Below are 72,089 nucleotides of genomic sequence, written 5' to 3' on the forward strand. Positions count from 1 at the left end.
TTACTCCCTCTTAATTTGATGGTTGTATCGGACCCAATTCCCGTTTCTTAAAATATGAGTGAACTGTGAAAGTAGAAGATTGAAGTCTCGTGCCTTATATTTTACTTCTATGTATCTGAAAACCTCGTTCTGTATTGACTTTTGAGAAAAATTTCAAATATATTGCAATTACTAATTATTTGATAGCCTCGCATTGGCAACCGTCGCTGCCTTCGTCTATTAGAAAATTTAATAGTCCGATGTGAAAATTTGGGAACTGAAATTAACTGAAAAATTTACATAGGGCCATTAACATTTTGAGATATGATTTTAGATATTTTTTTGACTGACTTAAAGACTTAAAATTTATCTCATTAGATTTATTTATATGAAAATTATTAGACATAATTAAAGCTCAAATAAAAAAATATTGTAAACATGGTGAAAATTATATAAAAATAAGTCTAAAAGATAATTGAATTTAAAAATTTAAATTTCATATTACTTTTTAGCTGTTTATGAGACATGTTTTTACAGAATTTTTTTTATGTTTATAAACTTTATGGATTCAAATATTAATTGAATGTTACAATTTTTGTATAATTGAATTTATTGTTACAAATATTAAATTAGACAAATTAATTCAAAATTGTATTATAAAATTAAAAATTATTATTATTTTAAAAAAGTCAAATCGATCAAAATATAAAAGATAAATAACTAAATGAGCATTTTAAAATATAAAGAACTAAAATAAATCTAAGAAATAGGATAAAAATTAAAAATATAATTTAACCTTTAATTTATTTAATTTATTTTTAAATTTAATTTACTTAATAAGAAAATAGACAAACCCCAAATCCCAAGTCCTATTTCTAATTCCAAATGGTGTCAACGCTTATTTCAGTATTTCTAATTCCTAGGATATTTAATTGAACTATCAAAGAATTCTATTCACCATTCATCAGAGATCACGTTCATAAAGAAGATATTAAAATAAAGTTCATTGAAACCAAAATCCAACTGGTTGACATCTTCACCAAATAACTCCCTGAAGACGGGTTCATTTTTTTTATAAAGAAAAATTAAGTATTAAATATATGTTTGAAATTACAAAATTATGGATGTCTATTGAATACCACGATCAATCTTTTTATTATCCATAACCTGTATTTATATGTTGTTATCTTTTGAACATACCTTCTGATTAGCTAAGGCAAATATTAAAATAAAATAAAAATTGAGAGGTTAATTATTATGAAGTCAAGGTAACAAAATGTTATCGTTTGAGCAATAATGGTAACTTCCTAGGAAGTTATAAGGAACATTAACTCTTTCACTTCATTTGTTTCTTTCTCTCCCACTATTTGAATCATACAATGTTCCCTCTCTCAACTTCTCCAAACTACTCTTAACCTTTTTCAACTTTTGCTCTTATTCTCTTTTACCCACTCATTCTTTTTAATCTATTGTCTCTTACTCTGATCATGTCTTCGTCAAAGAAACCCTTCGCAACTGATAAAGGGAAAGGCCCTGACTCTCTTGAATTTGTATCACCATCAAGCAGTGATGAGGTACAAATATTATGAACACAACCCAAACCTATTGGGCTTGTGTTCAAACCACCACGAGAGATGTTTGTGAAGCATTTTGCCACAAGAACTCTAAAAAGGAAAACGAAGAAAAATTCTAGCTTGTCCAGGGAGAAGGATTTAATCAACTCTTTCAACAAATCATGGAAGGATAGAATAGTTGTCTATGGGAGAATAACTAACATGGATGAAATCAAGAATAATGGATGGAATCTCTCTTACTTCATTAACAAACAAGGTTGGAATAACTTCTTTAATAATCAAGGTTTCATGTATCTAAGGATGGTTAGGGGTTTCTATGCAAGTGTTGAAGTTGATGAGGAAACTGGTATAATATCTGTGAATATTAAGGGCACAAATATCTTGTTAGTAGTTGAATCTTTAGGAAAGATTGTAGGACTGCCACTAGATGGGTTAGAGTTATGGTGTGGCTGTTTGAGACCTTGCAAGTCTCTAAGAAGAAGGTGATAAAGAAGGTATTGGAGGAAGGAGAAACTGAGTTGAAGTCCTCCAACTTAAAGTCTTTTGGTAGAATAGTTCACAATATGTGTCTCCACCTGTTGCTGCCTGTTCCCAGATGTAACTGATTAGGATCTTCTGATCATTTTCTACATGTGGAAACATATTAGAATTTGCCTTCCTTACATTATTTTGCAATTTATGATTAAAGCTACCAAGCCCTCTAAGGTGACATCCTATGTCCCTTATGACATGATTCTAACAAAAGTATTCCAATATTTTAAAGTACTCTTAGATCACGAGAATGTTGATTTTGTGATCCTTGAATGGAATGATTAGAACTTGAGCAAAATAAGGCTAAAGCCTTACCCCAAAATTTGCAAGAAATGTTCCTACTCAAATGATGATGGAGAGAAAAATAAAAAGAAGAAAGATAAGAATTATAAGAAGAAGAAGGATGATTTATCCACTCCTTTTGTCCAAGCATCCTCTTCACCAGGCCTTTCTAAGAGGATTGCTAATTGGCTGAAGTTGTTGACCAAACTCATGATGAAGACTTAACTTATATTTTGATGATTACAAAGAGTACCTTTCATAGTTAAGAGAGTGCAAATTGTATTGTTTTTTTTTTTTTATGCTTTGGTGTGCATGTTTGCTTTGTGCATTGTGAGTAACTTAGTCATATATCTTTAGTTAGATGATGGTTGATGATGAAAAGGTTTTTAAATTGGTTTGAAACATGAAAAATTAAGAATTTGAGTTTGTCACTTAAAATAATCAATTATCCACTTAGAAGAAATCGATTATTTACTCTATTTTTCTCCTTATGAGAAACATATTGCAATAATTGATTATTTCAGAGTCAATGCTCTATAATAATTAATTATTTCAGCAAATAATTGATTAAATTGTTCTTGACTGGTTTCTAGATTTATGAAGAACAAAATAATTGATTATCCATGTAAATAATTGATTATTTCAAATAGAGAGTTTTCTAAATATCAGTTTTCGAACTTAGATCAAGAAAGAATTGAAAAATTTGTGTCTTTATGATAATCCTTGCAAAAGACTCTCTGAAAACCTCTGTTCTCTTTATGAAATAAGAATGCATAAAATGAACCAAAAACCTAAAAGCAAAAGGATGAATACCACCTAAAAATAAGGAAACCTTAGGTACACAAAGAGGTTCAAGAATGCATAAAATGAACCAAAAACTCAAGACAAGAAACATAGATCATATGAACATGTACATGTATGATCTATTCGGCCAAAACAACAAAACAAGCAAAGCAATCAAACATGACCGAATAAAATGAAGAAAGAACAAGACTAGAAGTTACCCTTAATGAACCTTTGCTCAAGATGCCAAAATGATGGAAACACCTCACCATTGATGGATTGATGGATCAATGAAGGAGTCTCCTTACTCCAAGGATCATGGATCACCAAGAGCTCCTAGCCTCCAAGATAAAATGGGACGTCTAAGGAAGAGATGAAGATGGCATGAAGGTTGGAAGCCCTTTGATAGTACATTTTGGAAAGCAACTCTGTATGCATTTATTTGACCTTTTTGACCTTTGTATGTGCCTTATATTCATCTTTTGGCTTAGATTTATGATAGTGGTATTATTTAATAGTTTTTGTAATTTTTACTCAATTTTTGGATTTTTACTTACTTTTACACTTTGTTCTTGTGCAGGCCATATCTGGAGCTTCCAATATCGGATTTGAACATTCTTTGTTGGGAGAAAAGGCCAATTTAGTTTTTAAGGGACTGAAAAAGGGACTGAAAAATGGGTTGCAAGATTGCGGTCATGTGGAGTATTTTCTGTTTGTTTTTAGATTGTAATGTTAGGATTTATTTAGTGACGTAATTAGTTGATTTAGTGAGATGGGCCTTTAATTACTCAAATTAGGCCTAATATATTTCTCTATTAATAGGTATTGTGAGACTTGTGTACACTTTATATTCATTTTTCAGATTTTAGAGTTGTTTCCTTTATAAGTTTCTCTAAATTCTCTCTTCTCCTTCTTTTCTTTTTCCCTTGGATTTTCTCTCTTGCTAAAACGAATTGGATTGTTGCAACATGATTATGATGTGTGGCTAATCTTTTCATCTGATTCAAGGTTTCATGAATTACGATAAAATTTAAGTTCTTGATTTATTTTTACCGTATGATTTCTCTTTGTTTTCTTCTATGTTCTAGATCTATTTTTCACTCTTCATGATTATGAATTTCATTTTGGGATCTAGAACAAAGATTGAAGATTAATTTTATATCTAAATTTAGATTTAGACCTAAAAAACCTAAATTGCCTAATTTAACCATTCACTGCCATTGAATTTTATTAAAATTGTGAGATTGCGATTGTGTTTCATGCTTTGATGGAATTCATAGATATAGATTTAGATATACTTTCTTTTGATTATGTTCATGTTGAATTAGGTTAATTGAGAACTCTAATTTATTGTTGAACTATGAAAATTTTGCCGCACGAATTGAAACCTTGAATCAATGTAATCTCTAATTGAATTTTCTGTTTGTATTTGCAATATTCTAATTTCTCTTTGCTGTTCATAAAAACCTCCTTTCTAATTGTGTGATAATTTTGGATCCAATTGGCTTGTGTCTTCGAGAAGAATGACTTAAGTTGTTCCCTATATTACAAATCTTTGAGAAAATCTAGTAATTTTTTTATACTGATTCGACAACACTATCAAAATGGTGCCATTGCAGGGACACAAGTCAGTGTGTCTTGCTTTTATCATGCTTACTAACTATTTGTGAAATTGCTTTTGTATATACTAACCTCGATTCTAACCATTTTTGTTGAGTTTTGTGTAATATTTGCTTGCAAACACTTTTTAGAGTTTTCGCTTTGGGCTGAAACTTTTTCTCCAAAGGTAACATGTGATTCTAAGAACACTTACTCCCTTTGTTAGTAAACTGTGCGTAAAATTGCCAAATTCTATCGTTTAGACCACTTTTTTTTATAATATTTTTTATATTTTAAAAATCACCAAAAAATTACAAAAATTAGAAATTTTGATATTAAATGAGTTTTTGGTAGTCTTGTATTTTTTAAAATTCATTTGATAGTGTTTTGCATGTTATAGATTCTCTTTGTTAGATATTGACTTGAGGATTGACTTTTTACTTTTCTGTTGACTTTCATCAATTTGTTTATTTAACATTGTTAGTCTTGTTTCTATTTTAAATTGTGATTTTATACTTGTTACTATTGTTAGATGCTTATGGATTATGTTTTGACTGAGTTGACCTCCTTAATCCAACAATTGCACACAAACTATTGCACACAATAATAAAATCATTACATGTGACAGGATTTTTATCACTTTTTTCCTTCTGGCTCTCCACCGAAGTATAGCAATTTTTTGAGTGGAGACTCATACTTGCAACAAGTTTTCCAGAACCTTTTTTTGTATTGACAACCACTCCATTCTTCCCCTCTGATCCTTCAGTGCAGGGAGACGAGGGCGGTGCTGCACCATATAAGTAATTGTTTGAACTTGAATTTGAACTCTCTGCTTTTAGAGATTTTGGAAAATATGGGCTTCTGAAAATTGTTGTGGACAACTCAGAAGTAGGGGTCTCCACAGCTCCAAATTCAGAAGCAAATGTCATCATTGCTTCGGCTTTCATTATATGATCAAACTCTCTCGTATACAACATTTGAGTTTGATTGGTTGGACCCGAAGACATGGAGTTATTCAAGTTATCTTGACTTTTGTTAAGACATTCCTCCATGGCTGCTGAAGGAGGGGGGTTAAAGCTATCAAAGGAAGGAAACCCAACAGGAAAAAGTATTTGATCTGAAACAACATCTATCACACCACCTGGACTGCTGTTGACATCTCCACAATCTGGGGCAGAAAAAATTAGTGCCTGAGATTCCGCAGTTCCTGGGGGCTTTGTCAGAAAAATGATTACACAATAAGAGACCACTACATAAAAGACCAAGAAGCAGAGAGAGAACAAAAATATTGGAATAATAAAGAGGAGGATCTGAAACAACATCTATCACACCACCTGGACTGCTGTTGACATCTCCACAATCTGGAGCAGAAAAAATTAGTGCCTGAGATTCCGCAGTTCCTGGAGGCTTTGTCAGAAAAATGATCACACAATAAGAGACCAGTACATAAAAGACCAAGAAGCAGAGAGAGAACAATAATATTGGAATAATAAAGAGGAGGAGCTTATAAATTTGAAGTAGTCACCAGTTGAACAAAAAGATTCTAACATTGGACATTATACAGTGTAAGCAATCAACCAAATCTTATATCCAAATTTTAATTTGAAAAAGAATCATCAAGATATAATTAAGATTCATTACTTTATGCACACACACACATAAAATAAAGGAGAGACAAGGCATAAGAAGTTAGGAAAACACCTTATAATCCCAAACAAAGAATAGAAGATACAACAAACTAAACATCTTCAATAGTGCAATAAGGATCTTCAAACCTTCTCTATATTTGAAGTGGGAGGAGGCCCTTATTGTGGTATAGAAAACAAACCAAAAAAGTGTATAGGGAAGTGTATGTATTTCTAATTTTTCATCCATAGGAGAACCAAACTTGTATTGTTCCAACTTATAAACTGCTAGAATGAAGAAAATGCATAATTATTATTAAAATTCTTTTTTCCCAAAAGTAAATTGAACAAATTTAAAAGTTGGCTTCTAAACATTTGTTATGCTCAAGGAAAAATAGGTGATAATAGATATTGAAGAGTTGAAAGTAAGACATAATTATTTGGTGTAATTTACCATTTAAGACATTAATTATGGTGCGCACCTGTTTAGAAATGGATGTCACAACTCAATGGCTCTCACTAAACTCAGGATTATAGATGAGAAAAAGTGGAAATCAAAAGAAGGAATCCTCTTTAAAATCATAGTATAAATATTCAGATAGAAGAAATCACCAAAATCACCAAACTCTGATAGAAGGGCTTGAATATCCATTCCCATGCCCCTATCATCATCATCCCAGTCCCAGTAAGACCCAATTGGTTCGTTTCCTACTCCTGTAATGGCTGAATTGTTCACCTCCATGAAACCAAAATAGACATGTAAGCATCTTGCACTGGAATGTTTGTAGCTGTACTTAACAACTCTGTCACTCCAGTTCGAGGCCGCTTAGAGCCCTGCAGAGAGACAAGAGCCACTATAATGCTCAATTGCACAAAAACTAGAATCAGCAAACAGGAAAACTAAAAGCACTCCTTCCAAAACCACAAAAAAAAAAATACAATAATAAGAGCACGCAGAATATTGTCAAAGAATCTTTCATATTTTCAAGAAAAATACAACATAATTATTTTCTCAATATATTTTAAAAATGCAGTAAGCCTTCTTCATGTGCACACAATCTTACGAGTGGCTAGGCTATACTGTGAAGATACTGCTAACTTGCCAAGTACCTGTATCCAGAACTCATGGGTAATGGTCTTAGTTTCATATAAGAATTTAAAATGTTGGTGTGTGTATCATGTACTACCTAAGAGTACGGTAACTACTCTCACCAGTATCAGTGCATCTTGCATACAATACATTACATTTAGTGAAATGCTACAACCGCCACCTTGCTTTTTCATAATCCAATAAAATGTGTTAACTGCTTACATCCCAAAGAATATAAAAATGGAGAAAAATTTATGGTAACTAGCTTTGGTAATGTTGGTAGAAGTGAAGAGACTAATTTTTAACGGCAATGTGCAGTTTATGCTATAATTTGATTCATTTGGTTGAAGCATAGTGTTTATATTTTTGAGGTTGATAAGCTTGTCAAATGATATGAGATAAGATTCAGCTATTGACTCCCATTTGGTGTAAAGCAAATGGTTTTTTAAAAGGTCCCTAGCAGATATGCAGAGTGATTGGGTGGCGTTGTTCCATTGTTTTTCTTCTCTTTGTTGGTTAAATTTTCTGTTTTTTCTTTTTGGATGATCCATTATCATCCAAGCTCCCTGTAATTTTCTTTTACTCATCATAATAAACTTTCTTTAAGTAAAAAATATTCATCATTATTTTTTCAAAAGTAAATAATGATATACCAATTTGGGGCCATCACTTTCCAACTGATCACCAGAAGATACCATAGACTGTCTACACGTTAAAGAATCAACATCTGCCTCTTATTCACTCGGTCCTGTAGTCTTGTAATCACTATCACTAGAGCTGGCACTTAAGCTACTAATACTGCTACTATTGCTATTGCTACTACTATCATAACTATTTTGCATTCGAGTTCCATTGATTTCAGTCCAAGGATCTTCAGTACATCCATATTACCAGCACTGCAGAAGGCAGAAGAAAAATTTAAGAGTCCAAAGTGTAAAATTGAGGCTTTAGCAAAAACCAGAACAAATGTACTCAAACATATTTATGTGCTCAAAAAAATAACCAATAAGTTTAGGGTTAAGGTTTAAAGTGGAATAGAAGTAAGACAAGGTTTTTCCGAAAACCTATTGCTACTTGTCAACAATTTTTTGTTTAAAAAAAAGAATTTTTATAGCAGAAAAGAAGAAAAGCACTTTGGACTATTGAGACAATAAGATAGGTAGTGATACAGAAAATTCAAGATACAACAAGAAACATAAAAAATAAAAATAAAAATGAAAAATGCAACAAGCTGCCTAGTCTGTATGCCAAACAGCCATCAGCATAAGACAGGGTTCACAATTAACCTTGACAATAAACAAAGATATAAGAATCAAGAAAAATCTCAGGAAAAAGCATGCATGAACACAGAGAGCAATAGAGAGAGGACAAACCAGTGAATAAAGGAAGAGGAACCAGGCAGGGATGGTCCCATCCAATTCTGCAGCCAAAATCTGTATGTTTCACATTAATATAGTATGAATCACAGGGTCTTCTAGGAATTGAAGTATAATGGTTCATATGACAGCACAATGCACATATAACAATTCATCTTACAAAACTAAATTTGTTGCAGCTCAAGTGGCACCAAGAACTGTAGTTTAGGTGGCAACAATTAATAAAGTAAGAATTTGTATCCAAAACAAAAATAAGATCAAATTAAAAAAACAAAGATGGCTGTATTGCACATGAAACAGAGGAGGCCGTTGAAAAAAGAAAATAGTTTAAAACAAAGATGACAAGGCACAGTAGCATGTGAATTAAAGGTCAGATGGGTGATGGGTTCTGGAATCGAAGGGTTACACAGTACATAATGCTCACTTGACTTGGACTGTTATTCAAGCGGCAACTGAACACTACTGCGAAACAACACCATGATGACGAATTACACAAACATGACCATGTGGGAGCAGGGGAGCTGTGCTCTACCTCGCTCCAGCAACCAATAACTACTCTTGTGCAATTCATGCTACTATTTGGAGCATATCATTCGAGCATAAAACCAGTATTGTTAATGAGATTTGTTTGATATGTAGCTGATTTGGATATTTGGTGGTTAGCTTCTATCGGGAATCAATCATGTTGCCTTTTCAAGGAGGTTCTCCAAATAGATATGCAGAGGGATTGGGCAATTTTGCCCCACTGACATTTTTTTTGTTATAATTTTCCTTGTAATTTTCTTCTGTTAATAAACTTCTTTACTTAACATAAACAGTACATTAAATAAATAAAAAATCAAGGATGAAAACCAGCTTGAATAGATTGCATAACAACTACACACACCTCCTAATCAAAGAAAGGAGAAAATAAAGATAACATAGAGGCATATGTCCATTGAAAAAAGTACCTTCTCAAGGAAGACCTTGCTAATGATGTTTGCAAAATTGGCACAAGCACTGCCTCAGCTGGATAGAGAAATGTTTTCTCATAATCCAACAAATGATCTGGTGATCCCTTGTGATCACTTCATCCCATAATAGGAGACTCAACGACATGAAGTTTGGGTAAATTCCTGACACTAATTTTGTTGGGCTGAAATGTGTTGTCAGTTCCAGATCTAGGGGAGCCAAGACTTACTTCAACATAACAATTCTGCCCCCTCAGCTGGCAACCAACACCCTGGGAAACATGATTAGGGAGACCTATAATTCCATTGTACACCCTATATTTGGTAGAACTGCTATTAAAAAAAAGGAACTCAGTCTGCCAGTCATGGGTAATATCTTGATATATCAAATGTCTATCTAAAAGGTTATAGAAGGGACCTGAAATAGCTTTGTTTGACCAAATCACTAGGTGAACAACCAGTCAAGCTGCCACGCATTAGAGAAACAATCACTGCCACAATAATGAAAAATAAAATCAAACATGGTGCCAAGAAAAGCCATCTGGAGAACTAAGATAAACTCAGTAACCCTTTTGGATATTGCTAACTAAATTAGTAATGAACATGCATGAACATATGATATTTGTCAGAAACCCAGCTTAGAAAAGAGAATATAAAAGAAGGATTAAATTTCTTGATTGAAATTGAACAGAACAAAGGAGAGAGATCTCTCCTCCAAGATATTCCCTTTTACAAAGGATTTCTCCTTTCACAAAGGCAATAGCTAAAATTACAAATGATAACAGATCTGAATGAATTCTATCAATTTATCTCACAAACTTCCTCTAACTCCCACTCTAACTGACTAATGAGTCACTTTGTTTAAAAAAACAATTATAAAGAAGTTCTTTTGAATTTATTTTTTTTAAGAAGTAGATAGGAGTTGCTACTTATAAAAAAAGAACTTTTTTTTTTTTAATAAGCAGTTTAGATAAAATGTCAAAAAAGTAGAAAACTGCTTATTTTATTAAAAAAAAAGTTTTTTTGAGAAGAAAAAAAAGTTTAAACAAACAGGCCCAATATTCTAACTATCCCAATTAACTCTCCCCCACAGTCTTAAAAATATGACACCTGAAAACAGAGGAAGACATTGACAGAGATAGAGACAATAACATGGCATGAAAGTATCAATAACAGAGAAAGAATAAATAGCCTCTTTCCTCTTCTTCAATAACATAGAAAGAAATTTATTGGGAATAAAAGAACCAAGTAAAACAAGCTTGAGATGCAGGTTCCTTCTAATTATCAAAATATCTCAAATGTGTGTAACAAAATCTCTAAGATGCAAAACTCAGTTCTCGGTACAACAAAACTCCTCAAACCCCCTTAACTTATATAATAGACCAAAATTGGCCTTGTATACATTAGCAAAAGTTTGCAAATACAAAATGTTATCCCAAAGGACAGAAATCCTCATCAACCAATCCTTGGAAATCCTAGCATTGCTCTCCATCATTACAAACCAAACAAAAGCCAGCATAACCAAAATATTTTAGTACCAGCAAAGATGGATAGATAGCACATCTATGAATAGTAAATCTGAGAAATTGAGAAATAAATTGAACAACCTGGAAGTCTATAGGCTGACTCTATAGAATGTCTTAATACTTTTTCCAAATCACCCATGGAAAGAATCCGGATATGCCCGGTAAAAAGGGGGGAAAATAATAGGTAAATATTCCAATGCAAGATAACTATTGATTAACTAAAAAACTGTCACATCTACAAATGAGAGAAGGGTAATTAAGAGAAAGGACAAGGAGAGTGAAGCTGACACATCATCTAGGGGACAGGTGGCAACTAATTCATGGAAGGTGGACGTGCAGAAAAGTAAGAGAAATAGAATATCAAATTCACGTTGGAGGTATTACGTGTGAGAGCATGATGGTATATAGCCAATTAATTATAAGAGAGAGGGCATGGAAAGACTGATTCTAGTTTTCTCTCTCTCAATATTTCCATACTTTCGTTATTTCTTTTCTCTGTATCTACTACTATTCATGGTAGCTCAACCTTTCATTGTAAGTAACTCATAGTGCAATAATACTTACAGAGGAATTTCATACTCATTGATCATAGTTAATTTTACACATTACAAATTGGTGCTTTCATTTTTGTCATGGCGGAAAATACTCGCTTAAAAGAACTCTCCTCTGATGTGAAGCGCATTCTGGAATGGATGGAAAATCGCGATAAAGAGGATTCAACTAGATTTGAGACATTAGAATCTGTTGTGGATGAATTGATGAAACAAAAGCTAATACGAGAAACAAACGGTGGTGCTCCGGTTCAACCGTTCCACGTACGAAACGTTAAATTGGATTTTCCGCGTTTTGATGGTACTAATTTGCTTCAATGGAATTTCAAAGCAGAGCAATTCTTTAATTACTATAACACTCCTGATGCACAACGACTTACCATTGCTGCTGTACACCTTGATAAAGACGTCATTCCGTGGTATCAAATGATGACTCGCACCAATACATTTCATTCATGGGTTGACCTTACAAGAGCTTTGGAGATTGAATTTGGTCCTTCACCGTATGAATGTCCTAGGTCACATTTGTTCAAATTGACACAGGCCGGGTCAGTGCAGGATTATTATGTGCAGTTCACTTCTTTGGCGAACCGTGTGCATGGAATTACCACTGATGCTCTTTTGGATTGCTTTGTGGGTGGTTCAAAACCTGAGATTAGGAGGGATGTTATTGCACAGGCTCCTACCACTTTGATCCGATCTGTTTTGTTAGCCAAGTTATATGAAGAAAAATACATTCCTAACCACAAACCATACCAAACTAGCCTACCCTTATCCCAAACCCTTCGAACTACCAGTTCACCACCATTATTGCCCACCCCAAACCAAAGTTCTCTCGTTAACACGATTAAGAAGATTTCTCTTGCAGAGATGCAATTAAGAAGGGAGAAGGGATTGTGTTATACATGTGATGAGAAGTTCTCTTCCAGTCATAGATGTCCCAACAAGCAGTACCTTCTTTTACAATTAGAACAGGATGATATTAATGAGCCGGAACCTGACCCTCCTGATATACTGGGTGCTAATTCTACTTTGAGTTTGCAGCAACCTCACTTATCTTACAATGCCTTGAAGGGTTCCTCGTGTTTAGGCACCATGAAGTTCCAAGGTTCAATCAATGGCCTTTTAGTGCAAGTGTTGCTTGATAGTGGGAGCTCGGATAATTTCTTACAACCTCAGATTGCTCATTCATTGAAATTGCCTATTGAGCCAATTCCTCAATTCCAAGTTTTAGTTGGTAATGGAAATTCTCTGCAAGCTGAAGGATTGGTTCGTGACTTGGATGTTCGAATTCAAGGACAACAGCTAAAGCTTCCCGTGTATCTTTTAAATGTTTCTGGAACTGATTTAGTGTTGGGAGCAGCTTGGTTAGCAACACTCAGCCCTCATGTTTTAGATTACAGCAATCTAACCTTGAAATTTTATGTGGGTGACAAATTTATTACTTTACAAGGTGAACGGTCGCAGCTTCCTCAACCTGCTCAATTTAATCACCTTAGAAGGAATGCAGAACACTCATGCCATTTCTGAGTTGTTTACTCTGCAATTTCAACACCCTGCCTGTCCACAAGATCAGTGGTTAGATTTACCAACTGATATGGAGCCGGAATTAGCCAGATTGCTACATACTTACAAGGATGTTTTTGCTGTAACAACAGGATTACCTACTAGGCGCTCTCAAGACCATTCCATTCCATTGAAGTCAGGTACAACACCGGTTAAAGTGAGACCTTATCGATATCCTCACCGCCAAAAACAACAGATTGAGTTTATGGTGCAAAACATGATGAATGAGGTCTTTAGTGGGTTGTTGAGGAAGTTTGTGCTTGTATTTTTTGATGATATCCTTGTGTATGGTACATCTAGGTCTACACATTTACAACACTTAGAAATGGTCCTCCTCCTGTTGCAACAACATAAATTGTTTGCCAATTGTGGTCCTTTTCCAATTGTGGAGCGCATTGGACAGCCATCCAGTATTTTACAGACTCGTGTGATACTTCGGGGATCTAAGCAAGTGACACAACATTTAGTTCAATGGCAAGGACTTGATGTTTCACAAGCTACTTGGGAGGATCATAATGCTATAACAGAGGCATTTCCAACTTTCAACCTTGAGGACAAGGTTGTGGTTAAAGGGGATGGTATTGTCACAGGGTAATTAAGGGAAAGGACAAGGAGAGTGAAGCTGACACATCATCTAGGGGACAGGTGGCAACTAATTCATGGAAGGTGGTCGTGCAGAAAAGTAAGAGAAATAGAATATCAAATTCACGTTGGAGGTATTACGTGTGAGAGCATGATGGTATATAGCCAATTAACTACAAGAGAGAGGGCATGGAAAGGCTGATTCTGGTTTTCTCTCTATCAATATTTTCCCTACTTTCGTTATTTCTTTTCTCTGTATCTACTACTATTCATGGTAGCTCAACCTTTCATTGTAAGAAACTCATAGTGCAATAATACTTACAGAGGAATTTCATACTCATTAATCATAGTTAATTTTACACATTACAAAAACCTAGCACCATCATACTTTGAGGACACTATGACATGTATGAAGATTGCCTCCTCGGTTGCAGCAAAGACAAACTCAACTGCAGGCTGTCCTCTTCTGGAAATATCACAAATATGTAATAGAAAATTCAAATTATGAAATACTAAAAGCAGAAGATAGCATGGTCACAATCAGAAAGCAGTAAACAGGCAAGACCACACAAATTGCATTGTCCAGTCAACTAGCTTTGGTGGGACTTTGGATTTAGAAATTTCAAGGTCAATGCAAAATTGCAAATATGACTAAATCTACAGGAAATTTGAGGTCTAAAGGGAAAGAAGCATGTTACTGTACAGTTGGCAGTTCAGAAAATTGTTCCACGGAATATGTTGAATTAATTATGTGTGCTAGCATGATAAATAGTTATAATGACCCATACTCAGTGTTAATGATGAATGATTCTGGTAGCCAGACAAAAATCCATGATGACATTGTAGCTTGTGGTGGGCAGAATAAAAATAATATATAGAGCGAGAAATAAAATTGCAATGCAGAAATAAATATATATAAGAAGAAAACCACAAAATAACTAACAAGTTTTAGACTTCAAATAACAATCAAATGATAACTAAACACCATCGAGTTTAAGACTTCAAAACAATGACAAATGATCAAAAACAATACAAACATAATGTTAATGTCTTAAATGTATAATCCTCTAGCTCTTCCTCAACCCCCAACAAAATCATTTTGTTTGCCATCTACATCTAGTGAAACACATCACTCATTCACTCTTCCTCTTCTTCAGAGTCCTCAAAATTGAATGATTCTTCTTTGGTTTCCTCATAATTATCCCCAATTATAATTCTTCATCAACTTCAACCATTTTCACGTTCCCTCTTGAAGGCAATTATGCTCAAGCTAGGTAAGAAAATTATGGGTGGTGATAGGGTCAGTTAGGAGTTATGTCAGAAAGAAGTGGAATGGGCCTGCAACTGATTAAGCCCACTGCGTGTGGGTTTATGTTAGGAGACCATTAGCTGTATGTAAATAGGAAGAGGGTTGAGAGGGATTTCATCTTGTCATTTGTGAGAGAATTGGGGCCGTTGGGCATTGGAAGGTGCAATGCCTCAAAGTTCAACAAGCTAAATATTGTATTGAGGGAGAAATTCCTTATACTTTCTAATAAGATACCAAGTTTCTATCAATTGGTATCAAAGCTCCAATCTTGGAGTCGTGAGTATCAATTATTGAAGACAATTCCAAAATTTGATGGGATGGGCAATGCCTATTGGTGGCTATCAATTTAGACAAGTATTTTGAGGGCCTTACAGTGCGTGAGGAGAAGTATCTTGGGTTTGGATAGCATTGAGAGGAGATGCTCTCAGTTATACTGTATTCAGGGAGAAACTCCTTATTCTTTCTAATAAGATAACAAGTTTCTATCAGTGGCAAAGTTCTCCTTCTAAGTATTTAACATAGTTGTATACTCAAGACTTGAACTCAATACTATTGATTAAGCTTGCACAACCTTACACCAATTGATTTACGTGCTCAATAATTACTATTATATACTCTAAAAAATCAAGATGTAGCAAAAACATACCTGAACAGTTCTTCTCTTTGAAATTGATGAAACTTCAAAAATACATCTCCAAATCTCATGTAATAAAGCCCATGCAAAGCTCTGCCAAAGTCAATAAGATAAAATGGCAAGATACAACAAAATATTAATTTCACTCTCAAGTGTTGAAGGGGAAAAAAACCTTTCTATACGATTCCTCAAAGCCTGAGATAGAGCAGCTGCAACCTCTTCTGAATCCCCAGGAGCCAACCAAAGCCCAGAAGCAACAACTTCAAGGGAAAAAAAATCACAAATAAAGATATTATCAGGAAACACAAAAGTGGGAGAACTCCAATCCCATAATCTTTGAAGAAGGGAATGTATATAACCATTACAAAAGTTTAGTTATATATATGATACCTCTTAATCCAGATGCTGCTGGCTGAGCAGTCTCAACAACTGATGAATGACGCCCCAAAAGAAAAAGCCACAACTTTATCTTTTTGTCTGCATGTTTAATATAGAAGACATAAATTTAGTAATAATTTGAAACGATTGAACAATTGACGAAAACATAATGAGAGAGAAAACAGTTTATTAGTTTATAATGCATTTTTTTCTTTCTGGAATAGCTAGAAAACATGAAACAAAGAAAAAACAAGGGTCAATCCCATGTTAAATATTTTCACCTCATGATAGGAAAGAAAACACATTGAGACAAAAGAAATGTATCAAAATGACAGATATATCCTTATTTCATTTATATTTATATTTTGTTACATTGTAAGGATTCAAATGTCCGTTAAGTATTTAATATGGTTTTATTCTTTCTTCTCATGTTTTCTTTATATCAAAATTCAAAACAACAACAAAGCCTTGCCCAATAGGTGAGGTCAACTATATGGATCATAAACATCATTTAGCTCGATTAAAGACCAAATCTCCAGACATATTATTTACCATGAGATCTTTCTTAATAACATCCTCTAACATATTTGTTGGTCTCTCTCTCCTTTACACATGACTAAAAACCATGTGATTTAGTCTCCTCACTAGTGATTCCAATGATCTTTTTGTACATATGCAAACCACTTTAATCAATTTTTTGTCATCTTTTCCTCAATCGGTACAACATCAATAACTCTTCATATACAATCATTTCGCATCTTGTCCTTTCTTGTGTAGCTACTCATCCATCTTAACATTCTTATTTATGCTACTCTCACATTTTTCTCTTGTTGTCCCTTAAGACTAACATTCACTAGCATAGAGTACCAGACGTATAGATACACAAATTATATAAAAAAATTTAAAGAGGAAATTAATTTTTTTCTCTTCATTTCTTTTCATTTTATTCCTCTCTTCTTATTTCCCCCTCCCACTCCAGACAAAGTGTTAGGTAACTAAAAAAAAGGGTATCACTTCCAACCTTTCCTTCCTATTAAAGGACAAAAAATCACAAATGACCACAAATCACTAAGTCAACAATCTACCAGGATTATGCAAACCCTGGGATGGATCCCAAGGTCCAACAAAGGAATTGGTCCATGTGCTGAGAAATCCCTCCTTCTGAGGGAACTAGAGTCAATTCTTGACAGAATGAATGTGAAGAGAGGCAACAAAGCTGTTACCAAGGTCTTAGTTAAATGGAAGCATCAATTACCTGAAGAAGCTACTTGGGAGTTCTTCTATGATCTCAAGAAAAAGTATCCAGATTTTAACCCTTGAGGACAAGGATTTTGTTAAGGTAGGGGTACTGATATAGGACTTTGTATAGTTGAAAATTCTGTTATTTTTGTTATTGTTGATCTGTATGGTTAAATTTATGTTATTAGAAGTTGTTAGAGGCAATTATTAGTTGATAGCTGTAAGTAGGAAAGTGTAATTCTGAGTTGAGGTATTCAGATTCATCTGTAAATATTTCTCAATTCTTTCTTAATTCAATGCAACTTTCGAGTTCCATTCTATCATTGGAGTCCCTAGTTCTTACAATTCTTTGAGTAGTTTCTTCTCCTAGAATTCTATACTATCATGGTGCAATATTCTAATTTTGATCTCTATTAGACATTAAAATATTTACCACTTACGAGTTGAAGTTAATCACTATTAGACATTAAAACTTTTGCATGACATTATTAACCATATAAAGATAATTGCATATATAATCATGTTCATTTATTCTTAAAAACTTGAGAGGCAATGAACTTCACTCATAATTTTGTAGTTTCAATCAATTTTAACGGATAGTAAAAAGTGTATAATTGACACCCCCTAGTTAAAATTTATTAGAAATTATATATTATTAATTAAAACTCATTAAATAAGAAGTGGAGACCCACAAAAATTTTGTGATCTTTGATAAATTTAACTAATATTCTAGATTGGTAGGAAGTATATTATTAAAATTTATCAAATTCATATATTTAGCACAAACCCAACTGTATTCTCTGGAGAAAAAAATATGGTTAAAAATCATAAGATACATTTTAAAAATAAAACAAAGGAAGAGTTATACTTATATCCATCTTCCCCGCCACTTTTCATTTCCCCCATCCCTCATAAGATATATGTGCAAGGTTCTTTTATGTCGGGAAACAAATCTAAGTTGATCACATGACTTCCGATCATATTGATTAACTAAATTTGGCCAACCCGGGAAATTCCATCGTCCTGGAATCTGTTGTCTTTAGTTAGTGCTGTCAGATGTTTTAAAGCTTGTGAAATTTCATCATAACTAGGATGCGATATATCACCCGCAACAAATAGGTTTGTCTTTCGCTCCACTACAATCCAGCTACACCCCGGCATCTTTTGGATGTCTTTTTTTATCATTGTTCTCCTCAAAGATCTTGCTTCATCCCAATGTCCTGATGCAGCATACATATTAGAAAGCAATACATAAGGAGACGAATTTTGGGGTTCTAACTTAATAAGTTCCCTAGCAGCCCTTTGTCCCCTTTTTTCATCCCCGTGTATTCTGCAAGCACCCAATAAATTGGCCCAAATCATAGCATTGGGTTCAACTTCTAGTTTGTCAATGAACTCTTCAGCTTCTTTGAGAAAACCCCACCTACCAAGAAGATCAACCATGCAAGCATAATGATCTACTTTGGGCTCAATGCCATAATAGTTTACCATGATGTCAAAAATTTGACGACCCTCGTAAACCCACCCTGCATGGCTACAAGCGGTAAGCACTCCAAGGAATGTCACATCATCAGGGTTGATGCACGATTGAGTCATCTTATCAAAGACCCTCAGGACACTTTCTGCATAACCATTTTTGGCAAATCCAACTATCATTGAATTCCAAGAAATCACATCCTTTTTAATAGCCAATTCTTCAAAAGCTTGAGCAGCACTTTTTACATCCCCGCATTTTGCATACATGTCTATAAGGGCACTGTTGGTTAACTCATCTGTGTCAAAACCAGTATGAAAAATTAGAGAATGTATCTCTCTACCATCATGCAACGAGGATAAGAGAGCACAAGCACGAAGAACAGTAACAAACGTTGCTTGGTCAGGTAAGATATTGTTGTCAAGCATTTCTCGATATAAGTTTAAGGCCACATCACTGCACTCATTTTGAGTATGTCCTGAAATTAAAGCGGTCCACATTACAGTGCTTTTAAGGTTAGAAAACTCTGAGAAAAGAAGGTTTGCATCTGCAAGCCTTTGTGAATCCATATACATGCCCAACAAAGAGGTCCCTAAGAATTCGCTACCACATAAAAGACCCCTCTTCACTATAGCACAATGGATCTGCATGCCCAAAATTACCATGGGAGATCCCCTACAAACATCTATGAGGCTTGCAAATGTAATCTCAGATGGCTTCAGTCCCAATATATGCATCTCATGAAGAAGATTAATAGCTTCTTTTGTGTTTTTTAGAGCATATCCTGCAATCAGAGCATTCATGGAGACCACACTTCGCTCAGGCATGCTAGAATAAATTTTACGTGCATCTTCAATGGCCCCACATTTGGAATACATGTCAATAAGAGAAGTTCCAGAAAAAAGGTTTGTTTCTAGACCCAACTTAACTGACAAGCAATGAAACTGCTGTCCTGTTTGTAGCACCTTAGTATTTCCACAAGCACTAAGTATACTGGCGATAGATACCTCGTCAGGTACAACACCATGTGAATTCATTCTCCAAAACAAAGCAAAAGCACCAGCCTCCTCTTCTTCTTGCACGTATCCAACAATAATGGCATTCCAGGAAATATGATCTCGGTGTGTCATGTGCTCAAACTGTTTGGTGGCTTCCTTCAAAGACCCGGCCTTAGCATACATATCTATCAATGCATTGTTGACACATAAATTGGAGGTATATCTTTTCTTGATAATAGTTGAATGCAACTGGCGACCTATTTCTAGGTATTCAAAGCACGCACATGAGCTCAAAATGCTAGTGTAGGTAAATTCATCCGGATGAATGCCACATGTAGTCATATCCAAGAACAACTCCATGACTTTACTTAAATAGCCATTCTGAGAATAAACTCCAAGCATGGCGTTCCATACAATCATATTTTTCCGAGATATAGCATCAAAGACTTGGCGGGCAGCATGCAGCATTTCACACTTGCCATACATATTGATCAAGGAACTTGCAACATATAAGCTGGACTCAAAACCTTGCTTGATAGCACGTGCATGAAGTAGCAAGCCATGATCTAGGGAGGCTAAGCTGGCAATGGCGCTTAAAACACTAGCGAGCGTGGATCTTGAGGATTTAACCCCATGCTTACTCATTTGATGAAAAAAGGCAAGAGCCTCCTTATAATGGCCTCTCTTGGCATAACCAGATATCATGACATTCCATGCGACAACATTGCGGTTGGGGAGCGGCATTTGTTCAAACAATTGGCATGCATCATGAAGCTTTCCTAAGGAAATGTAAGTGTTTAAGACGGTGACAAGCGCCACTGGGTCTGGGATTGGATAAGCGTCGAAGTTGCGCATTCGGTCAAATATGTGGAGTGCCTCCTCGGGCATGCCGGCTTGAACATAACCAGAGAGTAAAGCGGTCCAAGAGACAGTGTGGAGGTGGGGGCAGGGTGCAGCATCAAATATGGTGCGAGCAGAGGTGAGAGAGTTGCATTTGGCGTAGAGATGGATAAGAGCGCCCTGACAGAAGGAGGTGGATTGAAGGCCCCTCTTAATAACACAGCAGTGAACTGCCCTACCCAACTCAACATTCTGCACTTTTGCAGAGGCAGACAGAGTGATAGCGTAAGTGAATTGGTCGGGCGAATGGCCTGAGTTGATAAAAGAAGCATAGCAGTACAGGACACTTTCCGGCAATCCTTGGCTCGAGTACTTGCAAAGGAGGGAGTTCAAACGCTGCACGGAGTAGTGCTTCACCTTCATTTCTCTCTACTCTTCAACTGCAAACATTTCACTCCAATTGCCACGTGCATCAAACCTTCTGTGCCTTCTGATTCTTAGCTCCACATGTTTCACTTTTTTGCATTCCTCTTTCTCAACAAATTTTCCTCTTTGATCAATTAACACGGCTCATTTTATTCCCATATGTAATAATGATGTTACTCTTGGAGAAAGGAGATTTGACTTGAGATGTCTCATTTTAATAACTGGTCATTTTATTTTTATTCCCATATTTTTATGCGATGATGCCTCAATCTGTTTGTGATTTGTGTTGTGTCAGACTGGCACTCCGACCTAGAATTAGGAAGAGGACGAGGGTTTATGAGACGTTTACTTGTTTCTGCTCCTGCACAAACAAACCAAATATGCACCCCATTTTATTCAAAAATTCCGAATCGGATCCAGATTGCAACACTGATCCAGAGTGTTTTCGATCGTGGTGAATAAAATATTTTAACAATAAATTATAATAAGTTAAATGTATATTAAATATACTAGTGAAAAAGATAAATAGTTATTTTTTTAATATATAATATGAGAATAGATGTTTTAAAAAAACAAACATGTATATCTTTTTTATATATTATTAGTGAAACATTCTATTTCTTTATATTTTATTTAATAAAAATATTTAAAAATTATTAATATTTATTGAGTTAATTAGTATTATACGTGATCTTTAAATTTTAGAATATCGAATTCAAGTTTTAAATTTATAAGAATAATTAATTTTAAATATTAACTTTTATTATTTAAAAATAAAATTATCTAAAAATATATATACAATAAATCAAGTTATTGTTATATATATATATATATATTATAGATTATATATATAATTGAAATTTAAATTAAGTTATATATAAAAAAAATACTATATTAGAATATATAAATTTTATTTAAAATTTGAATGAATAAATATTTTAAATATATAAATTATATTTTATATATTAAATTTATGATAAATAATTTAGGTTAAATTATGATTTTGGTTTTTTTTATCTTATTTGTTAGATTTTATTTTAGTTATTTATCTTTTAAAATATTCATTATGGTATTATACGTCTTAAATTTGGACTAATTTAATCTTTTTGAAATAGTAATTTGTTTTAATTTTGAAACATGATTTTAGATTATTTTTAACTAATTCAAGATTTAAAAGTTATCTCATCAGATTCACTTATATAAAAATTGTTAACCGCAACAAAAGTTCAAATAAAAAAATGTATTATAGACATGATGAAAATTACATAAAAATAAATTCAAAAGCCAATTGAAATATCAAAAATTATAATTTTATATTATTTTCTAATTGCTTATTAAAAATATTTTTTACATTATTTTTATTGTGTTATAACTCTTATGAACTCAAACGTTAATTAAATTTTATAATTTTTATATAGTTGAATTTATTATTACAAGTTTTACGTCTCAAATCAGTTAAAAATTGATTAAAAATTGAGTTACAAAATAAAAAATTATTATTGTTTTAAAAAATACAAAATTAATCCAAATATAAAAAGATAAAAGAATAAAATAAATATTTTAATAGATAAAGGATTAAAATAAATATAATAAACAAGATAAATAATTAAAATGAATATAATAAATAAGATAAATGATCAAAATTATAATTTAATCAATAATTAACATTATAACATAATTATTAATATTTTATTTTAAAATATTATCTTCTGCTTTAAAATGTTTTTAAGAGTTATTATTTGATAATAGTGTTTTTAGATATTCTTTAAATTTCTTATTTAATTCAATTTTTATTTATCATAATTATTTATTATTCAAATTTTAATATTTTAAAATAAACTATTAATAAATAAAAATAGTCTTGTACCATAAATTATATATCACAAATTTAAAATATGATTTATATGTTTAAAACAATCTTTTTATATAAATTTTAAATATAATTTATATATCTAAACATAATCTTAATTTGTATAATTAACTTATATATAAATTATAGTTATATATAATAAATAGGTTAAATACCTCTTTTGGTCCCTTACAATGTTTTTTTGTTTCAATTTAGTCCCACTTTAATTTTTGGTCTCAATTTGGTCCTCAATAATTTAAATCGTTCCAATTTGGGACTTCCGTCTAAATGATTTAAATGGAATTAATTGATGGCCACGTGGATGCCAGGTGGATGCCATGTAGATGCTACGTAGGTGGATCCAAAAATACTGGAATGGAACCAGAACGGCCCGTTCTGAAACCAAAACGGTCCGTTCTGGTTACATTATTGGTGTGCAAAATTTGCACCTGAAACGGACCGTTCCAGGTCCAAAATTGACACATCAACAGTATACCCAGAACGGGCCGTTCTGGTCCAGAATTTCGTGCACAAAAAAACCAAAATACAAAGCATTTTTTTTAGGGAAAATACAAAGCATTTCAAACACTAGATTTAGTAATATTGTTAATGAGGATTAATAACTTCAATCGCTAAACATTTGGGCTATACAGTATATCATTAAGGATGATGCAGTGTATCACTAAGGACAATGGTAACAAGTTTTATTTCATTGTTAGTCAAACTGGAGTGAACCACTTATTATCAAATTGACACTATACAGTCAAAGATAAAACGAAATAGTGTTTTTCCTTAAAGTCATTGACGATGTACCCCATCAATAACAACCTGTTCTTGAGGAGGTACCCCTAAACCCTGAATTTTATTTTCAATTTTTGAAATACATTGCGGCATTTTAGTCAAGATTTTGAACTAGATAAATTCAAATCAAAGAAATATTTTGAAAGGTCTTATCTTATTTGATTTTTTTTTAGTTTTATTCATAAATGAATATTAGTTTATTGTATTTTATATTTATTATATATTTATTAATAGATATAATAAAAAAATAATAATAAAAAACATGGCGTTCTGGAACGGGCCGTTCTGAATTCTGAACGACCCGTTCTAAAACCAGAACGGGCCGTTCAAAAACCAGAACGGCCCATTCTAATATCAGAACGGCCCGTTCTGGTTTCAGAACGGGCCGTTCTAGTTCCAGGTTTTTTCAAGAATTTTGGCGTCCACGTGCGCATCCACGTAGATGCCACGTGGCCAACAGTTAACTCCGTCTAAATCATTTGAACAGAAGTCCCAAATTGCACTAATTTAAGTTATTGGGGACCAAATTGAGACCAAAAATTAAAGTGAGACTAAATTGAAACAAAAAACATTATAAGGGACCAAAAGAGGTATTTAACCTAATAAATATTACCACGTGTATTGTACATACTAAAATATTAATTAAAGTTTAATTTATAAATAGTTATAAAAAATAAAAACTAAATTAGTTATAAAATTAAAAGAATTCTAAAATGTAGAAGAAAAAAAATTCTTCAAAAAGTTCTAAAAACACTTATATGTATAAAGGTTGACAAAATAAAAAACGAACTAGATAAATTAAAAGAATCCTTAAAAATCTTTTTAAAATATTTTATAAATATTTTTGTACAAAATAGTCATTTACACAAATAGCAATTTTGGTTTTCTACTATCACGATGTTGAGTGTTGAAAACAATGCTTGATGCCATTTTTACAAACAATTTTACAACTGGCAATTTTAGTATTCTCTTCTCCAATCCATTGATTTACATACACAAAATGGAACATACTCCAAAATAATCATATTATGCCTCTAAAAGGCAAGATTTGCACATAATTACATTTTTATTAATTGCTTGCACAATACTCCCTCCGTTTTTTTTTCATAGTCGTTTAAGGTTTTGCACGGGACTTAAGGAAATCATTGATATTTTAGTTTTCAAAAATATTTATTACTTACTTTCCTATTTTACGCTTTATTTATTTTTTGCATTTTTTAGACTGTTGAACTACTCCATTAAATAGTTGTTCCTTTTTTTTTGTTTTTTTATAATATTTTGTTGGGAACATATTACTCTTATAAATGCACATTAACTTTATATGAGTAGTTGGAGAAAAATTAGGTAGACATTAAAAATAAATACACACGTTATGCAGGAAATATGTATTAATTATCAAGGGTAAAAATGGAAGAAAAAAATTAATAACTCATTGATTTTAGTAATATGATAATGAAAAAAAACAACAAACTCTGACAAAACGACTATGAAAAAAAAACGGAGAGAGTAACACTTAAACACATCTCTTTAGAGTTCCCATAAGAATCTTGGGCAACTCAAATCATACCAAATTCATTTAATACATGAAATTAATCATAGATAATCTCAATTTATAATAGTTCAAGAGTAAAATAGTCATGATAAAGACAACAATGAAAATAAATAATAATTGAAAATTTTCCCTTATACAACACAAATAGGTTCGGAGCCAACCTCACTACCCAACAATTATCTTACACCTTAACTCCCTCTTATCTTATTTAGTGTTGGGTGCAATAAACTTGGTTCTAGAGTGATCTTTCATAGTTTCTCCTCTCCTTAGTTCTCCAAAGCGTAAAAAAAAAAATGTGAGAAAGGAAAGAATTGGCACATCTTTCTTTTTAACAACAAACTTAAATCAACCTCTCTTAATATTAATCAAAAATAATTTGATACTTCATTTTTATAAAACAAAATTGATGTTATATATTCACTTCAAAATATACTAAAATATGAATATTTTGATTACCTTCAAGTTATTATTCAATTTTAACAAAATTTGATATATACATATAAAATGATATGAACTTTCAATCTAACGGTTAGATTTATAAAATTCACAATTAATATAAAGTTATTAAGTAGTGTAATACTTAGTAAAAGTTACATCGGTGTCGTTTGAACCCTTTTCATATATATATATTATAAACAAGCGTCTTTTTTATTTTTAATTTACGAAGTAAAATAAGGAAATAATCGCCATTTGCGAATATTAAATACAACAACAGAATTTATTGTTATTGTTTTTAAAATTAAAAAAGCGAACGGGAAAGGAACACGTTAGCAAGAAGTAGAAGGGCTAAAGGCAGCCACGCCACAAAATCGTAGCAGCCAATGAGAGGAGGAGCTTGGATCTTGGGTTGGCCGCATTGTGTTGTGTTGTTAGAATTTGTACCGATTCTATCCTTCTCGCATACTTCTCGCTTTCATTAAAAATCTCACTTCTGCCTCATTTCTCCTTTCACATAAATGAAAAGAAAAATAAATAAACCTCTTTCCTTCCACGCCTCAAATGCAGTTCGCGGTTCAAATTGTCCACCATGGCATCTTGGCGCTTGTGGAATAAAAAGGAACAACAAAAACCTATGCGTACTTAAGTCTAACTCTGTAATCAATTGAGTATGGTTTTGTGAATTGCAGCGATGGAAACAGCGCTCACTTGCTTCTTCTGTGGTAAAGTCCCGGCGAGAGCAAAATTAGGGGCTGCAACTGCAAGTGAGCGCTTCCGTTGTAATAATGCCTCTGGATACGTTCGTTTTTCTTCCTTCTGCCGTAACAATGCCTATGCCATGTCCACGTGTTCTCTGTCCCCTTCATTCGGAACCCATCGACTCATTCGAAGCGCCGCCAACAGCAGTAGCAGTGAAACTAAGGCTCCCAGTGATGCCAAAAGTAGAAGAAGGAGAAGAAGGAGAAGCGGCTTTGAAAAAAGTTGGTCTTCTTCTCAGACTCAGGCGGTGGAGGAGGAGGGTAGTGGTATCCATCAGAATGGAGACCCTATTGGGAAGAAGGATCTTGGGAAGAGCGTGATGAGGTGGATTCGCGATAGCATGAGGGCTATGGCATCTGATTTGGCAGCAGCGGAGTTACAGGGAGAGTTGGAGCTGTGGGAGCGCATGCGACCGGGTCTCACTTTTATCATGCAGGCCCAGCCATACCTGAATGCAGTTCCGATGCCCCTTGGCCTTGAAGTTATCTGCTTGAAGGCCTGCACCCACTATCCCACTCTATTCGACCATTTTCAGAGGGAGCTTCGTGATGTTCTCCAAGACCTGCAGAGTAAGTCCTTGGTTCACGACTGGCGAGACACCGAGTCCTGGAAACTGCTTAAGGCCCTCGCCAATTCAGGTCTCTATTCCTCCTTACATGAACACTTTTTTGTTCACAACTTACATACAGTACTATAGGTGCTGTTCTATGATCATAATTGGAGTTTTACTCTGACAATATGTGTATTACTAAGGTAAAATTCAAGTTTCGATTGGAGGACGGCACCAACAGTACTATCTAAGTTTTGTCTTATTGCATTGCTCCCTGAGATTGAGAATGGTTCATTTGCAGCTCAGCATAGGGCAGTTGTGAGAAAGATAACGCAGCCGAAAACTGTTCAAGGCGTTTTAGGAATGGATTTAGAAAAGGTCAAAGCCTTACAGCACAGGATTGACGAATTCACCAACCACATGTCGGAACTGCTCCGAATTGAAAGGGATGCTGAATTGGAGTTTACTCAGGAGGAATTGGATGCTGTTCCTAAACCAGATGATACTTCTGATTCTTCAAAACCGATTGATTTCTTGGTTAGCCATGGCCAGCCTCAACAAGAACTCTGCGACACTATTTGTAATTTAAACGCCATCAGTACCTCTACAGGTCTTTCTGCTTTTCCACTTTTCATTTCACTTATTCAGACAAATGCATTGTGTACATCAGGGTCTCACATCGACTTTCCTTCTTAAATTTAGTCTTTCCTTTATGGGTGCGTTTGCTATAAAAGTTGAATTGTTGACATGCTTATGAGTTACATGATATATAATATGTGGTAAAGTACAGGAAATTCATTGATATTTTAGACATGGACTATATCAAACATCTTGGTGAAACATACTAGCGGTTTGTTTTCTTTTCTCCAATCAAATCATTTCTTGCTATTATATTTAGTAGGGATAATCTTATACTCTGGAATAGTAAGAAACAAATGGGGTCACAATATCTTGTGCTAAAGAATAGTATCGAGCCATTACATCAACCACTTTTCATCTTATTTAGTTCAAAGAATCACGCTGCAGGTGATACCCATTAGTGACAATTAAGCTGCATTTCATATTGTCTCAAATCAAGTGTTTCACGCGAAGAGCAAACACATTGATATTGAATGTTATTTCATTAGAGTGAAGATTTTATCTGAAGTCATTACCACTCACTTCGTCAATTCAAAATTTCAAATGATCAACTAATAGATAATTTATCTGAGTCTTCAAGAAGTACTTAAATATTCATACTAACAGGCTTGATGCATATGATGACCCATATGCTCTTTCTTGAGATGGAGTGCCAATGTGTTACTATGTAAATAATGTCTAGGTCCATTGCATAGGAATAACCAAATCATGTAATTTTAGTAATTTGGATTTAGGGCCATTGTAGTTGTCATTGGATTCCCTCACAGGTATAGTAACACATCTTTATATAAACGCGTCTTCTCTGGTTCTCAGCAACAGCGACTCTAATATTGATTCTCAAATTTATGCTTAAATAAATACACTACATTACATCTTTTTATGACATATTGCTTTGAAAAATCTATGTATTGACTTATTAATATCAATACTAAAAATTTTAAAATTTTACATTTACATATAATTACGAAGTAAGTAAGCAATTTTTAACATGGAATTTATTTATTCAAATTCCACAAATTGTTAATCAATTAATACACCACATAAAATTTTTATAATAGTCTTACATGGATAGGTAGATAGTTCTGTACCAATATACTTTATATCTAATATTGGTTTAAACTGTATATCGAGAGATTAGAAAATAGATACACATGGAAGGTAGAGACTCGGACCTAGATGAACCTTGACTCATGTAGGTTTACAATGGAAATCATAATTACGTGATCTGGTCGATGCCAATAATCTAAGTCATAAACCCCAAGAAAATCAATAAGTTATATTTCAAAAATCTATATTATGTATACGCATTTTGTCTTAACTAATGAAAGACATGCATAGGATGCTCTTATCAATTTAGTCTTTGAAACTTAAAAAGCTTCTTCAGTAAAGATGAGTAGCTAAATTCAGTCTGCCTGGTATGGTCATATTTCATTATGTAAACAGGACTTGGGGGAATGCATTTGGTGTTATTCAAGGTTGAAGGAAACCATCGGTTACCACCTACCACTCTTTCACCCGGAGACATGGTTTGTGTAAGAACGTGTGACAGCAGGGGTGCAATTACAACTTCTTGCATACAAGGATTTGTAAACAGTTTCGGGGATGATGGCTATAGTATTACAGTTGCTCTAGAGTCACGCCATGGTGATCCTACATTTTCTAAACTATTTGGGAAGAGTGTACGCATTGATCGTATTCAAGGACTGGCTGATACGGTTACCTATGAGGTATTGTAATCTATCGTGTGGTTTCTTTCATTTAGCCAAAACTTTTGTGGCTCCAAGAAGCGTTAGTGAAACAATTTGAAAGGGCTCCATGAATTCTATGAAAGTTGAAACTAAGTAGTTTTTTGAATCAGGGTGTAATGAGTGTTTAATTTTTGTGTTTAATCAAGTACAATAAAAGAAAATCAATGGTATCTAAGGAAAAAGAAAAATCTATGGTCAACTATTAATTAGTTAATTCATCTATTTTGATTTAGAAGGTGACAAGTCTAATAATTATAAGCATGTTTACTATAAACTGTCAATATGCATTTTACTTTCATAATCCAAGAGTCTAAACTATTAAACACCAAATTTTTACAGCTAGAAAGTTGATGTTACATGTTGACAGTTGACACCAATTTTATCATAATATTGATCTCTTTATCTGTTTGGCTGTGGACATTAATTGATTCTAATTTTCCTATTTGTATAACTAACATAGATCTTCCCTGAGGTTATGAAAAAAATCATACAAAGCTCCTTTTATTTTAGAAATTATGACATTCTTAAGTTAAATATTAGACTAATTATTGCAGTCATCTCTACCTTGTCAAGGTACTCTAGGGTTTTACGGAAATGCTGATGTCATGTACAAACAATGTTTATGTATTCTGTTCTAAAATAATATATTGATCATTCATCATACAAGAGAATGTATTTAATTCTTGACATTAACAAGATGGCAAGTTGTTTGATCCAAACTATGAAGATTGAATTGGAAAATTCTAGTGGATTTAATGTTGTCAATATTTCTGTTAATAATTGGGAAGCATCCATTACTCCTGAGATGGAAAGAGACGGTGGATGTAGTTTTAAGTCATGTTTAAAAAACTGTATATGATTTATTATTTTTCTCTTCCTGAAGAAATAATACTCAGTTACTGTTGTATGTTCCACATCAACTGCATTGGTAATTCTATTGATCAGGTCATATGTCCTTTTAACCATGAAATGATTTGTAATTTTTTCTCTATGTTAGTTACTATCCTACACTTACTGTTGTTAGAATATATGAAAAGTATCTTATCATATCTTGATTGCATCTTAGAGTAATTTAGAATATCTTAGATTATCTGTTAGGATTGGTTTTCATGTTTCCATAGATTTTCACTGTTTATTTCCTCATTTTATTCAGATTATGAGTCTAGCATTAATATAAATAAGGGTCAGTGCTATATGTTCTGTGACACGTCATGCCATATAAAATCAATATTAATTTCAGAATATTCAATTTCTATTCTCTCATTTTCCTCCCTCAATACCTGAAGTCCCATAATTTTGACAACCTCATCTTATATTGGATAATTTGTTGCAGCTCCTGTCTTGTTTCTTTCTTTTTATTTGTTTAGCATTGCCCTTTTCTGTTATTAAATCATAGATCAACACCTTTTTTTTTTTTTTTTTTTTTTTTTCTTTTTAAATTTATATCCTATGACTTCCACGGGGAAAAGTAGTACTAGTAGTCCTTCATGAACCTCTTTATGACTTATCTCTATACATCTCTTGCGGTCTATGAATGTGAATAACTTAATTAGTATATCATGATTGGTTGAATATGTAGTAATGGATTCAGTTTCTAACTATGGGGTACAATATATAAGTTGTAAGAGAGGATTTTATTAATTTGTTTCTTACTAATTACATTCTTCTCTTACCCTATTATATAGATACATTTGTCCCTAAAACAAGTAACTATGAAAATAAAAAAAAATAAAGTAAATAAATAAAAATTATAAAATAATATCAAATCTCTCAAGATACTTTTATTTACAACACTTCCCCTTAAGTTGGTAAATGAATTTCAATCATTCCCAACTTATTAGCTCTTGAAATCTACTAGTAGGAAGTCTCTTAGTAAGTACATCCGCCACTTGGAGTCCAGTAGGGACGTGAGCTGTAACAATAAGACCAGTGTCTAACTTATCTTTGATGAAGTGTTTTTCTATCACAATATGCTTGGTCTTGTCATGTTGAACTAGATTGTGAGCAATGTTGTGACTTCTTGTCACAAAACAACTTCATAGGTAACTATTTTATTTTTGAAGACATTAAAAATAATCTTCATCCATAGCCCTTTACATATGTCTTGTGCTAAGGCTCTGAACTCAGCTTCTACACTAGACCAAGCAATTACGTTCTATTTTTTATTCCTCCATGTCATCAAATTCCCTCCCAAGAACATGCAATATCCAAAAGTTGATCTCCTATTTGTGATTGACCCTGCATAATATGCATCAGTATAAATCTCCAAAGACATGGTGTCTACTCTTCTGAATAGTAATCTCTTCCCTAGACTCGACTTTAAGTACTGAAAGATCCTATCAACTACTTGCATATGCCTTTCTTGAGGGTCATGCATGAATTGACTAACTACACTCACAACATAAGCAATGTCTGGTATAGTGTGTCATAGGTAAATTAGCTTCCCTATCAATTTCTAATATTGATACTTATCTACCGAAAGACTTTTTTCACTTCCAATTTTGTGATTCTGTTCAATTGGAACTCTTAAGGTTCTGCATCCCAACTTTTTCATTTCATTAAGATCAAGGAAATATTTTCTTTGTGAGATAAATATGCCTTTCTTGGAATAAGCAACTTCTATTCTCAAGAAAAACTTTAGCTTCACCAAGTCTTTCATCTAAAACTGTGTTGCCAACTTCTTCTTTAGGGTCAATTTTTCTTCTTCATCATCACCTGTAATGATCATATCGTCTACATAGACTAGGTATAGTGAGATTGCCATTAGGGGTGTGTTTTATGAACAAAGTATGATCACGTTTGTATCCCAAGGAAATCATTGTTTGGGTAAATCTTCCAAACCATGATCACGTTTGTAACCCGTACTATATTCATCTTTGCCATTGATGCAAAAGTCTCCTCATAGTCTACCCCATAAGTCTGTGTGTACCCCTTTGCTATCAATCTTGCGTTGTATTTATTTACTATCCCATCAACTCCGTGCTTCACTGTGAATATCCATTTGCACCCAACAACTTTCTTGTCTTTGGGTTTGTCTCCAATCTCCCATGTTGAGTTCTTTTCCAATGTCTTTTGTCTTCTTTCATGGCTAGAATTCAATGCTTTTCTCTCATAACTTCTTGGATTGAAGTTGAGATATTTATTGAATCAATGGCAACAATGAAACTTTGATGTTGAACAGACAAATGGTTAGTATAAACATATTGTGAAATAGGATATTTAACACAAGATCTTTTTCCTTTCCCCAAAGCAACAAGAATATCATTATTAACACTTACTTCCTCAAAATTATCTTCTGGATTACTCACCTCTGGATTAGACAACTCCTCTTACCATGGAACTAAGGTGGGTTTTTTCTTTGATATTTTATGCCAAAGAATTTATCTTTCTCTTTTTCATTTTGGACATCCTGTAGAGACAAAACTAGTAATAACTTTAAGCAAGACTCATCTTCAGGTTCGAAAATTTTCTCCCCATGAAACCCAGGATAGACAAAAAAGGACTCATTTCATGGAAAGTGACATCCATGAAAAAAAGAATTTACAACTCTCGAGATGATAACATTTGTACCCCTTTTTATTTGATGGTAACCAACAAAGACAAATTTGATTGCCCTCAGATCGAATTTACCTCAATGAAGACAATGCGAATGGACAAAAGCTACACAACAAAAAACATGATAGGATAAACTTGACATAAAAGGGGAAGAAATAACCAATTACCGTAACAACTCAATAAGGCTTACACTATTAAGGACTCGAGTAGGTAACCTATTTATAAGATAGGTGAAAGTTAAGATAGCTTCTCCCCAATAAGTGTTGGGAACAAACATTTGGAAAAGTCAGACTTTAGCAACTTTTAGGAGATGACGATTTTTCCTTTCTACAACCGTATGTTTTTGAGGGGTATTAACATAGGTAAGTTCATGTACAATACCATGATCAATGATAAGTTTAGACAAATCATAATTCACATATTTAGTACCATTATCAAATCTGAGTCTTTTTATGGACTACCAAACTTATTTTTAACAAGATGGAAGAAATTGACAAATACATGACCAACATCATATCTATTTTTCATAAGATATGTCTATGTTACCCGTGTACAGTCATCAATAAACTCACAAACCATTTAGCACGAAAGATAGATTTCACAATGAGTCCCCGCGCATCAGAGTGTATTAATTCAAAAGCAAAAGAACTCTTATTACGTTGATTGGAAAAGAGGACTCATGATGTTTAGACAATTGACAAACATCACAATTATATGAATCAACAAAAACTTATGTAAAAAAATGCGGAAACAAAGATTTAATAAGACTAAAAGGATGATGTTTGAGCTTCTTACGTTGAAGCCATATTTGAGAAGTTGCCCAAGTATCAGTCTTCACATGGTGGTTTGAGGTTGACTCCATGTTCTTGTCAACATTCTTCTTTTGCTCTAGGAAGTATAAACCACCTTGTTCTTTAGCAATTAAAATTGTCTTTCTTGTGGCTAGGTTCTACAAGGAATAATGAGAATGAAAAAATGTTACTGAACAAATCAAGTCTATAGTGAGCTTTTGTAAAGAGATAAGACTATTAGCCAATTTCGAGACATGTAAGACTTATGTAAGAAAATAGAGGGCTCAAGTTAAATACTGCTAGAGCCAATAATGGCACATTATCTCCATTAGCAATTGTAATGAATTGTTTGGTGTTGTTTTGGAATATGATGCAAAGAGTGAAGGAAAGGGGGTCATGTGATTTGGTGCCCCAGAATCAAGAACCCAAACTTCCTAAGAAATGAAGCTAGAAGTATTGAAAGTACTCATACCCTTCATAGACAGTGTACATGAGTTAGAGGACTTACTCAGATTTAATCATCATTCTTAGACAATCAATCTCTATCTTACATGTTATATCTAGTTCCAGTTGAAAGGGAGGAGGATTTGCATCACCCATGGATGAACTCAATAATTTAACAACAGGAGAGAGACAAATATCTCAAATTTGCGTTAAATAGGGAGGATCTAGATGCTCCTTTCTAGCCCACTACTGACTCCAACAATGGCGGCATCAGTGCCGGTGGTGAAGAGGGTGGCAGCAACTCTGGTTTTTCTGGTTTTAGGGCAGTGGAAACAGAGATCCCAAGGACAGGAACTCTGATACCAAGTTGTAAGAGAGAATTCTATTAATTTGTTTCTTACTAATTACATTCTTCTCTTACCCTATTATAGAGATGCATTTGTCCCTAAAATAGGTAACTACGAAAATAAATAGAAATAAAGTAATTAAGGAAGATTGTAAAATAATTCAAATCTCCTAAGAAACTCCTATTTACAACAATATATCTTGTGGTTACATCATTTTACCACTTGCTATGGAAAGGACAGGCGTAGTGTTATGGATAGAAGTGTTAACTAATTCTGCATTCTGGTGATCAGTTTTAAACAGATCAACGTAATTTGACTGTGATGGTTCTGTTCATTAATTTCATTAAAATTTTACTCCCTAGCTCACTGATTTATATGTACATACACGTCTTTAAGTAAGCTTATGACTTTTCCAGCGGAACTGTGAAGCTTTAATGCTGCTTCAGAAGAATGGTTTGCGAAAGAAGAATCCTTCAATTTCTGTTGTTGCTACACTGTTTGGAGATGGGGAAGATGTTACATGGCTTGAGAAGAATCATTTGGCTGACTGGGCAGACGAGAAATTGGATGGAGCATTAGGAAGTGAAACCTTTGACAATTCTCAGCAAAGAGCAATTGCACTGGGTTTGAATAGAAAGAGGCCTGTATTGGTTATCCAAGGGCCTCCTGGTACAGGTAAGACTGGTTTGCTCAAGCAACTTATAGCATGTGCTGTTCAGCAAGGTGAAAGGGTTCTTGTTACAGCACCTACTAATGCAGCTGTTGATAACATGGTTGAAAAGCTTGCAAATGTCAGATTAAATATTGTGCGGGTAGGAAATCCAGCTCGTATATCAAAAATTGTGGGATCAAAGTCTCTAGGAGAAATTGTAAATGCTAAGCTTTCAAGTTTTCGAGAAGAGTATGAGAGGAAGAAGTCAGATCTCAGAAAAGATTTAAGACTTTGTTTAAGGGATGATTCACTAGCTGCGGGCATACGCCAACTTCTGAAGCAGCTGGGAAGGTCACTGAAGAAAAAAGAAAAGCAGACCATAAATGAAGTTCTATCTAGTGCTCAAGTTGTGCTTGCCACTAATACTGGAGCAGCTGATCCTTTGATTCGAAGGCTAGATACTTTTGACTTGGTTGTCATAGATGAAGCTGGACAGGCAATTGAACCCTCTTGCTGGATTCCCATACTGCAGGGAAAGCGCTGTATTCTTGCTGGTGATCAATGCCAACTTGCTCCTGTTATATTATCACGAAAGGCCTTAGAAGGTGGTCTAGGAGTATCTCTACTGGAGAGAGCTGCAACTTTGCATGAAGGGATTCTCACCACCAGGTTAACAACTCAATACCGTATGAATGATGCAATTGCTAGTTGGGCTTCAAAGGAGATGTACGGAGGATTGTTGAAGTCCTCAGAGACTGTCTTTTCACATCTTCTTGTAGACTCTCCTTTTGTCAAGGTATTATGCCAATCAATGATATCTCCATTTTCATTTAAGTGAAGCTTTCTATTTATATCTTGTCTTAACTAAAGTATCTCAGATCTTATTCTTGTTACTGGTTTTATCTTGCTGGTCCTTAATTTCAGAGAAGCTACTCAAAATCATTCAAGTTTATGAAAATTTTACAAAAGTAATATTTTCAGACAGTGTTTTGTTTTTCTTTGTATTGTTAGTTGTTACACTGTTACTGTTGAAAAAGGAAAGAAAGAATCTTTGTTGAATAGCAAAAAACTCCAAGTCTGAGTGTGAGTACAGCCTGAAAAGGGGCATACAAGATGACAATGCTCCAGATAAATTAGAGAGACCCTGGACTCTCCTAAATGCCTTACATTGTTTAACAACAAGATCCCCTAATTTGTTACCCTCATATAAATAACAGCCGCTAACTCTAACCCACACTTCTGACTAATGCTAACTTTTAACCTGACTCTTGTGCCACATCAGTTTGGGAGCTGCTAGTTCCTGGCCTAATCCCCTTATTCCTAACAGGCCTGTTTTACTACAAGCCTTCTATCAGATACAGTGGAGGCATAAGAACTAGGTAAGCAGGGTGACAATGACGAGTATCCTTGTAAGAGATCAAACCCCTGAAACATCACACCTCCTTGTCAAAGACTGAGTCAGTGAGCCTAGTACCTGCTGCAGAAGAATCTCACCGGAAATGGTCTTACTTTTGATAAATAAGACACAAGCTGAGATCCATGTTTTTCACACTTCAGGGGAATAGAGCAAGTATTCCTGGGTTGGGGAGGCAGAGAGGGCTAAATTTCTATTTCTGAAGTGTAGAGTGCCAAATGAGTAGGTCTGTTATTTATGAGGCTCACTTGCAAAATTTTAATATAAAATTGGCAAATCCCCTATGGCCCTCCTTGACCGGAAATGGTGTTACTTTTGATAAATAAGACACATGCTGAGATCCATGCTTTTCACACTTCAGGGGAATAGAGCAAGTATTCCTGGGTTGGGGAGGCAGAGAGAGCTAAATTTCTATTTCTGAAATGTAGAGCGCCAAATGAGTAGGGCTGTTACTTATGAGGCTCACTTGCAAAATTTTAATATAAAATTGGCAAATCCCCTATGACCCTCCTTGACCGAACATGCCGAACCATATTTTTGTCAACCTGTTCAGCTTATAAACAGGTCGGTGCAGTATTGATAGCTCAAGCTTCTTAATAGGCAACATGTAATGCTGCTGATGTACAAGTCAGAACTTTTCATGAAAGAGCTTTGTCAAGAATTATTGTATGAATATAAAAAAAAATATATGAAAGATTAGCTGCTTATTCATTACAATTTTATGGACAGTCTTAGCTTTTGTCATATTTTGAGTTACGTGTGCTTTTGACCCAGGGGCTTATGTGATTATGTATTGATCTTTATCTTTTTTTCTCTATTTAATTCTAGTATTACTTATTCTAATTACATGAATGGAAAGCTTGACCTTGCTGTTGTTGCAGCCTACTTGGATAACACAATGCCCACTGCTATTGCTAGATACTAGAATGCCCTATGGAAGTCTGTCAGTTGGTTGCGAAGAGCATCTAGACCCAGCAGGAACAGGCTCGTTGTATAATGAAGGAGAAGCTGAGATAGTTTTGCAGCATGTCTTTTCCTTAATTTATGCTGGTAATCACATTTGACTCATAAAGGTTTTCCTTTGGCAATATCTTACAAGTTTAAAACATAAAAAATTCCTTTTTGAATGTTTTGTGGTATTATTAACAAGAAATTGTAAGAACAAAAAACAAAATGACCAAGACGGAAGGATAAATGGTACTCCGGTCACTACCCCCTAGCCCAACTACTATAGTGAGTGGACACACGTGGCAATGTGTAGCACCATGGACACCTTAACGTTGTACCAGTGGGCCTGTTACAAATGGTTTTTGGTGTTAATAACCTGGTGCGTTAGTCTTTTCTGTTTATAGGCCAAAATCTGATGTTTAAATAACTACTTTTTTAACATTATTATTTACTTGAATGGTTAATTATGTAACCACTTTTGGATCATTCTTAACTAGTAACCATTTGAGTGGTAATTTGTTCCTAAATTTGAAAAACTTCTACCATGAATTGTGGAGATACTGGTCTGTATTTAATCACGGTGGAAGACCTGAGTACTAGTTTTACTCTCCATTCTGAATCCACCAAAGAGATTGGTACGGAATAGAAATTAATATATATTTGAAAATAGTATTTTTAATCCAAGAAAAAAGAAAAAGGCGTTAATGCATACCATTTTTTGTTGTCATATTTTAGCAAAATAAGTTCCGAGTCTTTTGATGTTATGAAATCTTGTGATGAAACTTATTTGTCATTGTGTTTCCTGATGTAAAATTTTCCTTGGTAATTTGAATCGGAAATGCAGGTGTTAGCCCAACTGCTATTGCAGTGCAATCCCCTTATGTTGCTCAGGTTCAACTTTTGAGGGACAAGATTGATGAATTTCCCGAAGCTGCAGGTACTGAGGTTGCGACCATCGACAGTTTTCAAGGTCGGGAAGCTGATGCAGTTATTTTATCCATGGTATGATCGGAAACCAATCTTTAGATCCATCATTTCAACACTTTTCTGGTTGATAAATAAATAAATTTAATACTGATAGAAAAATATTATGACAATACAACCTTAAATGCAAGTTGAAGCAAGTCAAATGAAGCCCCTTCCATCCTTATTCCAATTGGAGGTGTCATTATACTCACTACTTAAACATTGATGGCCACTACTGCTTCAATGCTGTCCTCTTCTAATTCACTATCTCTCTTCTACTTTTTCATGATTAACTTCTGCAATTGGGTGTTTATTTAAAGTTATTCTTTAATGTTTGATGAGATAAATGATCAATTACTACTACCAGTTTGATTATCGAACCTTCAAATCCTGAGATTCTGAATTTGAAAATCACTTTGTTGAAATATTTATCTAGTACTGGTCTTAAACATGAACTGACATCATCGACTTGTACAACACATTTTTAAAATAATAACAAAATAGGTACGATCAAACAATCTGGGAGCCGTTGGATTCCTAGGGGATAGCAGAAGAATCAATGTTGCCATCACAAGAGCACGCAAACATTTAGCTTTGGTCTGTGACAGCTCCACCATATGCCACAATACCTTCCTAGCAAGACTTCTGCGTCATATTAGACACTTTGGTAGGGTGAAGCATGCAGAACCAGGTAGTTTTGGAGGATACGGACTTGGGATGAATCCAATATTACCTTCCATTAATTAGTATGTAACAGTAGCATGCAACAAATTTTAAAAATGACCTATAAATTGTCTATGGTTTTTTTTTTTTTTTTGGGGGGGGGGGTGTGGCGGTAGGAATGGATAGGTTTTTCCGTTCATTGATCAAAACTTGTATAGTTGTATAGCAATTCATAAATTCAAATTTGTGTAGCGTATCAAGTATCGCTCATGCATTAAAATTATGGAAGAAAAGTTTCATTGTAACTAAATTAGGGAAATGATTTACGGAACCCAAAATGTTCATTGATCTTTGTCATTGTTAAAAATTATTTAGTAACTTTTTTTATATTTTTATTTGGCTTAAGTAGGTTTTTAATCCTTTTAAAATTATGAGTTTTAATTTTGATCTTTGTAAAAAAAAAATTTATTTTTCATCCATCTTAAATTTGTAAGCATTATTTTTAGTCCTCATAAAATAAATAAATATTTGTTGGATCCCTGAAAAATATTTTTCTTTGATTTTCATTTTTGAAAAAATTAGTGTCACAATTTTTATCTTTGACAATTATTTTAAGATAGATGAATAATAATTATTTTAAAGATTTAAATGAATTTTTAGGTGTTAAATACTGATGTGATATTATTAACAATTTGTGTAACACTTAGAATGTTCACTTAATCTTTAAATAAATGAAAATTTGTTAAAATGATTACACAAAAAATAGGGGCTAAAAAATAACAGGCTTTTTAGAGAGATGAAAAACAAAAAACAAAATAAAATTACAAGGATTAAAATCAAAATTAACTAATTTTGTAGCGGCTAAAATCATTTTTTTAAGTCTTTTTATTTTATTTCCAAACAAAACTTAATTTGCAATTTTTAATTTTTAAAATGAAATGACATCTTATAAGTACATAAATAATGATACACCAAAACACTTTAAAATTGTATAAGTATTTGTTAACATGTATGTCCAAATGCAAGAACTTCTTGAATTTTAAGCACTTATAATAAAAGTTCCTATTACATAAGAGTTTAGTAAATAAGGTCTTACATAAGTTGTTTGTCAAAACATGCCCTCAATATACTTTTAAGCTTACTTAATAGAGCTCTTAAAATTTACTAGTATGTCATTAATAAGTTAACTAAATCTTTTTCTTTGAGTCTTGTTGACTTTTCAATCTAATTTTGACATTGTTTCTAGATTACTAAATAAATTAAATTAAAGATTAGTTCAAGTTTCTTTTCATAATGAAGTTAATCCTTATTTATACTAATTCGTCTTGACTACGTATTACACCTATTTGTATTAATCTACTACTTGATTTAATTCAATTAACTAGATTATTAATTACATAGTTCTAAGACTTCACGATTAATTAATTTATTACTTATATGCATTTATTTAGGTATCTATAAGTGTTAAGTCTTAACCAACTGCTATATAATTTCTAAGACTCTTTCTTAATATACATTAGTTCAATTAATCTATATTAACTTAATCAAGGATTGAAAATCCTATTTATTTTAGTCAAGGTTCTTATTATTCAATTCCTTTGTTTTTAGATTCATTAAGGAGTTAATTTCTATTTAAATAATTATTATTTACTATGTTCTAATTAGTAAAATTTTTGGATGTTATAAGTTGAGAGTGCATTGGTCAAGCCAAAAGGCATAACCAAAAAGTCAAAATAAACATTTGCTAATCGAAAAGCAATTTTGTGTGTATCGGAAGGATTAAGGCTGATTTCGTGATGACTCATTATGTCTCTAGACTTTACAATTCAACTACAATACTACAAGAAAAATGTTAATTATCAATAATCATAATCCGTTGGTAGCACTGAATATTCATTAAAAACAGAATTTTTTATGGAGACAATTTTGTTAAAAATATGGGTGTAAAAAATTGTTAGAAATATTTTAATTTGTTAGAAATTTTTGACAATTTTTTTTTGGGAAATATCAATCAATAATTTTTTTTATAGATATATCAGTAAAAAATAATCAACAAAATTTTCATCAAAATGTAATGGTTGTTTACTATCGGCGAATACTTTTTTGGTAACACACTATATTACTTACACATACATTTTGGGAACTGACATAGTGGGCCACATGCAAAAATGGAATTTGGACTATTGGTCTACTTGAAACTTGGAAGTTATCCATTTTATAGTAGTTTGACTGGTACATGTGAATCAAGAATTGTTGACCGGCATGTGACACCTTATATCCTGCACTACCATAATACACGAATAAATAAATATTGAATCAAGAAGTCTATCATAAATGAAAATTCATTGTGTTCAACATAGAGAGTATCACATTTTAACAAAACAAACCAACTAAAGTTCAATTGAATTCTAATACCATAGAAATAACAACTATCCTAAATCATAATTAAAATAAACACAAATCCTAGCTAAGTCCTGATGTCATATCCTATCAAAGCATAAACTCAACTGCAAGGACTAGGATTCATTGCCAACATCCTCAATTTCATGTTGAAAATCATCTACAACAACATACAATAGGAGCAACACAAGACAATGAGAGTGAGAAACATCTCACTCTGGCTCACAACATAGAATGTAGCTAGATAGTCAAACACAAGCAATAATATAGTAAACAAATATCTTAATATAAACATAGTTATAAAGCAAGTTATGGTAAAATAGAAAATTCCAATATAATAGATAATACAATATCCTTTAGTTAACATCATGAGTTTAACACATAATCATTCACATGCATGATGCAATGGACACAAACTACAATTACTTATGCATGTGATGTCAATCAAATCGCGTGGTTTATTGCCATAAGACAACACACGGAGTAGCCTAAGAGTTCATGTCAAATCACACCCTCAACACACTCTACACTGGAAGGACATACATCGAGGGTTTAGTCAGGACAACGAAGTTACACAAGTTCTACTTTATGCTCACAATGGGTGAAATTCAGGTTCCCCAAACCCGACTATCCCTAAGGACTAATTCTAAAGCTTTTATATAAAGAGACATTTCTTGACGGTGTATTCCATATCGTAATATTCAAAAAAAAAGTATACATATGAAGCATGTTAACCAGAACTAGTGCACTATCATATCACAATACATATTTGCAACTATATATCAATTTATTTCATTTCATAATCACATTGTAGCTAAACCTTATTTATACTTATGATTATATCATGGTACCAAGGTAATATTGGATAACATAACAAACAGATTCTGTTGTGCATCTTATCATTGATTCAAATGTTTAAATTATTGTTATTATTATCTTTCTGTTTTCATTCAGTTGTACAAAACCTTTATATATAGGGTTGCTTCTCATTCAATAAAACACAATTAGAATTATCTATTCCAAACTCTTATATGGTATCAGCAGCTTTTGCTTCACAGCAATCTAATCGATCCTCAATCATGTCTTCCTCCAACAACACCATTTCAATATCAGATTCCCAATCTGTTGTAGTTCTCAATAACCATGCAACTGTCAAGCTTAATGGCATGAGCTATCCTGCATGGAAAGTACAACTCAATGCCCTTCTTGTAGGGTATGATCTTATTGGCCTCGTTGATGGCCAACTTACGTGCCCAGCACCCAATCATCGTGATTTCATATATTGGAGGCGCCAGGATCAATTGACTCTTCATGCAATCATCTCCTCTGTTGATCAGAATGTGATCACATTGCTTGGAAACATCAAGACATCCAAACAGGCATGGGATATCCTTAACAAGAGATATGCCAGCAAGACCCGTGCTCGAATCATGCACTTGAAGGAACGCTTAAGTCGGTACACAAAGGGCTCTCAGTCCATGACTGGGTATCTTCATGGAATTAAATCCTTGGCTGATGAATTAGCCATCATCAACTCTCCTTTGGATGATGTTGATCTTGTCATCCATACCATCAATGGTTTGGGTGATGAATATAAAGAGGTTTCTGCTGTCATTCGCACAAGGGAAAATCCTATTGGATTTGAGGAACTACATGATCTTCTCTCTGATGCTGAAAATTATCATAAGAGGGATGACAATACTAATGATCTACAACTGGTGGCCACTGCACATGCTGCACAAAAGAGCAAGCATACCTATAACAAAAATTCATCTCCTCAGAATCATGGCTCATCTTTCAACAACTATCGTTCCACTTCTCTCGGCTTCTCTCGCAAGATTTTTTGTCAATACTGTGACAAACCTAGTCACACAGCTAAGGTATGTTATAAGTTACATGGCTATCCAAAACGCAATAATGAACCTGCTGCACATCATGCACGCACCTTGCCGCAAAATGTACCAAATAATTGGATCCTAGATTCTGGTGCGACGCATCACATCACTAACGACCTAGACAACCTGCATCTCACCAATTCTTACCGCGGACAAGATCAAGTCATTGTTGGTGATGGTACTGCTCTTCCTATAACCCACACTGGTACCACTATTTTACACACCACCTCACACCCACTTCAATTAAAAACAATTTTACATGTTCCCACCATTGCACAAAACTTGTTATCGTTTCATCCTTGTGCAAAACTAATGATGTCTATGTTGAATTTTTTTCTGACCATGTTTTGGTGAAGGATCGGAAGACAAGGGTGCCTCTCCTCAAAGGACTCCATAATTGTGGACTATATCACATACCATCCTCCATCATCAAACCAATCCACCTCTTCATCTCACTCTCCATGGCACCACATCCTTGGTCATCCATCTGAACGCATTTTCAATCATCTGATCTCTCTGCATAAAATAAAAGCACAATCTACTGCCCCGTGTGTCTCATGTAGCATATCCAAAAGCCACAAGCTGCCGTTCTCGAGTTCGAGTTTGCACAGCAAGAAACCATTGGATCTTGTTTACATTGATGTTTGGGGTCCAACTCCTGTTAGGTCTTTAGATGGTTTTTTATATTATCTTATTTTTGTTGATCATTTTTCTAAATATGTTTGGTTATTTCCCTTGAAAAATAAGTCAGATGTTTCAATAATATTTCCTCAATTCAAAAATTTGGTTGAAAAATATTTCAATACACCGCTTGTGTCTATTTATTCTGATAATGGGGGCGAATTTCTCAAACTTAAACATTACTTAAGTCAACACGGCATCTCACATTTCACCACCCCACGTCACACCCCAGAACTTAATGCGACAGCTGAACGACGTCATAGACATATTGTTGAAACATGACGTGCCTTATTACACCATGCCAAATTGCCACCACAATATTGGTCGTATGCCTTCACCACTGCCACCTACCTCATAAATAGACTACCAACCCCAATTCTCCAAATGAAATCCCCACATCACACACTACACCAAACTGAGACCAATCCACTTCATTTGCACTCTTTTGGTTGCCTATGCTTTCCTTGGTTACGTCCTTATACAACAAACAAACTCCAACCTCGATCCAAGCCGTGCCTATTTGTTGGCTATTCACCCTCTCAATATGCTTACTATTGTCTTGACCCAACCACCAACCGTCCATATGTATCTCATCATGTTTCCTTTTATGACAATCATTTTCCATACTCCACCCTCACTAACACCCTTCAACCCAATGGCACCCAACAAACACTCACACCTATACCAGTCCTTAAAATTCAGCACATAACTGAACATAGACCAGCCTATGGCCCTGCAACCACCACACATTCTGATCCACCATGTCAAGAGGCACCAGTGACTTCCGCTCCTCCACCAGGTAATCCTTCTCTACCCTCTCTTCCTTCAAATATTTATTCACCTCCTATTGACAATCAGTCTGAGAATTTTACTTCTCAAAATCGGCATCATATGGTTACTCGCTCAAAGAACAACATTCACAAACCAAAAAGAGCTTTCAGTGTCTCAAAACACCCACTCCATGAGAACCTTGAACCATCTACTGTACGAGAGGCTATGAAATATGATCATTGGAGGCAAGCCATTTTCGCTGATTTTGATGCACTCATACGGAATGGCACATGGTCATTAGTACCACCACCGAAAAATCATAATATAGTTGGCTGTAAATGGATTTTTCATGTAAAATGAAAATCTGATGGTTCCATAGACAAATATAAGGCACGTCTTGTTGCAAAGGGGTTCACTCAATGTGCCAGTGTGGACTTCCATGAGACTTTTGCACCAGTGGTGCGTCCACAAACAATCAAAGTGATTCTCACCTTAGCTTTGACCAACAAATGGCAGATGCATCAATTGGACGTTAACAACGCCTTTCTACAAGGCAATCTCTTTGAAAAGGTTTTTATGACTCAACCACCAGGTCTTAAAGATAGTCAACATACAAACTATGTTTGCAAACTTCATAAGGCCATTTATGGGCTTCGCCAAGCGCCACGTGCATGGCACGATGCCTTGAAGTCGTTCATTACTTCACATGGGTTTATCATGAGCAAGAGTGACCCTTCCTTATTTATTTTTGCAACTGGCAACATAAAAGCTTACTTTCTTGTGTATGTGGATGATTTACTGCTAACTGGAAATAATAATGACTTTCTTCATGGTTTTATTATTGCTCTCTCTTCCAGGTTTGCACTAAAAAATTTGGGAGCTCCACATTACTTTCTTGGGGTTGAATTCATACCCACCAAATGTGGACTTTTCCTTTCTCAACACAAGTACATTCGTGACCTCTTGGAGAAATTTGACATGGAGGGGGCAAAACCAACACCAACTCCTCTTTCCCCTTCAGCTACTCTACAACTACATGATGGCACTGCCACTACTGAAGCCACATACTTCTGCAAAATAATTGGTGCAGTTCAATATCTTACTTTAACTCGTCCAGATTTGTCATTTTCCATCAACAAACTCTCACAGTTCATGCATAAGCCTACAACTCTTCATCTCCAACATCTCAAGCGCTTACTTAGATATATCAAACACACTATCAACTATGGCATTTCCCTTCAACCATCTTCCTCCTTCCACTTGTTGGCATACACTAATGCAGATTGGGGTGGGAACTTTGATGATAGGACCTCTACATCTGCTTACATCATCTTCTTTGGTGGCAACCCCATCTCATGGTTGTCAAAGAAGCAACGAACAGTTGCAAGATCTTCTACAGAAGCAGAATACTGGGCAGTAGCTAGTGCCACAACTGAGCTCATGTGGTTGACAAATCTACTCACAGAATTGAATGTTCCCATAGGACGTCCACCTCTCCTTCTTTGTGACAATGTTGGTGCCACGTACCTATGCTCAAACCCAGTACTACACTCAAGAATCAAACATATTTCACTTGATTATCATTTTGCCCGTGAACAAGTTCAAGCTGGAAAGATGTTTGTCTCTCATGTGTCAACCAAGGATCAATTGGCAGATCTGTTAACCAAACCATTAGCAACTACACGATTTCAACAATTAACAGCCAAGATAAAAGTCACAGACGGTGATTTTATCTTGAGGGGCATATTGGATAACATAACAAACAGATTCTGTTGCGCATCTTATCATTGATTTAAATGTTTAAATTATTGTTATTATTATCTTTCTATTTTCATTCAGTTGTACAAAACCTTTATATATAGGGTTGCTTCTCATTCAATAAAACACAATCAGAATTATCTATTCCAAACTCTTATAGGTAACACATTATACAATTCATACATGGTTCATACACAAATACAATACATTGTATCTCAAACTAATAAATGTAACTTATCTTAAGCAATAAATGTGATAAAAGGGAGAAAAGATAAGAAAAGAATGAGAAAAAAGAGTGACAACATGTGTTACAACTGCGACTCATTGGTCATAATCGTTACGCCAATCATGCATGAGACTGGCTCAACGAAATCCAAAGAAGGTTAAGATCTGAACGCGTCATAGTTGTGACTCACCGATCACACTCGTGAAGTTGGTCACACTTGTGACCTACTAGTCATACTTGTGACTAACCAATCACAACCATGACCTGCCAATCGCACCTGTGACTTACGAGTCACAACCGTGACCTATTGGTCACACCCATAATGAAATCTAACAAGTGTAAATTTTGATTCTTTAGACCTCGTAACTCATCTCATTACCAAAATTCATTAAAATTCACCAAAAGTGACCATCAAATTGATAGAAAAGTTCTAAAGGACATGTTATACTACAAAAGGTATGAATTATACATGCTAATTACATACTCATATTATCTATTCACGCAATAATCATCACAGTTCATTAAGGTTCTCACAAGAACCGACAAGCAATCTAGTGTCCACAGTATTATACATGTTAATAATATCAAATAGAACATAGAAGAATCATAGAGAAGACAAAAATGCAAGATACACATCAACTGGGAAAATCCCTCTTCATAAAAAACAACAATAGATAAAGATATATTGGGATTAATCTCACTATCATACATAACCTCACACCCAGAGCGACATTATTCACTCTCCCTTTACCTAGGTGGATGCTAGAAGAAGGACGTGGATCTTCAAGGTGATCTCCTATGAGCTATAGTTCTTCCAAGCCTTCAAAGCGTAAGTGCACAAGAAAAGAAAAATAATGAGCATAAAATTGAGAATTGTCCTATTAACTCCTCTTAAAACATAACTCCTCACTAATACTAGTAGTTAAAACATTTAACCCAAGTTACAAAACCCTTCTTTCACTTAATAAATAAATCATTTAATTGCAAAATCTTATAATATATCAATATACATGTAAAAATAATTAAAACAATTATTTAAGCCAATCTAATTACTTATAATAAAATACAATAATTAATAATTAATAAATATATAATTTAATAATAATTTTGGGATGTTACAACTCTCCCCTCCTTGTCGGAATTTCATCCTTGAATTACCAGAAATGGACAAATATAGATGTTTCCTGCGTCTATCTCTCCAACTACCAAGTAGAACTTTCCCTAATATTCCCTCTGCAAATGACCTTGACTAAAAGAATTTTCTTACCTCTCAGATGTTTCACCCACTTGTCCTCAATCCTAAAAGGAATCATTTCATAAGTGAGGTTATCTTTCAACTGAATGTTATCAAATTTTACTTTATAGGATGCGTCATACACATTTTCAAAACTAGGAAACATAAAAGACATTATGAAAGTTGTAAAGAGACGATGGCAAGGAAATTCGATAGGCTACATCACCAATCCTCTTAAGGATTTGTTAAGGACCAATGAATCATGGAGTACATTTGTGGGACTTAAATGTTCTACCAATTCCAATCCAAGGAGTTACATTTAGGAATACATCTCCCTCTTTAATCTCAAGGTCATTCCTTCTCTTGTCATGGTAGCTCTTTTGCCTACTCTGGGCTATTCTCATCCTATCTTGGATTAATCTCACAATTTTAATGGTTTGCTACACTACCTCAAGTCCTAACATGAAACTTTCCCTTGGTTCTGACCAACATATGCGACCATCTTTGTAGTTACATATATTAATTAATAATTACTAATTAACAAAATAACATGATTTAAATTTGAGTTATATAATTAATATACAACAATAACAACTGTGGTTAGCTTAGTGGTTTCATAGGGAGGGGACCTAGGTTCAATCCTTATTGCGACCATCTTTGTAGTTACATATATTAATTAATAATTACTAATTAACAAAATAACATGATTTAAATTTGAGTTATAATTAATATACAATAATAACAACTGCAGTTAGCCTAGACATTACAAGAAAAATACAAATTTTTGACAAAGCTAATCTGTCGGTAAAAATGAATATCTGTCGAGAATAGAGAATTTTTGATGGATTTCCAACGGATGCAAATCCATGAGAAAAAGGAATGTCAAAAAAAAAATCCATCGGAAATAATTTAATCCATTGAAAATTTTCGACAGATATATCCGTCGATAATTGTTTGAAAATCTTTATGTGATTCTGACGAATAAATCTGTCAAAATTTTTTTGTTTAATTTTAATAAATTTATTAATGTAACACCCTTCATATTTGACCTCTCAAGTGTTCTATTTCACGACACTTCAATTTTCAGTGATCCCAAAAGGTCACTCATCCCTATATTAATCCAAGTCAAACACGCTTAACTGTGGAATTTTGATGAGATAAACTATCGAAAAGTATATGCATGTTGTTAGTATAGGTAATACAAATTAATTCATTTAAGTCATCTTCAACTATACAATCTCATACTTGTACTATCTTTGGATCTCTCTCATTCCGGTGTGTCTAGACTGTTATAAAAATATAAATATATATATAATAATTATATTACCAATAATAATAACTATATTATATTTAATTAATCTTTATTTACATATATACTTACTTTTATAATTAACAATCTACTTATTTCTATTTAAATTTAATATTATGATACAATTTAAATTATTCATTATAAATTTAAAAGTTTAAATAACAATTTATATATTTTAAAATATTATTTTTATAATTTTATAATTTATAATGATAATATAATTTATAAAATTATAAATATTTATTTATTACATATTTATCAATTAAATTTTTAACATTTTAAATAAATTATTAATTAACTTAATATATTTATTTTATCTTGAATCTAAGATATAAAATTCAATAAAATGTATTTATCCTTGTTTTATTTTCTAATTATCAACTATTAATAAAATAATAATTTAAAATCTTGTCTAATTATATCATAATATTTTCATATCAAATTTAAAACTAGATATTAGTTACACAAAAATATAAAATAAGATTTTAGTTAAATAATATAAAATAATTAATTTTTCAACTATATTGTTAGCAAAATATTTATTTCAAAGCTAATCATTTTTTTCTATATTAATTATTAGTAAAATTTAATAACTTTTAATTTAATAATTGGATCGATGAAATTCAACATACACCATGAGTTATTGAGCAGAGTAACTTTACCAAAAGTTATTTTGTGAGTTATTTGATTTCTCTTCCTCCTCCTCTCTCTCTAGAAAATATATATATATATATATATATATATATATATATATAATTTTATTGATCTTTTATAATATATAATTGTTAATTTTTGTCAAAAATTCTTACATTTTCGACAAATATAAATTTCTCAAAAATATTCTACCAGTAATAAGACTTTTCCTACAAATTTTTTTCCATCGAAAATATAAATTTTTTGATAGATTTATATATGTCAAAAAATACCGACAGATATATCCGTCAGAAATATAAATTTTTCGAAAGATTTGTATCCGTCAAAATTACTGATGGATATATCCGTCAAAAATATAAATTTTTTGATAGATTTGTATCCGTAAAAAATTATCCGTCGGTAATTGTTGGGCTTACTCGAAGATCAAACGACTCGAAAAGCACACTCATAAGGGTCAAGGAAAGTATATCTGTACGCGAAAACATACTCGAATCAATGAGCCAAATTGAACGGAAAAGTGGTCGAAAAGTGGGAATAACTGAAGGATTCCGAATAGAGTAATTACCTTAAAACAGTTAGTTGAATAATGATCGAAGATATCTAATGGGTGCACTAGAGCGGATACTAAAGCACAGATCGAAAAATAGAACACGTGGGAAAGGCGGTTAGGAGAAGTTACATACGGAGAAGTTGCATAACTCCTACCCACATCAAACATAGTGGATAGCGGTTACACCCCACAATACACAAGCTTAAATTTTAACCGATATTTAGTTAGTCTATAAATAGGAGTATTCATCTCATGCACGAGGGTCAGAAAACTCATACTAAAATTACACTTTGAAGTACTCTCTGCCTGCACACATGGCTTTCGTACACGGAATTGTTTTTGGGTATGATCTCTTCTCGGCCATTTTCTTGTTTTCATCTTAGGAGTAGGATTAGCCTAGTTCTTTTAGTTATTTCCGTTAATCACGTAGTTGTAACACCTTGATATGGTAATTCTAGAACAGTATGAAGTTGAACCATGATTTGTATTGGAAATATATGTATTGTTCATTCTGTTCGTATCGTTATTTGCGTGCATGAACGTTACTTACTGGTAATCATTGAAGAATATTCGGAAACAAGTAACTATTGAAATCATCCACTCCGTCTTTGTTCTTAGTAAAGTTATAAACACACTGACATACCTAAATTGAAACCGTTATAGTGCTAGTTCGAATAAAAAGGATCCATAAAACGCATTTCCACTGTAAACAGTAATATAACTTTTCCTATGAATTTTTTTTCCGTCAGTGAAATTCGTCGAAAATATAAATTTTTTGATAGATTTGTATCCGTCGAAAATTATTCGTCAGTAGTTTGCATTTTTCTTGTAGTAAGTGGTTTTGTGAGGAGGGGTTGGGGTATTTATAAGTATAAAACCTAGGTTCAATCTTTATTGTGATTATCTTTGTAGTTACATATATTAATTAATAATTACTAATTAACAAAATAACATTATTTAAATTTGAGTTTTATTAATATACAATGATAATAATTGTAGTTAGTTTAGTGGTTTCGTGAGGAGAGGTTGAGGTACTTATAAGCATCAGGACCTAGGTTCAATCCTTATTATTAATATTTTTTTTTTACTTTATATTCAATAATTATTAATTTTATAAATATTTATAAATAGTACTTACATATATTAATTATTTATTGGGTTGGGATCTTCCTTCTCTTCCGTTTCTCTTATTCCTCAAAATAATTAAATAAAATAAATACATATATTATATAAAATATTTTTTCTATAATAATAATAATAATATTTTTCTGATAAAAAATATAATAATATAATTTCAATATTAAAATATCAAATAAAATCAACCTTTTAGATTTAATAATAAAATATATAATTTATAAACTTTCAAATTATCCCTTAAAATATATAAATAATTATTTAAAAGGCTAATAAAAATACTTATTTAATACGTATAAAATAATTATCTAAAACAATAATTATTTAAAAAGTACAAAATAATATTCCTCTATAATTATAAAAATAATTTTGACCAAATACCATATAATAATAATAATAATAATAACCTTTTTAAAAAATGAGTGTTAGTCAAGTAGCCTCGTATAACTTAAGAGGGGGAGTGAATTAAGTTATCTAATTTTTCTTCTCTTTTTAAGTTTTTCTAACTTCTTTCTTATAAATTCAATATCATAAACAATTTGAATGTAATGGTGCAAAAACTTCACAATCAAAATTAAAAGTATAGGGAAAGAGAATTGCAAACTTGATTTTATAATGGTTCGGCCAACCTTGCCTACATCCAGTTCTCAAGTCTCCCACTTGAGATTTTTCACTATGCTTGTAACCTTTACAAGACTCAAATTCTCCAACACTTAGGAATTCCCTTTCCTTGTGTTGAGAATCACAGACCACCAAGGAGAACAACACTTTCTCCTTTACAGATCAATAGATGAAATGAATGAAGTAGAACAACTCTCTTTTAAGAGTGGATTTTACACTTTCTTGATCTAGTAGAACTCTTTAGATAATATTTGCAAATGATTTTGGCCAAGTGATTGTAAAGATAATTTTTCACAATTGAGTTCGTAACCTTTTTCTGAAAAATTATTGGTATTTATAGATGATTGTTTCATAGGTCATGACTTTTCATGAAGAGTTGTGTCTTTCTAAAATTTTCCAGAAAATAGGCTCTGGTAATCGATTATGAGACTTGGTAATCGATTACAACGGTTTAATTTCAAAATGCTTGGAACGTTGTAAAATTTAAATTTAAATTTTGAAATTTTTAACTTCTGGTAATCGATTACAAGGAATGGGTAATCGATTACCAGAGCACGTTTTTATAATTGAATTTTGAACATATGAGTTTTCATCCTTTGGTAATCGATTACATGTACTGGTAATCGATTACCAGACTGTTAAAACTTAAGATATAGAAAAACTTCTATTTTCAAAAACTTATTTAAAAAATTATATTTGGATTTTCTTTGAAATTCTTTATTTTAAATGGCCAAGAACTTTATGCAATATTTTTAAAGATTTCTTTTTACATATTAAGCTAGGTTGACAAGACTTATCTAAAATATTTTGAGATTTTTGTTTCTTGATCACCTTGCTTTAACTTGACCTCTTGTTTTCTTTAACTTCTTTGGCATCATCAAAATCATTTACATACGTTCTTCCACAATGAGGTGTTACAGTTGTGACATATATTAATTCATAATTACTAATGAACAAAATAAATTGGTAAAAATAGGTGTTATAAATAATATAAAACACTAAACCATGGATATTTATTATTAATTATAACAATAAATTATTTTTTCACCAGAACACTCATGTATTATAATTTGATTTTCAGTTATAATTCTCTCTATATATATACATATTAATGATTTTTTTTACTAATTTAAATTTGACATATATATATATATTTATATATATATTACAAAAACTTAATAAATATAATATTATATATTTAATCTTAATATCATTTACAATATATATATATATATATATTTTATTTCTAAACCCAATTAATTAATTATGATTTATGATCAACAACACAAACTTTTTATTCTCATCTAATACAATCATAATTATTATTTCAATGCATATTTATTAACACTACAAATACATTATAAATTATACAACTGATATATTTCTTCTTTTTTTTTTATATATATATATATTCTAAAAAAGTTTGTTTGCATAATATTTTTACTAACACAAATAATACTACTTTACAATACTTGAATATATGACTTATACATACATCAATTTTGCTACCACTAACATACTCACAAAAATTTATATTAAATAATATAAAATTTATTAAATTAACAGTAAATATATTTTTAAAATTAATTAATTAATTTATTTTATTTCTACATTCTACCAATCTATATCTGCTTTATATATACATATTACTTAAATTTTAAATATACAATGTGTTAAAAATAAATAAAATTATACACTTGTAAATATTTTCTAACAACCTGCAAAATAAAACACTGAAATCATAAACAAGTAAATACATCAATATATTATTTAATAACTAATTACATTTTTAGTAATATAAAAAAAATTACCTTACAAAATGAGAGAGAAGACAGGGGAGAGGGAGCGGGAGGGGAAGGGAGCTGGAGAATAGAGGGGAAGGAAAGAAGTATTAGAGAATAGAGGGGGAGAGCACACAAGAAATTCCAAGGGGAGGGGTATTTATGGGGGAGATGGGGAGGGAGGAGAGGCAAACCACTGTGGTCACGCAAGGCACATGCACTATTGGAAAAAAGACTTTTAAGATCGGTTATTTTTTACTTTTAAGATCGGTTAAAGAATCGATCTTAAAAGAGACGATCTTAAAAGCTGAACTTTTAAGATCGGTTATTTAGCTTATCTTAAAAGTATTAAGTTTCATTTTTGTTTAATTTTAATAAATTTATTAATGTAACAATCTTCATATTTGGCCTCTTAAGGATGTTATTTCATGACACTTCATTCATAGTTTTAAAAACCGGACCGGTCATCGAACCGGTTAAGATACTGGGTCAGTGGGTCAAAGGTTGAACCGGTGGGTCACTAGTTGAACCGCATGACTCGATTTTTATTTATTTTTATTAAAAAGTATTCATATTAAATATATTTTATACTTATAAATTTTAATAAATTCATATCTTATTTTAAATTTCAATTTTTCTATCTTATTTAAAATTATTTTTATTTTTATTTTGTAAAAAAATACATAAAAAATTACATGTTAAACGGTATATTAATACAAATTAAAAATATAAATAATATGTACATATATAATATGCTTACAATTAATATCAGAAAATAAATATGTAATATTTACATAGATATTGCATTATTAAATATATAATTTAAAATTAATAATATACTATAAAAGTTATTTAAGTTGTATATATTGCAAACAAATATATTAGAACAAGTAGTCATTGTTATATTTAATAAGCCTCCTTGCTTTTTCATTAAGAGATTCAATTTTCATTATTATTTTTGTGATTTATGGCCCCTTAAAATTTTTTTTTTTAAAAAAAGTGGTTGAACCGGTTTGACCCACCGGTTCACCGGTTGAACCGGAAAATTGACCGGTTCAATCCGGTTTAAAACGGGTCGACTGCATAACCGATCCAACTTCAGATTCGGACCGGCTGGACCACCGGTTCCCGGTCCAACCGGTCCGACCGGCCGGGTCGGTCCGGGTTTTAAAACACTGACTTCATTTTTCAACGTATTTTGTCCTTAATGCACATTTTCTAGGTCACCCACCCCTATATTACTCCAAGTCAAGCATGCTTAACTGTGGAGTTCTGATGAGATAAGCTACCAAAAAGTAAATGCATGTTGTTAGTATAAGTAGTACAAATTAATTCATTTAAGTCATCCTCAACTATACAATCTCATACTTATACTATTTTTGAATTCTTCTCATTTTGGTGTGTCTAGACCGCTATAAAAATATAAAAGTTATACAATAATCATATTACCAATAATAATAATTATATTATATTTAATTAATATTTATATATATATATATACTTACTTGTATAATTAACTATCTACTTATTTCTATTTAAAATTAATATATTATGATACAATTTAAATTATTTATTATAAATTTAAAAGTTTAAATAATAATTTATATATTTTAAAATGATAAGGGTTATAATAACACTAGTGTAACTTTATATATTTATATCACTTTATATATTTATATCAAATTTTGTTAAAATTGAACAATAACTTGAAGGTAATCAAAGTGTTCATATTTTAGTATATTTTGAAATGTATATATTACGTCAATTTTGTTTTTATAAGAATGAAGTATCAAACCATCTTGAATTAATATAAAATTTTGTATATATATGAGCTAAGAGTAAAAAACTTTCGATCTAACGATTGAATTTATAAAATTTACATTTAGTATAAAGTTATTGAGCGGTGTAATACTTAGTAAAAGTTACACCAATGTTATTATAACCCTTCTCTTTTAAAATATTATTTTTATAAATTAAATTTTAACATTTTAAATAAATTATTAATTAACTTAATATATTTATTCATCTTAAAATATGACTAAGGGAGGCGCATGCGAGGAAGAATGAATAAGGGAGAGCGTTGCATTTTTTAAATAGTTACAGTACTTTTAAGATCGGTTAAATTTTAACCATTCTTAAAAGTGTTTACATTATTTACAAAATTATCACCGCGTCACTTTTAAGATCAATCACCTTTTAACCGATCTTAAAACCTCGATTTTAAAACTAATTTTTGTACTAGGGCCTGGGCACCAACTACCATCAACACAATTCGCAGGGCTCTAGGGCGCCATTTGGTCAGCACCTGACCCTGCTCAATCAGGTTTGTCCCTTGCATGCAGATAGTTGCAAAATCTCAGAAAATGCACATCCCCATGCACTAACTTCACACATTTTTGTCCTATTAAAAGACTCATGTGTCTCCTGCGCCTTCTTTGACTTATACACGTGACAGAAATCACCTAGAATAATTTTTATTTATTTATTTTTTATTTTTTTTGTCAAAAAACATATAAAATGAATATGATTTATATAATATTTTTATCTTCATTTTTTAATGGATTATTATACCTTCAAATATAAAATAAAAATTATATCCTCTCTAATATATATCCTATTCGTGGGCAACTATTATGTCTCGTCCACTCTAATTTATGTTGAAGCTATTATAGTTATATCTGACTGGTCTTTTTTTGTTGTTGTTAATTTGTGTATTAACATATTATTCACCATGCATATCGGTCTGTAGAATACTTATTTGGACAGGTCTTTTCTGAATGCTGACAACCTTAAAATTTTTTAAAATTATATGTATTTAGTGTTGATTGCAATTGAATTGGAATTCGTGCAGGTAAGACGGCTCAAGTGCGGTGGTTTCATTTTGGCACTCCGGTTGAACCACACGATGAGCGATGCAACTGGTTTGGTCCAATTCATGAGTGCATTGGGCGAAATAGCGAGCGGGATGCAGCAGCCTTCCGTCCTATCCGTGTGGCGTAGAGAGCTTCTAAACGCGAGGGACCCACTTCACCCATCGCGAGTGCGAACAAGTAGCCGAGACCAAAGGAACATCATTTCCATAGACGACATGACCCACCGCTCTTTCTTCTTCGGCCCCACCAAAGTCGTCGCCATTCTCCGTCTCATTCCAACTCACCAACGCCAATGCTCTAACTTTGAACTCCTCACCGCATGCCTCTGGCGCTGCAGCCAGAAAGAGATGATCAGAGGTTCATTCGTGAGGAAAGCGAAAGCGAATGTGAGCGAGGAATATATGCACTCGTGGCGGATTTAATGGTCACCAAAGGACGACCTCACTTCACTGCGGTGCCGGATGTGACACGTGCTGGGTTTGGAGAAGTTGACTTTGGGTGGGGAAAGGCTGTTTATGGAGGACCGCAAATGGAGGGGTTGGAACTGTACCTTGCATCGCAAGCTTTTACATAGCCTTTAAAAATGCTAAAGGAGAGGAAGGGTTGATCATACCCGTTTGTTTACCATTTGAAGCCATGGAGTGGTTCGTGAAGGAGTTGGGCTGTATTCTTAACAACCACATCCAACCTACTACAGGTAGTTCAAACTATGGCTTCATGGTTTCTTCCCTGTAGCTTGCATAAAATATTCCAATTAGCTATTGATGTGAGTATAACAGGTCAGCAAGAGAAGAGTATGATAGGAGCAAAAACTAGTAAGGATTAGTATTAAAAAATAGTTACCCGGGCGGCTAGAACTCCTTGTCATCACTATTGTGAAAAATTATTTGATATCAATACGTCAAATGGCTTACTCAGATTGCATATATCTCTATAAGCTTTTAGCACGCCACAAAACTTTGTTGTTACATTCCTATTAAGGTTGAACATAAATATTAAATATTTTTAATGATAAAACAAATTAGTTAGTTGATATATAAAAAATAAGATGTTAATAGTAATGGAATGATTTTACAGTCAATAAATTAAGCATTATCGATATAAAATGACGTATTACTTATTATTTTAAAAGTCAACAACAAACTACAAATAATAATTTATAATTAAATGAATGTATAAAATTTCTTTACATTCAGTAATTCATCACCAATTTTCTAATATATATATATATATATATATATATATATATATATATAAAGAGGGATCCATTTACTTTAAGAATAAGTCTAAACTTACTCTGTTCAATAACTCATGTTCTGCCTCAAATTTTAACTATTTAACCGTTGAATTTAATTAAAATTCTTAATGCATAGATCAAATCTACAATTTTTTTAAAAATTCGAAAATCATTTGATATTTTGTTTCATTAATTCAAATCAATGTATAAAATTTTCCAAAAAAAAAATCAATGTATAAAATAATTTTATGATTATCCGTCAATTTGAATTAATGAAATGAAGTATCAAATAATTTTTAAATTTTTTAAAAATTTACAGACTTGATCTATGCATTAAGAACTTTAAATTCAATGGTTGGATCGGTGAAATTTGATGTAAAATATGAGTTATTAAACGGAGTAAGTATAAGTAGATTTACTCCTAAAGTAAACGGATCCATCCTCTCTATATATATATATATATATATATTATGTGAGTACTTGTGATATGTAAGAATATTAAAGTTGAAAAGATGTTTTAATTAAAGTCAATTGTATTTATTCTGACAATACGATGTAATCCACACAAGCATTAATTAATTTTATTTAGAAGGCAACTTGCAATGGTATTTTTTTCTTTTGAGTGAAACTGCCGATGGTATTTTTTTTTTTAAGGTATGAATAGGAAAGATCACAAAGATGATCATAATGAGGATTGAACTTAGGTTTCAATGCTTCTAATTATCTCAATCCTTCTTCATCCAATCATTAAGTTAATCATAGTGGTTTGCCGATGATATATTGAAAAAAGAATTAATTTGCGCATAATTTTAAGTTCCAATCATTAGACCGGTATACATACCATCCACAAATTATTTGTATATGCTACAAGTGATATAATTGATACCATAATAAAATTTAAATAGAAAATAAATTCATATTAAAAAATAAATAGAAAAAATAAAAAAAATGAAATGATAAAGAGATCTCAAGATGTCATGTTGTCACCAAATTTCTAACGTGCATTGCTATTTATGTATTCATTATAACTCGTTTAAAAGAATATGTCCTTCCTCCTCCTTGAGAATTCTGAGTAATAGTGAGGTTCTTGTAGAGTGAAAAGACTGCCAAAAAGTGCCTATGTGTTGATTCACAAAAAAAGGTTATAAAAGATCGCTTCTGAGATTCCCGAATTCTTCTCTCTTATTTACCGTATTATTTATCATTCTTCTTGTATGCAATAAAATAGGCATCATGTAGATAATAAAGTAGAATGTATGTTGTAAATTGGGAATAATGTAGACAATTAAATCATTTTATGCTTAATAAGTAAAAGGGGTAGAATTTAATTACGCTATTAGTATGCTAAATTTGTCACACTACAACAAATGTGCTAAATAATGGAGGTTATTTTTGCGTTTAGTGGAGGTATTTACCCTTCGCAAAATAAATCACAAAGGTTTTCAAAAACCTTCATAGTTACATTCGCCATAAGCAATTAATGAATTCGGGCGTTGTGGAGTGCCTAACAGCTTCCTCGCACGTAACCAACCCTCGAACCCGACTCTGGCTATGAAAGCCAAAATTGACTTTTTTTTGAAAACCTTTTATTTTTCTGATATTTTGTGTAAAATATCAGTGGTGACTCCTTTGAACTCTTTTCAAAACTATTAGATGGAGGATTAGTCTGATTTTTGGGCAATCCAAAGCTGATGAGATTTTCAAACTAGAAGTCTAAACCGTCTGTTGACAAAGTCAGAATTTTTTGGATTCTGACAATCACAACTCAACAACACAATGCCAGAATGCCTAAAGCATTCTTAGCATTCATCATCTCATTAACACAGTAACATCATGCATATAGCAAAATTCAACACGGCTACATAACTACACAACTTACAACTCTTTTCAACTTCCAACTCACAACTCATAACGAAATTAGCACATACAACAACATTCATGCAACTCATTCATCCTTATATAGTCAACACACAACTTTAACAATAACAAGTAGTTTAACAATTCAACATATACACTAACAACTTTTTCTTCATCTATCAGCACCCGGTGCTACACACCTAGTGCCCGACTCCATCCAAGCAGGGAACTCTTTACCTCGCTGACATTTGGCATTACACAACTCATGCTCGACACAGTTAAGGTAGAGGCCATTAAGAATGGGTGCCTAGTGTGGCAAAGTACCACATCCAGCCCCCTCTCAAGCAAAGAGTCTATACCTGACTCACGTGCAATGACAGGCTAGCATCAACTAGACAGAGAGCTCTGGCTTTGCAATGCTAGACGCCAATCAACTTTGGGTCCAACGTCACCAAGTCAAAGACCTCTCAACATTCTTACGCTTGACACCATTCAAATCACGCTCGACACTATTTCAACTCGAAATGAATCTTTCTCCTTACGTTTGACATCACCAATCCTACACTTGGTGTGACCGAGACAAAAAGCCTCAAACTAGAATGTTACTTGACACCATGAAGACACACTCGACGCGATATCATAATTTTGCATATTTAGAACCCAAATTTAACTCAAAACCAATCATGCAAGAAAAATCCAACACATGTAACATAAAATAATGATTCTATTCAACACAAGTAACTCAAATCCAACTCAAGAGCCAACATGCAATAACAATACATAGCAAATCATCATATATTCTTTCTCATAAACATCAAACTTCAACCTTTATACAACACTTCAACATTTCAATCAATGCAGCCATAACACAAGCTCCAACAACACTCTATACCAAAATCATCCAACATACAACATAGAAATCACAAATCCAACTTCCCTTACCTTAGAACTAAAGCTAGTTATGGAAGAAGAAGAGAATTCCCAACTCCGCAACTTATCCAATTGATCTCAACAACTACGTACCGTCTTCAATCCAACAATAATACGACCCTAATAAGGATCAATAACGAAAAAGAAGAAGATTTGGAGTCGAAGGAAACTCATGGATCAAAGCACCTCTCTCTAGAATCCTTTCTCTAGAATGTTGAGGGAAAAATTTTACAATGTTCTATTTAAAACAAAAATCTTATATACTTTTTCCTCATAATCAAATTAGATCTCTACCTAGAAAAACCTCTTATCAATGAAACTCTTAAGAGATTCTGAGACTTGAGAGTCTCTCAACAGTAAACAACAATCCAACATAAAAACAAGAAATAACTTAAAAATATTATAACACTTTACAACTTACGATGTTACAAAAGTTGTTCATTTTACATTTTCCTTAAAAATAATATCAAATATATATATATATATATATATATATATATATATATATATTCAACTTTTTTATGTAAATTTTGCAGAACTTTTTTTTACATTAATATTTTTATTTTTTATTTGAAACATAATTTTTTAGAAAATATTTCTATTTTATTTTATAGATTATATGTATTTTATGATGAAAAAAAAGTTTTACAAAATGTAGTCTCAAAAATTTGTCTCCTTTATATATTTATTCTATCATATTGTTATTTGAATTCTACATGGAGTAGTCATTAGTAATAAATCATATTAAAAAATATTTACATATTTTCTATCAAAATTTTTGTTATTAATATTACATCATGTTTTATTCTTAATTTTGCAAAAAGTTTTCTTATGCTGCCAGTTTTTTAAACTAAATTTTTATTTGAATTTTAAATAAAAAAAATATTAATAATAAATAAATTTATATAATTAGTAATTAGTAATGAAATCTTAATGTAGCATTCATTAATATGTAATTACGTTAAAAATATGAAATACATATTTTAATCTAATTCTTTAATTATTTAATTTTTAGAATAAAATATTTATTTTTATATGTTTTAACGGAAAGTTTTAGAATAAAATATCTAGAAGTAAATCTATCTAGACTTACTTCATTCAATAAGTCATTTTCTACATCAAATTTCAATGATCCAATCGTTAAATTTAAAGTTCTTAATGCGTAGGTCAAGTCTGCAAATTTTTTAAGAGTTTGAAAATCATTTGATACTTTGTTTCATTAATTCAAATCAATGTATAAAATAATTTTATAATTATCCGTCAATTTGAATTAATGAAATGAAGTATTAAATAATTTTTAAAATTTTTAAAAATTTGCAGACTTGATTTATGCATTAAAAACTTTAAATTCAACAGTTAGATCATTAAAATTTGATGTAAAACATGAGTTATTGATCGGAGTAAGTTTAAGCAGACTTACTCCTAAAATAAATGGATCCCTCCTCATATATATATATATATATATATATATATATATATATATATATATATATATATATATATATATATATATATATATATTCAACTTTTTTATGTAAATTTTGTGGAATTTTTTTTACATTAATATTTTTATTTTTTACTTGAAATATAATCTTGCAGAAAATATTTTTATTTTATTTTATAGTTTATATATATTTTATGATAAAAAAAAGTTTTACAAAAAAGTAATTTCAAAAAGTTGTCTCCTTTATATATTTATTCCATCTTATTTCAATTTTAATTAATGAATTAGTCATTAGTATGAATTATATTAAAAAAATATATATTTACGTTTTTGCTGTCCAAATTTTTATTATTAATATTACATCATATTTTATTGTTAATTTTACGTAAAATTTCTTATGTTGCCAGTTTTTTAAATTTGATTTTTATTTGAATTCTAAATCAAATAGTATTAAGAATTAGTAAATTTGTAGAATTAGTAATTATTAATGAAACATTAATGTAACAATTATTAATATTTAATTATATTAAAAAATATTAAATACATATTTCTTATGTTTCCAGTTTCTTAAATTTAATTTTTATTTGAATGTTAAATCAATAACTATTAATAGTTAGTAAATTTGTATAATTAGTAATTAGTAATGAAACGTTAATGTAGCATTCATTAATATTTAATTACATTAAAATATTAAATACATATTTTGCTTATAATTTTTTAATTAATTATTTTTTGAATAAAATATTTATTTTTATATGTTTTAATGGGAAGTTTTGGAGAAAAAAATATGATAAAAATTTTTTATTTTACATTTTTCTTAAAAATATAATATATATATATATATATATATATATATATATTAAAAAATTATGTAATTTTTTCTGGATTTTTTTTCATTAATATTTTATTTTTTATTTGAAATATAATTTTGGATAAAATATTTTTATTTTATTTTATAGCTTATATATATTTTATGATAAAAGTATTACTGAAAAGTAGTTTCAAAAATTTGTCATTAGTAATAAGTTACATAAAAAAAATATTTACGTATTTTCTGTCTAAATTTTATTATTAATATTACATCATGCATTACCATTAATTTTGCATAAAATTTTCTTATGTTTTTTATTTTTAAAATTTAATTTTTATTTGAATTTTAAACCAAATAGTATTAATAATTAATAAATTTCGGTCCAAATTTTTATTATTAATATAACATCATGTTTTATGGTTAATTTTGCATAAAGTTTCATATGTTTTCAATTTTTTAAATTTAATTTTTACTAGAATTTTAAATCGTATAGTATTAATATTAATAAATTTGTATAATTAATAATTAGTAATGATACGGTAATGTAGCATTCATTAATATTTAACTGCATTAATAATATTAAATATATTTTTTATCTAATTCTTTAGTTATTTACTTTTTAGAATAAAATGTTTAATTTTATATGTTTTAGCTGGAAGTTATGGGGAGAAAAAAATGTTACAAAAGTTGTTCATTTTACATATTTTAAAAATGTTATGAATATAGTAAATATATTAATTTCTTATGTAAATCTAATTTATATGTTAAAAATAGTAAATATAGTATTTTGTAATATAAATTTATAATAATTTGCATATAAAATTTCTTATTTATATTTTTGAAATTATATATATTTTAAAATAGATATATAAAAATATAAATATTTTGAAGAGATATAATTTAATTAACATAAAGTTTTAAAGGCAATTTTTTAGAAAAAAATTTAAGAGAAGAAGTTCAGTTTTTACTTTTTAGAGAAAAACAAGTTGTCTTTTATATGTTGGAGGAAAATAATTATTATAGAAATTATTCCTTTTATATATACTATAAATGTGATTATTATAATTTTTATTAATATAAAAAAAATATCTTTATCAAAATTTTAATGGCTTTAAAACTATGACTAGATAATTATCCAACCTACTTTTCTGTGAAAATAATTATTCAACTGTTACTCTTTGACTTTGTCACCATATCAGATTGTTATCTGGAGGCTTTTTCCACACCACTATACTTCAATATTTCGAGCTAGTCGTTTCTTGATAAGGTTCAAAATAAATTTGCTAGTTTTTTATACATGTAAAAATATTGATCATCAGTATAATACTTTTGCACCTTTCATGTTAATTTTTCAATATTAAGACTTTGATATTTAATTTATGTAGTTTAATTTTTAAATTTTTAAGTTATTAATGTTTTTATATTTGATTTGTGTATTTGAACTTTTAAATTTTAAAAATATGAAAACTTTGAAGTTTTTGTTAGAATGTGAAAATTTTGATATGTTAAGATTTTAATATTTTATTTAAAATGTTTGATGTTATTAAAAATGTATTTATATTTCATTTTTATGTATTTTTTCTCATATTTCCATAGCTTAAATAATCTCCTTAAATTTGAAAAAGTTTTATTTTATTATTTCTGTTTTAGATTTTCATTGGACTGTTTATTTCATGTACTAGAGTTGCCGAATCTTAAATATACTGGTCCGACCCGCATATATATTCACCCTTTTTTTTTTTTATTGAAAGGCCTTTGTAAAGTATTCTTTGAGGTGAGAAACGAGTTGAATAATTAAAAATAATAAAAGACTTAATTAAAATTTAATTTTCATAACGTATATTTCTTTTGATTTTAACCTTTCAAAAAATATTGTTTTTGTTCTCTGATATGTTTTAATTCTTCTGAAATTATAATTTTTATACAAATTAATCTTATATTATAATATTTTATTTTGATCTTTATCAATTAAAATTATTAAATTTGTTTCTTAATATTTATTAATTATATGTCTTTATCACTTAAGTATATATGAACAAAAGTTTGATTTTCAAATTTGTGTGTATAGAAAAATATATATTATGTTCTAAAAAATATATATTAGAAGAAGTCAATTTTTAAAATAAATCTGTGTATGGAAAATAATACTCTAATTGGAATAAGACAAATTTTATTATAAAAGAGTAAAAACGAGGGAGTTATTTTTTTCTCTCTCCCTTTTCTGTTTATATATATATATATATATATAACAAACGAAGGAGAGTTGATTTTAAAAGATAGAGATAGAGCAATTTTTTTTTGTTAAATAAATAGAGCAACTTTAATATCGTGACTTGAACAATGACTTGATTTGGATTTGTACTTGGTAGGCCATACTAAAGGATGGTGCATGGGAGAATGAGGTTGTAGAATGAAAGAGGAGGAGAATGTTGAATTTATATAGAAGGGAGAGGAAAAGGGAGAGGAGATATATATATATATATATATATATATATAATTTGTTGTTTATTTAATTTTGGTTTTGATTAAATTTTTGTACTATTTTGCAGGTTAAATAACTAATTTTAATTATCCTGTTATTGCAAATTGGTTACAAGTAAGTAAATAATTTTTTTTTAAAATTTATTGTGTTTTTTAAAATTTAGAAATATAATGTAAGTGTTTAATTTTTAGAAATATATTGTGTTATGTTGTAATTATTTTAAAATTAGTTGTGCAATATTTTTAATAAAAATGTTTGGACTATTGAATTATTTGGATTAGTTAAATAATATAATAATAATTTTGATAAATATAATGTATATTATTTGAGTGATGGGTAATTTAATTTTTTTTAATAAAACTGTATCTATTTTTATAAGATTTGAATTGTTTATAAAATTTTAACTGTTAAAATTTAATGGATAGAATAATTGTTAAAAAAATAAATTTAAATCTTTTAAAAATTAAATGTTAACAATTCAATTTAACTATTTTAAATAGTTTTAGGAGTTGTTAAAAAAATTAATTGTTAGAATTAACCCTTTACTTTGATGGACGCGAAAATCTTGAGTCAGAACATGAGTTTCCCTCCGGATGTCGATCTTCGGTTCTCCTCCTTTTTCAGATTCACAAGATGCACAATCAAAATTTTGAATTGAGGTAAACCTAATTACTAACATATTTAAATAAAAACTCTCACTAGTGCAAAAATTGGATTTAAAATCGGAGTTTTAAGATCGGTTATAAGGTAACCGATCTTAAAAGTGACGCGGTGGCAATTTTGTAAATAATATGAACAATTTTAAGATCGGTTAAAATTTAACCGATCTTAAAAGTACTTTTAAGATCGGTTATAAAACAACCGATCTTAAAAGGTCACTTTTAAGATCGGTTCTTAAATAACCGATCTTAAAAGTACTTTTAAGATCGGTTATATTTTAACCGATCTTAAAAGTGCTACTTTTAAAATCGGTTATTTAAGAACCGATTTTAAAAGTGCTACTTTTAAAATTGGTTATTTCATAACCGATTTTGTATGTAGTATACAAAATCGATTCATAAATAACTGATTTTAAAAGTATCTTCAGAAACCTTTTATATTTCCCTCCATTCTCATTCTCTTTAATCTTTCCTTCTATTCATTTTTTTACTCTCTCGCGCTCTCATTTTCTAAAGTCTCTAATAAGGTAAATTTTGTTCTCGTTTTCGTTTTCATTTTCGTCTTCTCATGCTCTTCTTGTGTCTCTTTTCATTTTCTCATGCTCTTTTCTTGTCTCTATTTTTGTTGTAGGTTCATTTTGGGAAAATTACGAAACTGGAACAGCCCGTTCTGCAAGGAGAACGACCCGTTTTCCAAGCAGAACAACCTGTTCTCCTTGCAGAACAGGACGTTCTCCTTGCAGAACGGCTCGTACTGCTAGGAGAACGACCTGTACTCATTTAAAAAAATCTGGAACGGCCCGTTTCGATTTTGGAACGGCCCGTTCCAGATTAATGTTTTTTTTCAGCCCAGACTTTTAAGATCGGTTATAAAATAACCGATCTTAAAAGTTAACTTTTAAAATCGGTTATTTAACCGATTTTAAAAGTCTAACTTTCAAAATTGGCTCTTTTAAAATCGGTTACGGAACTGATTTTAAAAGTTAAGAATAATCGATTTTAAAAGCCTTTTTTCCACTAGTGCCTAATCCTCACCCGCATGCGAAACTCGTTAGCAAAAGCTCAATTTAATTAACCTCACAAATTCAAATTTTAAAAAGATTAAAACCAATCATATCTTAGAGCATCTACAATGAGAGTTACTTATAAGCAACTCTCATCCATTTTAAATGGATCCCATTGTGCCACATCACTCATAAGCAATTCATACTATATTTTTACAATTTTTGCTCCAACCAAAGTTGCTTATAAGAGAAGAAAATTGGTAAGTAGATGAATTCAATATTTCATAAAAATAGAAACATGAACACTAACATAGAACAAAGGGAGAGAGGATAAATATATTATAGATGGTGATAAAGGCTGATTTCTAATAAGGTACCAAATGATGCTCCATTATTTGAAATAAAACAATCCTAATTATAACTAATGTGTTGCACCAGGTTTTCTTAATAGTGGCATATTTGTTCTGATTTGTAACAATTTGTTTCCTTAATAAAATAATCTTAATTATAGCTGATTTGTTGCATCAGATTTCCTTAATAGTGGTTGATTTATTTTTATTTGTAGCAATTTGTTTCCTTATTAATAGTTGATCATGTTAGCTCCTTATCTGTCAATTTAATCCCATAAATTATGTCTTGCTTGATATTGTTAATACCCTCCCGCAAACGAGGCCGAGGTTGAAGGTTGAGTTTGGGACAAAAATGCATAAGTGTAGCCTTTGACAAAGGTTTAGTGAAGAGATTTGCAACTTGATTATTGGTGGGGACGTGGTGAGTAACAAAAAGTCCAAGAGCAACTCGTTCATGGACAAAATGATAGTCTAGTTCAATATGTTTACTCCAAGCATGAAAGACAAGATTGATGGTGAGATGAAGAGCACTAATATTGTCGTAGTAAAAAGTGGGAGGATAAGCAAGCGGGATGCGAAGATCTTTCTAAAGGAATGTCAGACATGTGAGTTCAACTACAGTATTAGCCATAGCCCTATATTCAGCTTTGGTGCTAGAGCAATAAACGATAAGTTCTTTCTTTGCGCACCATGATATGAGGTAGAATGTTGAGTAGTAGGACAACCTACCCAATTTGCATCTAAAAAGGAAAAAAGATCAAGTGTAGTATTAGAAGTAAAATGTAAACCTACATTAATAGTGCCTTTGACATATTGCAAGATACGTTGAACCATTTTGAAATGCATAACAGTTGGAGCATGCATAAATTGAGACACATAGTTAACATTGTATGAAAGATCAAGACGAGTAAAAGTGAGGTATGGTAAAGCTCCAACAAGCCCACGAAAGTGACTTGGATCCTCAAGCAAAGTGTGATTTGATGTGAACTTGGTCTTGGATTCAAGAGGTGTGCTCATCGGTTTACAATCAACCATATTAGCTTGTTCAAGGATAGTTAAAGCATAATGTGATTAAGATAGATGAAGGCCATCATCTGTTGGAAGTATCCCAATTCCTAGGAAGTGGTGAAGAGGCCCTAAGTCCTTCATGGCAAATTCAAATTGCAAGAGGTTAATAAAGTTAGAAACAAGGGAGGTGAAAGATCCTGTGAGAAGTATGTCATCGATATAGAGAAGAACAATAATAGATCCATAATTAGTGTGAGAAATAAATAAAGATAGCTCATCCATGCTACAAAAGAAACCATATTTAATAAGAAATGAATTAAAGCGATCAAACTAGGCTCGAGGTACTTGTTTGAGGCCATAAATAGCCTTTTGGAGCTTGTATACATGGTTTGGGGAGTTAGGATTAGTTATTCCAGGGGGTTGTTCCATGTATATATTTTCAGAGAGAACACCATGTAAAAAGCATTTTTTACGTCAAGTTGATGAATATGCCATTTTTGAACAAGAGCAATAGTGATGATTAATCGAATGGTTCCTGACTTAATTATTGGAGAAAATGTTTCAGTATAATCCACTCCATCAACTTGATGGTAGCCTTTTGCAACAACTCGAGCTTTGAGGCGATCTAGAGATCCATCTGGTTTGAGTTTTGATTTAGAAACCCATTTAGAGCCAATGACATGCATATTAGGAGTTCGAGGAACAAGTTGCCAAGTTTGATTTTTGTGTAAAGCCTCAAGTTCTTCATACATGGCAGCCTTCCACCCAGGATGGGACAACGCTGAACGAATGTTGTGTGGGTTGCGTGGGATGTTCATAGAGGAGGTAGAAAGTAATGCATATTTTGGATTAGGCTTTACTATTCCACGCTGTGAACAAGTAACCATTAGATGCAAGGGTAGATCTTGTGGTTGTTGGGTTTGTGTCGATGAGACAAGCTCATTTGAAGAAGTTGAGGTAGAAGACCCAAATTCAAGCACATGTTCAAGTTGTGAAGGTTGTGCAAAGTACTCATGGTGCTCAACCTCAGGGTGTGGGGTTTGGTCCAGTTGAGTGATAGACTCATGTGTGGCGCCAAGTTGATCTAGAGAGGATGTTAAAGGATTGGTAGAAGGGAGAGAATTTGCAAGGGAAAGTGTGTAGTAGGAGAGTGTAGTAAGGTTATTGGTAGAAAACTTAAGCATGGTGAAGTAGACGGAGAGGCTGGAAAATCTGCACAAGAGTCAGAGTTAGTGTGAGGTAGGCAAGAGTCAAAAATACTAATGACAGGTTTTGTAGTAGGGGGAGCATTATTTCGGCTAGTAGTCTTCTTATATGGAAATATTAATTCATCAAAAACAAAATGTCAGGAGATGAAAAATTTCTTACTAGGAGGATGAAAACACTTATATCCTTTATATTTATCACTGTATCCAACAAAGACATAAAGAGTAGTTTTTGGATCAAATTTGTGGCGTCGTGTGTCCCAGGTGTAAGGGAAACATTTAGACCCAAACACTCGAAGTGAAGTGTAGTTAAGGTGTGTTCCATGCAAAGCAAAATATGGAGTTTCAAAATTTAGGGAAGATGATGGAAGTCTATTAATCAAGTAGACAGTTGTAGTAAAAGCTTCGACCCATAGAAACAAAGGAGCACCACTATGAAACAACATGGTCATACCTAGTTTGCGTATTATTCTATGTCTCCTTTCAACCATACTTGTTTGTTATGGGGTGTATAGATAGGAAACTTGATGAACAATACCCGTTAAACTAAAATAATTTGATAATTTAGAGTTGATAAATTCACCTCCTCCATTGGAATGAAAAACCTTTATCTCTTTGTTAATCCACGTATACTTAGAGAAATCATCAACCAAGCATGCATAATATTGAAATTTACCAATAGATAAAATTGGGGCAGGTCCCTACAAGTCACAATGTATTTTTTCAAAGATAGTAGAACTAGAGTGTTTAGAAGAAGAAAAAGGTAATTTATTAAGTTTTCCCAATTGACAACTATCACAAAGATGTCCAGATTTTACTTTTCCTACTACATCAATTAACCCTTTATTCTTTAACAATTGTAGAGCTATAGTTTGAGGATGTCCTAGACGTTGATGTCAAGTGTCTGCTGATCCAGATTTGAAACAATGAGAGTAATGCAATTCAGGTGAGGGAGAAAGTACATATAAATCACCCTTGCGCCTCCCTGTGATCATTGGTTTCCTTATTTCTCGTTCCTTAACACAAAAATTAACATTAGAAAAATCACAATTAACAGAAAATTACTTTGTTAATTGACTTATAGAGAGTAGATTCTTTGTTAAGGAAGGAACTAGTAAGACATCATGAAGGGGTGGAGTAATATTCCTTTGCTTGATGAAGAAGTATCTAGTACCAAGAATTGGTAGAGAAGAACCATCACCAATAAGGACAAAATCTGTACCTAAATATTTTTGGATGTTATTAAGCATACTCGATTTACCTGTCATATGATTGGAGGCTCCAGTGTCATAGGTTTATTCTGTTTCAGCTATTGTGTTATGTAGGGTGAGTGCAGCTAGAGCTTGTGGTATATCATCAGATTGAGCTGGCTTTTTAGGCACCCACCAACATATTTTTTCTATGTGACCCATTTTGCCATAATACTGACACTTTTCATTTAGATATAGCTCACGTTCTATAGATCTCATACAGTGTTCTCTCGACGACGGGGGACGAGACTACTGAGCGGTCATGGTAGAGTGAGTTCGAGTTTGATTACTTGGTGTTTGGGCATGAAATCCTTTCCTGGTTGATGTGAAAGATTGAGAAATCCCACGATGTCGTGAAGAAGACTGGTGAGATCTTTATTGGTGCTGGCCATAGAAATCCATGTGAGAAGTAAGTGAGTTTTGCATATTGGTGTGGCTAGAGAACCAACTGCATCATTGATCAAGGCTCTGGAGTTATAAGATCAGTTCAGAGTAAGATGGCCTTGGAGGCTTTAGCATTGTTGTTGTGAATGTTTC

At 32.0% G+C, this 72,089-nt stretch overlaps 4 protein-coding genes and 1 pseudogene across 4 annotated transcripts in view; 3 read left to right on the top strand and 2 right to left on the bottom strand.

Annotated features, from left to right (window-relative positions):
• Positions 1–178, top strand: part of LOC109815598 (methylenetetrahydrofolate reductase (NADH) 2) — an 8,860-nt gene extending 8,682 nt beyond the window's left edge. Inside the window, exon 12 of the mRNA XM_020380353.3 lies at positions 1–178. This exon is cut by the window's left edge and continues 314 nt beyond it. The gene's annotated coding sequence lies outside the window, so the exon portion shown is untranslated.
• Positions 179–3,335: 3,157 nt separating this feature from the next.
• On the bottom strand, positions 3,336–6,862 carry LOC109815611 (mediator of RNA polymerase II transcription subunit 13). Its single transcript, XM_083061244.1, has 3 exons — positions 6,856–6,862; positions 6,083–6,155; positions 3,336–5,955 (listed from the first exon to the last, which is right to left on the bottom strand). The coding sequence occupies exon 3, from the start codon at positions 5,798–5,800 to the stop codon at positions 5,285–5,287; it is 516 nt and encodes a 171-aa protein (XP_082917370.1). The 5' UTR covers positions 5,801–5,955; positions 6,083–6,155; positions 6,856–6,862; the 3' UTR covers positions 3,336–5,284.
• A 9,485-nt stretch (positions 6,863–16,347) lies between these two features.
• On the bottom strand, positions 16,348–21,750 carry LOC109815620 (Pentatricopeptide repeat (PPR) superfamily protein). The gene is made up of 2 exons (XM_020380377.3): positions 18,443–21,750; positions 16,348–16,434 (listed from the first exon to the last, which is right to left on the bottom strand). The coding sequence occupies exon 1, from the start codon at positions 21,307–21,309 to the stop codon at positions 18,565–18,567; it is 2,745 nt and encodes a 914-aa protein (XP_020235966.1). The 5' UTR covers positions 21,310–21,750; the 3' UTR covers positions 16,348–16,434; positions 18,443–18,564.
• Positions 21,751–26,450: 4,700 nt separating this feature from the next.
• LOC109815618 (P-loop containing nucleoside triphosphate hydrolases superfamily protein) lies at positions 26,451–39,776 on the top strand. The gene is made up of 7 exons (XM_020380376.3): positions 26,451–27,349; positions 27,563–27,871; positions 29,344–29,627; positions 35,202–36,233; positions 37,733–37,901; positions 38,644–38,801; positions 39,270–39,776. The coding sequence occupies exons 1-7, from the start codon at positions 26,644–26,646 to the stop codon at positions 39,510–39,512; spliced, it is 2,901 nt and encodes a 966-aa protein (XP_020235965.1). The 5' UTR covers positions 26,451–26,643; the 3' UTR covers positions 39,513–39,776.
• Positions 39,777–55,893: 16,117 nt separating this feature from the next.
• LOC114917001 (benzyl alcohol O-benzoyltransferase pseudogene) lies at positions 55,894–58,232 on the top strand (annotated as a pseudogene).
• The last annotated feature ends 13,857 nt before the right edge of the window (positions 58,233–72,089 follow it).

This window comes from Cajanus cajan, chromosome 7, assembly GCF_000230855.2.
Source record: "Cajanus cajan strain Asha chromosome 7, NIPB_CcT2T_4, whole genome shotgun sequence".
NCBI classification, from domain to species: domain Eukaryota; kingdom Viridiplantae; phylum Streptophyta; class Magnoliopsida; order Fabales; family Fabaceae; genus Cajanus; species Cajanus cajan.

What these genes read in the sequence shown, in the direction of transcription:
- LOC109815618 (XM_020380376.3), top strand. Translation starts at nt 26,644, where the DNA reads ATGGAAACAGCGCTCACTTGCTTCTTCTGTGGTAAAGTCCCGGCGAGA. An exon ending in TAAGGCCCTCGCCAATTCAG is followed by an intron (nt 27,350 to 27,562) that starts GTCTCTATTCCT and finishes GTTCATTTGCAG; the next exon opens with CTCAGCATAGGGCAGTTGTG. An exon ending in ATGCAGTTATTTTATCCATG is followed by an intron (nt 38,802 to 39,269) that starts GTATGATCGGAA and finishes ATAACAAAATAG; the next exon opens with GTACGATCAAACAATCTGGG.
- LOC109815611 (XM_083061244.1), bottom strand. Translation starts at nt 5,800, where the DNA reads ATGGAGGAATGTCTTAACAAAAGTCAAGATAACTTGAATAACTCCATG.
- LOC109815620 (XM_020380377.3), bottom strand. Translation starts at nt 21,309, where the DNA reads ATGAAGGTGAAGCACTACTCCGTGCAGCGTTTGAACTCCCTCCTTTGC.